The sequence below is a fragment of the Rhagoletis pomonella genome, unplaced genomic scaffold (assembly GCF_013731165.1).
Source record: "Rhagoletis pomonella isolate Grant_MI unplaced genomic scaffold, Rhpom_1.0 Rhpom_scaffold_00012, whole genome shotgun sequence".
Lineage (NCBI taxonomy): Eukaryota > Metazoa > Arthropoda > Insecta > Diptera > Tephritidae > Rhagoletis > Rhagoletis pomonella.
The window spans coordinates 3,564,528-3,634,962 of NW_023458566.1; the positions used below are offsets into that span (position 1 = coordinate 3,564,528).

The 70,435-nt window shown below is 34.7% G+C and overlaps 3 protein-coding genes and 1 long non-coding RNA gene across 10 annotated transcripts; 3 read left to right on the top strand and 1 right to left on the bottom strand.

Moving 5' to 3' along the window:
- Positions 1 to 22,931: 22,931 nt before the first annotated feature.
- Positions 22,932 to 31,477, top strand: LOC118747688. The gene is made up of 2 exons (XM_036481758.1): positions 22,932 to 23,503; positions 30,767 to 31,477. The coding sequence occupies exons 1-2, from the start codon at positions 23,418 to 23,420 to the stop codon at positions 31,092 to 31,094; spliced, it is 414 nt and encodes a 137-aa protein (XP_036337651.1). The 5' UTR covers positions 22,932 to 23,417; the 3' UTR covers positions 31,095 to 31,477.
- An 82-nt stretch (positions 31,478 to 31,559) lies between these two features.
- Positions 31,560 to 48,620, bottom strand: LOC118747690 (tryptophan 5-hydroxylase 1). 5 transcript variants are annotated; one of them, XM_036481762.1, is made up of 11 exons: positions 48,537 to 48,620; positions 48,281 to 48,401; positions 48,089 to 48,209; positions 38,587 to 38,731; positions 38,330 to 38,495; positions 38,167 to 38,217; positions 38,111 to 38,116; positions 37,683 to 37,964; positions 37,479 to 37,605; positions 34,029 to 34,261; positions 31,560 to 31,937 (listed from the first exon to the last, which is right to left on the bottom strand). In XM_036481762.1, the coding sequence occupies exons 2-11, from the start codon at positions 48,388 to 48,390 to the stop codon at positions 31,640 to 31,642; spliced, it is 1,539 nt and encodes a 512-aa protein (XP_036337655.1). In that variant the 5' UTR covers positions 48,391 to 48,401; positions 48,537 to 48,620; the 3' UTR covers positions 31,560 to 31,639. The 5 variants fall into 5 exon arrangements, with proteins under 5 accessions (XP_036337655.1, XP_036337656.1, XP_036337657.1 ...); XM_036481763.1 differs by lacking the exon at positions 38,111 to 38,116; XM_036481764.1 differs by lacking the exons at positions 48,089 to 48,209; positions 48,281 to 48,401; positions 48,537 to 48,620 and adding exons at positions 45,095 to 45,304; positions 45,386 to 45,656.
- On the top strand, positions 37,981 to 38,527 carry LOC118747693. Its single transcript, XR_004993974.1, has 3 exons — positions 37,981 to 38,068; positions 38,194 to 38,275; positions 38,339 to 38,527. It is a non-coding gene; the product is annotated as an uncharacterized LOC118747693 (long non-coding RNA).
- Positions 48,621 to 54,577: 5,957 nt separating the features above from the next.
- Positions 54,578 to 60,001, top strand: LOC118747689 (JNK-interacting protein 1). Of its 3 annotated transcripts, none has more exons than XM_036481760.1 (5): positions 54,578 to 55,121; positions 55,550 to 55,983; positions 57,651 to 58,435; positions 58,518 to 58,696; positions 58,810 to 60,001. In XM_036481760.1, the coding sequence occupies exons 1-5, from the start codon at positions 55,012 to 55,014 to the stop codon at positions 58,880 to 58,882; spliced, it is 1,581 nt and encodes a 526-aa protein (XP_036337653.1). In that variant the 5' UTR covers positions 54,578 to 55,011; the 3' UTR covers positions 58,883 to 60,001. The 3 variants fall into 3 exon arrangements, with proteins under 3 accessions (XP_036337653.1, XP_036337652.1, XP_036337654.1); XM_036481759.1 differs by having other exon boundaries at positions 54,581 to 55,121; positions 58,515 to 58,696; XM_036481761.1 differs by having other exon boundaries at positions 54,581 to 55,121; positions 57,672 to 58,435; positions 58,515 to 58,696.
- The last annotated feature ends 10,434 nt before the right edge of the window (positions 60,002 to 70,435 follow it).

A 70,435-nucleotide genomic window follows, 5' to 3' on the forward strand; every position in this document is an offset into this window, starting at 1 on the left:
CATGAACGTGTGTTACCCTTTACCGTTAGCACGAACTCCGTCATGTGTGTCTGCGAAGGAAATTTATGCTGCACTCATTGAAAGCAGGTCCTCATCATAAACCCCCTCAAAGTCCCCCAATACAAGTACTTACTTTTACTTCCAATCGAATATTGGTAACGGCATTGAAAATAATAAAAATTGAATTGAATGCAGATACGAAGGAGCTTTTTATAACTACAAGGTAGAGAGGCATGTGAGCGACTTGTGGCAGTGGTGTGAAATTCATGGTTGTCATTAGAGAGGGCGAGGGGTATTCTGGTGACGGCGAGCACGGCCGCTTAGTGCATTGGTTACGTTGCGCGCTCACCACTCGAAGAGTTGGGCGCGCATTTGATATATGAACTTTTGTTGTCTGCGCTTATTATATTGATTCAATTTTTTCCTGCTTTTTACTTGAAATATTTTCCGCGCTTCTTATTTTTTGTTTTGTTTGATTGTTTCAAGCTCATCGGCATCGTCATTGGCAGCGGCAGCAGCAGCAGCAGCTAACCAAAGCCATGAGAGAAATCTGCGCACTCACTACCTACCTTCCAACTGGTCACCAACTTAGCGTCTACGTTCGCCTCGTTGAGGGTTATGGCTGCTGCTCCCATATGTACTTATTTGTTTGTCCACAGAGAATTGATGCATAGTGTCTGATGTCTGAAGTAGTTTTAACCATCGCGCTTGCCATGCACATATTTATGTATGTACCCACCAGATATTTGCAAATTAAAGTTGATGCTCAGGTCGGAATCGATTGATTGGGATTTTTGACATCTTAAATTGTGGATATTTAGTGAACGTGTCGATTTGTGCATTTTCATTTATTTAAATACTTCAATAATTTCTTTGGATAGAATTTTTAAATACTTAATAAATTGCATTTGTTGGTTATTGGTGCTTCCGACTGGTATGATGTATTTGGGAATAAATTTCCGTCATCTCTTGCTAAATTTGATTTGAATGCAAACCAGTCACCTAAGGGTGAAAAGGTGCCAAGTTTATTTTTTTGAAATTCTTCAGGAGAGAGGAAAACTAAATTTTGAGAAAAAATTGGACTTGGCACCTTTTCACCTTTCGGTAGCGATATACTTCTTTGGAATATTTTGTACTTTTCCGATCTTATGGACGATCGTCACATGGTCCGTGCGATAAATTTGTTCAAACCCTTCAAGTCGCCGTGGACCGATGGCATCATACCTGCGTTGGTTGGCTTCTATTTATGCGAAATGCGTGAGAACTGGGTACATACCCAATGCTTGCAGTGTAGTCAGCGTTGCGTTCATCCCGAAGGCCGGAAATTCTCTCATCTTTCACCTAGGGATTTAGGGACTTCTTTTAATTTTTAGACACCCATTTTGATCTGACTCAAGGTTACCTGAACCAGCTAACTAGGTGGGCGATCAACGCCGGTCTCGCAATAATTCCCAACAAGACGGAACTGGTATTGTTTACCCGGAAGTACAAGGTACCCATTGCGGCCCTTCCCTCGAGTGGGGCTGTTCGTCTGCGGCTCTCAGATAGGGTCAAGTATTTAAGCTTGATCCTGTATAGAAAGCTGTCGTTCATGCCTTACCTTGAGTAAAGGGTATGAAAAGCGTCGGTTGCCTTGTACTTCTGTGGGGGAGCTTTCAGTCAAAGGTGAGGTCTCTCGCCCCCAAAGTAATTCAATAGCTCTATGAAACCAGATTTAAGCCTATCTTGTTTCACGGAGCCGTTGCCAGGTGAAACACACTAGAGAGGGCTACACTTGTTAAACAACTGGAGCGTTTACAGCGGATCGCTCTAATCGTAAATAGTGGAGCATATGGAACTACACCTACACTGGCGTTTAACGTCTGTAAAACACGACGTCTGACAAAATTGTAGCAGTAGGAGGGCTTCGACTTCGCCCTGAAAATATGGAATACAGTGCCTCCGAAATGGCTCCCAGAAGCTGGGTAGGGCGGGATTACTCAAAGAAGGGAGCGGTAAACTTCTTCACGGACGGATCAAAACTTGGAAACAGGGTTGCGGAAGGTTTCTTCTGTCGTAAACTCTTCACCCAAACTTTGTTCAGGCTTCCAGACTTCTGCAATGCCTTGCAGGTGGAAATAACTGCTATCAACGAAGCGGTATACTCACTGCTAAAGGCTGTGATGGTGCGCTCCAAATCGGTAAAGAAATGTATGACCTCTCTATCAATCGCGTCGGATTACTTCTTAGTAATGCTAGTTTTGTAGCAGGGTCATAGTGGCAACGCGAAAAACTGCGTGGCTGATGACCTGGCGTTGGAAAGACACCCTTAAAACGGTAACCCCAGATAAGGAGCAACTAGGACGCCTCTGTCTCCTGCGGTACACTGTTTGATGGTTGGGCCTAGAGTTAGCTGGGCAAGCGCTAGACTACCACGCATACTTCGTACTCGCGATAATGAAATTGCCTACTCTACAAAATACTCGGTAAAATGGACAAAAGAAAGCCATACTCCTTTTTTTGGCATCGATTACAATCGATTACAAAATCTATAAAAAAAATCGATTACAAAATTGATAAAATATCGGTAACAAAATCGACAAAAAATATCGTTTATTATATCGATAAGTCCGAAAATATCGATATCCAAATCAAATATCAAAAATCAAAATTAAAATCAAATATCGATAAAAATTTCGAGAAAAATATCGATAACAAAACCGATAAAATATCGATAAGTCCCGAGAATTCCGAAAATCTCTAAAACCCCGAAATAGTCCCCAGATTGAGTCTCTGTCTATATCCTTTTCTCTATAATTACCTTCATTTCAATCTTTCTTCCTCTATCTTCATCCTCAAATTTTTCTTTATATTTATTTTGTTTTTACTTTTATATTTATCATATTCTTCATCTGCATATTCCCCTTCACCTTTGCCTATTATAAATATTGCGCCATCTGTTATTCAAAAGCCGAAATACCTACACACATATACTTTTTGTCTCCTTCCCTCACTTCCAACGCAGGCACGTGTTTGCAAAATGATGACGAAGTGATTTTTTATGGAAAATTATTTATGCCCATATATTTGAATCAAATAAACATACTTAGGAGATATCAACCAATATTCCCCATACACCAAAAGCGGTTTTCGAGCATTTTGGAAATAAAAAAATTGTCTAATTTTTTCAAACAATTTTTGCATTAAAATTCTCAATATTTGTTGCACTTATATAAAATTTGTACACGATAATTTTTCTATTGCTCCAAAGAACCTTTCTCCCGAAAGTGAAAGTTTAACCTGCAAATAGTAAGTTGCTAGAGCACTTTAAAGGCTCAAAATTGACCCCAAAATAAGCCAATATTTACCGTTGTTTCTACGACAGAAACCGAATTGGTTACTTAGAAAAATGAATCTGTCGATAGGTTTGGAATTATATCTTTGAAGGGCCACACTTTTCTTTCAAATCGCTTCATTAGTTTTCGTGCAATAAGCGTTTTCGTAAAGCTATAAAAATTACAACTACAACATTTGAGCATATCCTCCATATCGAAACGTAAGACGTATTCTACGTCAAAAATCAGAAAAATTATAGCACACTTTGGCATAAAAAATGGGGCAAATAAAAAAGTAATACATTAACCACAAAAATTCATTGCGTACAATATCACACAATTGTGGCAAATTTGCGTAGACATTATGAGCAAAGCAATTGTCCTTGCAACATCTTCCGCACAAACGCAGTAAGCTGCTTTTGGCCCTAAGTGACTTTTCGCAAATTGTGGAGTAAATGTTTCCTTCATTGCTTTTGAAATAAACTGATCAACACACAAATATACAAACGAACAATACTTAAGATAAAGTCACTAACTACGGAAACACACAAACAGATGCAAATAAATGCCCACCTACATACATACTTACTTAGTGTCTTCATAAATTAGTACAATGGAGGAGTTGCCGAGTAGCACAAATGGTCGCTAACCCACAAGCGAAGTAAACGGAAGTGTCATGAAGACAAGCAGACACTTGTAATACAACAATAAGTACAACAAGAGCAATATGCAGGGTATTCCCCCAAGAATGTCTGTAAGTGGGAATATTAACACACTAACGCCCACATTTAAGTGTAACTCAACAGCAACTCAGACACAGCACACTTTCCTGCTACTTTTCATTCTTCTTCTTCTTCTTCTTGAGAACTCCACCTTCGTGACATTGGCACCCTTTCTCACCAGTCAGCCACCATCATAGGGTCCCTAACCAAGCTAGCAAGCTGGCAAGACAAGACACACAATCAGAAAATCCACTTAAACAAAAAGTGTGGCAAATATTTCCTGCAACTCCGCCCCGAATATCCTGCTACATCTATCACTGAGTGCAATGCAGTCAGTGCCAAGGAGAAGATGGAGATGGTGAATGGTAAGAAGAATCAAGAAGTTAATAATGATATAGCAAAGATGGTTAAGGCGAAAGCAGACGTTGTGGTAGTAGTACGAGTAGATTTCGAATGAAACAAAACGGAAATACACAGCAATTGCAGAAAGTAGTTGAATAGTTGACTCGAAGAGTAGTACATAGCATGGGGAGAAGTATTGGAGCTGGCGTAGACTGCAGCTGAATACAAGAATGCAAGGTCGTCGTCGTCGTCTGTTGTCTGTTTGACCAGAAGTTGAAGTACTTTATGAGAGGAAACAGGTGAAGAAGGCACACAAAGTGCCAGACGATAATGCCGTAGAAAATGCTGGAGAAGTTGCCGGAGACATTGACGTAGGAAGCGGGAAACAAGCAATGTCCTTGACACAATTGTGGTTAACCAACAAACAACAAGCATGCGAGTATATGTATGTATGTTTGTACATAAATGGCTGTGAGAACAAATTACCGAAGAATGCTGCACACTTGTAGGGAGGCGAGAAGATTGCACAATGAAGTACAAGATATGTGCGGACTAGTAAATTTGTGGTTTGCTAAAAGTACACACATATGTTGGCACGTATTTATGTATCACAAAACCTTGGAAGTTATCGAAGCAATTGCAGAAAAGACGCCACATTGCGTGAGATGCAATTTCGAGGTAGAAATAAAACGGTAAAAGGAAACATTAAGAGGAAATATGCGAAATATGCCGCATTGAATCAAGTGAAAATAGTATTAACCCTACTATGGGATGTGCCCAACCAAAATTAATTAACGGCGTAGTCCAACCGGGGTTCCTGGGTACCCATTTACGGATCTATATATATAATACGCGAAGGGATTTTTGTCCAAGTCATCAGATCTGCACCGTTCGTCCGATTTACAAAAATGAGGTGTCAAATTAAAGGGCTTGGGCTGTAGATGTGCAGTAAGGATTTGCTTTTTCGAAAAGAGTTGCCACCTGTTAAATGATTGAACTCATGTTATAATATTCAATGCCCTCAGATCCGCACCATTCGTCCGATTTACAAAAGTGAGGTGTAAATTTAAAGGGCTTAGGGTGTCGATGTTCAAAAAGGTTTTACTTTTTCGAAAAGAGTTGCCACCTGTTAAGAAATTAAGCTCAAATTATTTAAAAAGTTAAATCAATTGTTACAATATGGGTATCAACCGAAATGGTTTTGAAAAGGCTTTATGCCTTAGCTACGTGTAGTAGGTCGCCACATGTTTAAAAAATATAATTCAAAGAGAATAAGGTATCACCATATGGGTGCCAGAAAAAAGAGGTTTAAAAGGTAATAGTTTTAAATAATTTTGGCAAGGGTTGCCACCTGTTTGAAAATTTGAATTAAATTAATTTATACCCAAGTTATATGAAAATAAAAAATGATTGTAAAATTAATGAGTTTTATGCCAATTTACAATACTTTTAATGTTTCTGAGGGTTGCTATCAGTTTAAAAGGTTAAATTGCAATTATTGAATAAGTTAAATTAATTACAAAATGATGGTTATCAATCGAATCGGGTTTAAAACCCTTTATTTCTGAACTATATTTACTAGGGTTGCCACGTGTTTAAAAAATTTAATTCTACTTAATTCATCAGTTACTTGAAATATTTATAAGAATGTCATACGAAAGATATTTAAGGAGATTTTAGTTCAAAAATTTGTTTGAAGAGGTTGCCACCTGTTCTGAAAGACGAATTTAGTTTAATTATACACTTTGAAATCTGGTTATCAAACAAACGAGTGTTTAAAAATATTTAGCTTGAACGTTTAGAATTTTTTAGGGTGCCCGAAGAGGGTTGCCACCTGTTGAAAAAATTAAATTCAAATTATTTAATCAGTAAATTGATCAGTTAATTGAAATATGTATCACAATGCCAGACGAAAAAGATCTAAAAAGATTTTAGTTGGAAAACACTTTTAAAGAGGGTTGCCACCTGTTTAGAAAGTCGATTTTATTTTACTTATATTTTAGTTTGATAATACTTTTATTTGGGTTGCTACCTATTTTTTTGAAGGTCATTAGATTTTCATACACCGTTATTTCGAATTTCCAAAATGAGAACTCAAATTAAAGAACTGTGATTGTACATAGATTTGCCATAACGTTTTATTATTTTAAGCTAAAACATTTTAACGGTATAGAGTGGTTAAAAACTTTATGGAAAGGAACTACGACACCATGCGAGACCTCTCTTCACTCAGAAATGTATTTATATGAATCTTATGGAAAATTTTTGGGGTTTTGAATAGTGTTTCAACCTGTTTAAAAAGTTAAACTAAATTTTGGCGTATTGGCGGGTTCACTAGTTTATATCTAAAAGTCGGCTGTAACTTAACACCATCCTGAGTTGTAGACGTATATTGATTTATTTATTGTTAACGAAGTTCTTTTTATACAAATACAACGATAGTATTGTATATGTACTAGGAAAATTAATTCCGGGATCCCGGCCTTTTTGGGGTCTCAAAAATCCCCAGATTCTTGGCAAATAACCCCGGGATTTTCGGGATTTGTAATTTGCACTGATGGCTATAATATAAACTCCTTTTCTTGACCAGTAATGGCTATATTTCTTTTTTTTTATTTAATAATTAATATTTTTTATAAATATCTAGCTTATTATACATATAGCACCGCGCGATTGTAAATTTTATACACAAATATTAATAAATTCGCGAAACCATGGGCCAAATATAGTAAAATTGCGTTTTTTGTTTTTCATTCTGACGTCAGTAATTCAAAAATGATTTAAAAAATTCAGAGAAATATGCTTAGAGAAGAAGTATGAGTAACAAATTAAAAATGAAATCCTGTAGAATTTAAACAGATTCAAGCTTTTGGTGCAGAAGGACTGGTAAGTATCGAAAATGTCCTTTTAAAATTTGTCCTTGAAATTACGCAATATCTTGACGCTGACTCAAACGAAATCCATTGCAAATGTTATATGGAATGTTGCATGCATTTTTGGAAGATGCATTAAAAACTATATTACGAAAAAGATGCCCGATTTTACCCTAAAAGCTTCAATGCAATTTGCCGTTTCTAAAGTGACTTTTATTTGCTTACAATTTTACATATTATATCTACAGCCTCACAAAAATGCCCTCTAGTTTTTGTGCCTTTTTGAGAATTTCGAAAGATCTCAACTCACACAAGCACATAAACATAAACAGACATGCACACATACAACTCCACATGAATTTTAACTTGGAAAGCACACCAGCTGAAGGAGTACTTTACGGATAAGTCCTTAGATTTTAATTTACTCAAACAATCATTTCATTTGAAAGTGTTTGTATGCAAATACTAGACTAAGTACACACATACAAAAATAGGCATGTGAAAACCAAAATCTAAGCTAAATTGTAAGGATGCCTGAACGCATGAAATCCTAAATGTATTTAACTAATAAGTCAAGTGTAAAGTATATTATGTGTAGCAACAAAAATAGCATAGTGAGGCAGAAATGCAAGCAACCACAGTAAGACTTATAATAACAGACGAATAGGTGCAAGTATCTAGCTACACACTCACATAAATATGTACATCAGTTTACATGTATGTATGTACGTATGAAGTGCAGTGCCCTGGCTGCACATTCGAGTGCAAGGTATGACTGACTTGTGACTTGAGCCATTGCTCTAACTGACCTCCTGCTACTCCTGCGTAGGATACATATACTTGTAAGTACATATGTATTTACGAATATCTACTAGAGAAGAAACTGCCTGTTCATCTTGATAGCTATTTAGTTGCCACACTTGCAGTCGATGCAGCGTAGCGTACAAGAATATCCTCAATGTAGTCTGCCCACATGTGCCTGTGAACACACATTCGTGCAATTCTAGATACATACATATGTATGTACATTAGGGTAGTCCTTAAAATCAAATGAACGATTTTTCCAGTCTCACTCCTTCAATCGGTAACACCACTGTCATAGATATCACATATCCTCTATGGAGACTCAAAAGTTAAAATGAATTTTTTTTTTTCATATAATACCCAAAATCGATACTACTAAAGTCGAGGATATCACATATAAATTTTAGTCCCCATTGAAGTAGGCTAAGACGTCGTCATAGTGGTATCTGAACTTTGACCCCTGTGCGACACGCCTTAACCAACTTCCATCGGGACCAAAATTTATATGTGATATCTTCGGCAATGATGGCATCGGCATTGGGTATTAGACGAAAAAAAAAGTTAATTTTAATTCTTAATCTTCGACTGTAGTAGCATCGACGTAGGGGTTGAGGCTTAGGAAATCTGTTATAAAAATTTTCTCCCTACATTTAAGGGCCACCCTAATGTGCATACATACTGCTGCAATACGGAAAAACATTGCAAGATGCGGTTGTCCTGTGCTGTCAAGCTGACCATTCTCGCTTGCTTGAAGCTTACTTTGGAGTTGGTGTATAATTGTTTGTATGTACATATATATGTATACTATATAGATGAATGTTCAGAACCAACTATAACGAGTAGAGCTAATAAGTACATACATAAGTCAGGCCCGAAATGAACTAATTTGTGTAGGGTTACTTCACGACCACATTTAATTCGTTTGTACTACACTTAGGAAAGGAGCCTGGCTCAGTGATAGGTAAGCTTTCCATTGCCAACAAACAGCGCTATAAGTTTACAATTAGCCCATACTTATACGTAACTATGTATAACTTTCTGAGTCTCTTAGTCCAAAGTCGACTGTGAATTATAGAAGATTGCTATGTAGAGTTTCAAGGTTAAGGCTAAAAAAATACAAAGTCGCGAAGACTAAGACGAACGCGAATGAGTAGAAGACGAGGAAGACAAATTTAAAAACGAATACGGAAAGCAAGATTAATACGAAGACGACGACCAAAAAATTGGTGAAGACTAATACGAAAGGGAATACGAAGATGAAGGGGACTACGAAGACGAATACAAAGATGAAGATGGCGGCCACAACAAAATGTGAAGGCTAATAAAAAAACGAAAACGAAGACGAAGACCAAAATGCAGATCAAGGCGAATAAGAACGCGATTACGAAGACCAAAACGAAGACAAAGACGAGCACGCGAATACGAACAAGAATGCGAAGAACACCAATACGAAGTGGAATAACGAATAAGTACGAACTCGAAAATGAAGTCGTAAACAAGATGAAATACGAATACTAAGACGAAGTCGCATACGAATTCGAATACGAATAGAGATTCAGATACGAAGGCGATAACGAAGACGAATGCGAATTTGGATACCAATACCAAGACTTAAGCTTATACATCCGATTATTAAGAGTAAAACAAATTTAATTTCACTTTCTTAGTATGGCCCAGAGGTACTCCTTTTTCGTTGTTTTTTTTCTGAAACTCCATACAATATGCCAGTAGCACAGACAATGAGCCATTTATTTTGAAAGTAGGCATGAGTCGTATACATACGTACAGACTGGGAAAAAAATGTACCGCTTATTAGAGCTTCACGTCCGCCCATTGGAGAATTTTTTGATGTTTGAGTGTCCGCGTCCGTTTATCGAAAAGTCCGTGTATGGGAGAGCACTTTGTATGAATAAAAAAAAACCAAAAATTGTTCCTTCCCAAGAATGTGTCAATGTATGGGAGATGTCCGCTTATTAGAGCGTCCTTCTATGAGAGCTTTCACTGTATTGATAACACTACCTATAAATGTATCCTTAACAAACTAAGTAATAATATCGATAACAAAGTCGATAAATAATTATATGTATGTACATCGATAACAGCATCCACAAATACATAAATATAGATAGAAACATAGACAAATACATAAACACATATCGAGAACAATATCGATAAACACAAATATATCAATAACCTTTGGAAAACGATAACGAACAGAAGTACAAGTTGCATCTGTTTTAGAAAAATTAAAATTAAAATTTTTTAATTCAGTTTTTTTTCATCAAAGTTAATTATCATGAATGGTAATAATTGTAAATATGTATGATGTTGAGCTTTTTTCTTAAAATTTTCAAAAAAAAATATTTTTGTCACAAAAAATAAATATTTCAAAATACAAATTAAGAAAAAGTGACCAACAAGTATCAAAGTTTTACTTGACCCCGGACGTGGGTCAACTGAAGTGGGGTTTAGTATCAATTAGAAAAAGGGCAGATCTGGTATTCTTCACCAAACAAGATTCAGAACAGTTCTAAGCCTACGCTGAATGGGGTGACCCTCCAATTACCTTTGAATAATACTCGAAAGTAAGCTTTCGTGGCGCCTCAACGTGAAGGAGTGCGCTATGAAGGCCTCAGAGGCATTTTATGATGCTGGGCTGCAGCTGGGGTTTATCGTCATCTCTTTCTCTCTGGATCTTCACGACGATAGGGCAGCAATGGAGAGGAAAACATTTCTTGAAAGAATATAAAGTATATACACATAGGCTATCAGTGATCATTTTGCATCTCTTGTCGGCGACCAGGACTCAATATTATAACGTCCACTTTACTCGGACATATTTACTACATGATAAACGATCAGGTATCTGCCCTTTGGGATAAATTTCGATGCCACTATAGAGGTCAAAGGCTGGCTTGAAGGCACACAGACGGGTTGAATATGGAGAAAGGCGTAATGGCGGCTATCGTCTGCGTGGAGCTCAGTCTCACCAAATCCTGTAAGCTGCCGAAGTACTTCAGCATTTTCCAGGCGGAAGTATTGTCCATAGGGAGAGCGGCGGAACTACTGAACAGCAACCTACTAAATAAATAGGCGAATTTCTACACTGACAGTCAGGCTGCTATAAAAGCACTCCTTTCGCACATCACTTTCTCAGGAAGTGTTCCGGACAGCAGGACAGCTCTATATTTGCTACACCTCTCCATGATACAGAAGGTGTAAACCAAAACACAGGGTCGCAGGATGTTAGCCCTCAAGAGGGAGGAGGCTATTGGAGGGTGTTCTAATGCGAAATGTCTGCTGGGATCGCACGCCTTTAAACTGGGTCTGGCCAGTGATAAGATCTGTAGGAAATACATGATGAACGAGCAGACAGTAGAGCCAAACCTTTGCGAGTGTGTCCTGACCTTAGAAGACTGCAGGCTCGCCATCTAATCTGGAAACCGCTGCCAGGATGGGGTACAATAAAGTGTTCCAAATTTCCAACAGGACTGCGAAGGGCTTATTTTGAAGCGCTTTTAGAACCGCCTACTGGGATGTAAACTTATGTATATATTGTATATTATAAGCGTTAGAGCATTCATGACTTCGCCAGCAATGCAACAAGTAACCACAGGCTATACTAAGCTTAAGTGGCCAAGAAGCCAATATTGAAATTGTCCTTAGACAAGAATCGCCTTCATCAACACTATCAGACTCTATGAATGTACTTATGTATGAATGTACATTGGTAGTAGTATACAAACTGACTCAGTCGGTTGTCCCTTTGGAAGTGTTAGAATGTATGTAAGTAAGTAGAAGAGCCTTGGGTGCCTGGTGTTATGTGATGTAGCCTGTCAGCAGGATTGTAAGGAGCAACAGAAGGTTACAAATGATTTAGAATGCATTTAATTTAAACGATTTCACTTGTGGCAACAAAAGCATCAAATAATGCATACAACAGCAAGCTTATGATGGACTTTAGTATGGACAGACAAACATATATATATATTTACATATGTGCATATGATACTATTAGTTAGAAATAGCAACAATCAAGCAAGACCCGGAACTAGTTGATGCAATAAGAAGATTTTGAAGTGTGAATTTACTCAAAACACAAATATTTCACTTATGCAATAAAAGTGTGTATTAATATTGCATTTGCTGCAAAATTGATTGCAAAATTCTATTGTGTGAAATTGTTGATGCAAAGATTCCATAGCTGGCATTGATAGGTAATCTCTTAAACTGTTTTACCTACCCTAAGTTAATTTCCGTCTTTACAAACACCTATCTAAAGTATTAAGACGAGGATTGCGTCCTCGAAACTAGAATTCCAATTAATATCATCACGGATGGGTCGTAGTTCGACGGCACATTCGGGGGAGATGCTCTCTGTCAGGAACTTTCCGTAGACGTTATGTTTAGTCCTCCGATTTTGTGCAGCGTTTTTCAGACGGACCTGGCCGCTACAGCCAAGCTTCACTTGTGGTACGATCTTAACTGGTGGGGATGCCCAAACGCTCTCTCGATCGCCTCGGATGGATTCTAAGTCATGCTAATTGGTATCGTGGGATCCAGTGACATTGCAACTTGGATTATGAATTGGCTATGCAAGGTATCCTCCACGTAATTTCTCCGGAAAGAGAGGGCTTAGGAGTTCCTATCGTGGCCGGTAAGCTCCCCTGGGAGATGAGCTTCTGGCCAGTGATCGACATCGGGTGGTCAAAGGAACTCCCACTACTGATTAAGCGCCAGCAGGTGTCTTCACCTGGGCATTGTTCATTAGGAGCCCATGCGGTACGACTCAAAATCGTGAGCGAGTGTAAGGCCATGATGGCTGGGTTTTCTGGTTATCAGAGTATATTTACCTCCCTTTCTACACCGAAACTCCCGTCAAGCTTCGATCCATTCCTGTAGAAGGTCAGCGGTTCTTCTCCCTAACTGATCCCTACCGTCCACTCATTCATAGAGGGATTGTGAGTGCAGAAATAACCCATTAATGGCAATATGGATGGATATGCAGTGATCCGCCGATATCAGCCTTAAAGTCGAAACCTCTAAGAATACTAGAATGTCAATTAAATATCCAATGCATCTAATGTGACCTATAATCTGAGCGGTAACAACCCCTGCTTTTATATATTTGTTTGCCACAGTTTAATTTCTTTCATAAAATACAGTTATTATATGGTTTGCTCGTGTTTGTTTTTTTTTTTAAGGAAAAAGGCACTTATATATATTTTTTTATAAAAGCCCTATAACTTGGCCTGAATCGCCTGTACGTGAATTTATTATTACAAGCGCTCTATAATAAAAATAGCCTATCGATTTAACTAAGCAAGATTTTAATGGATTGAGAATTTGTAATCAATCGAAAAAAATAATATAATAACTACTAGTATACTAGGTTATTAACTAAAAACTACCTAAGTTCGTTATAGATAAGATTGTGAGAGTACTTATTTATTGTAACTCATTGTAACCGTAAAAAATGTGTTGGATAACTTTATATAGTTTAATAAATAAATGACTTGCGGTCGATTCTTAAACTACTTATTAGTGATTAATAAAACTAATAAAATATTGGCGCTAACACAATATGTTAGTGCTTGGCCGGGCTTCCCCACCGAATTTTAGTATGCGCTTTGTTGTTGTCACACAAAGGCGATCCACCGACTGCGAACGGCGATTGTATTTTTATGAGAAGTTATTTTTAATAGCTGAATGCATTCGGATGTTTGCCATTGCCAATCGCTATTAGAAAAACATTTTCTTTTGATGTTGGTCGGAAACTGGGCTCGAGCCCAGCACCTGCTGAATCGTAGTGCGCTCTTCTAACCACTACACCACAGCGTCCACTTGGTAGTGAATAATGCAATAAATACTAGAATATGATATTTAAGAAAAAAATTTTTTATTTGATAAATAAAAATGCGATATTATTTTAGTCATAAAATCTAGTGTAGTAATTGACGGACGAGTGCTTACACTTATATGTATGTATATATTTGTACACTAGGGTGGTCCACAAAAGCAAAGTCGTAATTTTAATACTCTCACCTGCTAGGATAGTTTTATAATATTTCCTAGAAATGTTTTCTCTTCAAGAGACTTCTTATAATAATACTCAATTGTTTATTTAACCATTTTCTTAATATGAACTATTATTTTTAGGTCCTACAAAAACCCAAAATAATGCAATCGTTAGTATTAAAAAATGTTAAAATAAAGAATTGGCTGATATTTTTGGAAGTCTTCTGAAAAAAAACAGAGTTTTCCGATCGAAAAATATTGATTTTCAAGAATTCTCTACCAATTACACGAAAAATTGTTTTTTCGCTCACATCAAATACATAGAAACTTAAAGCGATCTTTATGCCAAAAATCAACGGTAACCACAGCAAACTTGAACTTTACTATGCTAAAATTTAATGGTCTGCAAGTGTTTTTCATTATTTATTGCATTAAAATATTTAAACATTTTCATTGAAAACGCCTTCTTTTGCGAGCGCTAACTGAAAAATGTAGATAGAGGCCTAAGTTTTGCCAAAATTATTTGTTTTGTCGTAAAGACTTAATTTCCGACGGGAGGGCCAAAGATCCCGCTCTTGCCCACCCTGGAATTGAAGTCGCCAAGTATGATTTTATGTAGTTATTCACACCTTTCAGTTCAGTTCATTCTGGTTATAAAAATTATTATAATTTATAGAAAATATTTTATAATTGGAAAGTGGGTAAAAAATATAGCCATAAGAATAACCAGAATTTCGTGTGGCCAACATACAGAATACATATGTATGTATGTTTGGAAAGCTCATCGTACTCAAAAGTCGACATTCCGTCTCTGCGGGCAGACAGTATATAAGCCGTTTTCAAATCGATAAAACCAAAGATCGATTAGTCGAGCCCTCCCGATTCGATTTTTTGTCGATTTTTTAGTTCCGATTCGATCCGTGAATCAATTCAAAAAATTCGAGAATCCACATTCGATTTTTCCTCAATTGATGCTTATTAGAATTATTAGATACAATTAAAAAAAAATAGATTTGGAGGCTCCCACATTTCTAACTTTAGAGAGCAAAGGCCAAAGAATTCAATGGCCTGCCTCTCTTTCTTCTCCGACTAAAGGGCTCCTCAGGCAAATCTCTTGGAAATAACTCTATATAAAATTAAGGCTAATACTACAACAAAAACTCCAAAAATCGGAATTCCAAACTTTATGGAAATTTTCATAAAAATTTTGCACTCCTCAATTACTCCTTTTAGAAAAAAATTTAGTACGTATGCAGTTTTGCAGCAAATATTTTCTAAAAAGGGTAAACAGTGAAACCCGCTTAAGTACCTAACCCGCTTAAGTAACCAACATTTTTGGGCACCGTGAATTTTTTAATGTAATCTGAAGAAAAACCCTATCTTAATGGCAGCGCTACACACCTTCGGTAATTAATTAAAAAAAAAAATCAACGGTAATTTTTAGCCACTTGAAACACTATTACACTAAAATTTAATGGGCTATAAAACTGTATATGTACTCAAAAAACAATTCTCAGAAAAAAGTTTGAAATTTTGATGAATTAAGCTAAGATTAATATGGAATTTTTAGGGAATGAGCTGTATTTTAATTAATTGAAAAATCTTAAAAATTAATAAATAAACATAATTGGCAAACAATATCATTTTGAATTTAGTCCAGAAAGATATGTCTAACTTTGACTTTTTAAAGAATTTAATTCTTGTAAAAATTTTTTGGCCAATCCCTGCAAAAATCGTTGGACCATGTAGTCTATTTGTGGTATATTGGAGTACTTACAAAAGTGCTCCTCTGTCATGCTGTAGCGGACCAACTGGTGTCTCTGCGCTAGCTTATTGTTTGTTATACGATCACTGCTCGTGTTTTAACGAAATGTGATTGAAGTTGAGCATTTGAAAGCACATTTGCATGTCTGGCTGTAGCTGAACGTGTAGAGATGCTAGCTGTTAGTTCTTAGCTCCCAGCATGTTCGGGTTCGAATGTCGTCAGAGGCAACATGTAATTTTTAATTTTTTGTTTCTGGTTTTTATTAATTTCAAAAAAAGCATCTGCGAAGTGAAGAACAAAAGCGTGTACAAACGAAAAAATATAACAACAATGCCATTGTTAATATGTTGGAGTAGTTTTGTGCTACTCTGATGTAATACAGAGATGGAGTATATGGTCCTGCCCTAGGACATCGCAATGTTAATTGGACCATATTTTTTATATGAATTGTGGTTAATTTTGGAGTACTCCTTGGTCCTTCGGGAGTACTCTTTACATGCATGCATGGAGTAGTCGCGATTTTTGCAGGGAAGCACTAGGCAAGACTCCTGCTGAGTTTGGTAACGATTGGTGAAGCGGCTACTGATATACAGCATTTCATCATAAGTGGACGGAGTCACGCCCATTTTCCAAAAATTTCATAATATGATGTCTGTGCTGATACATATATGTACAAGTATGTGCTTTCACAGTTACATTTATAAATATGTACATATGTGCGTAATGTAAAAGTATGTTCTTGCTTAACAAATTCACTCGTACCTGCATTTTTTGATTAATTGCTCGGTTTCAGATATTTAACAACTTACTCATATTATTCCACTAGCCGAATGACAAGGTGTTAGAATTATATGAAATTCTCCTATGAAAACCGAGCATCAAATTATTAATATTATGTGCTGGCTTTTGCGTTGGGTAGTATGGATATGTATGAATATGACTGCATAAATATGTATATGTAAACGTACATATGTACTTATGTATGTTTGCGCAAACATTTACATACACGTGTACATACATATGTATATAGGCATGCACGTTACCGAACCCACGCGACACGACCACAAGATGGCTTCCCATTTCTTCATGGCGAACACACGAATTTCACTTTTTCACATAATTTCTTGGCTGCAATGAAATAAAATCGCACTATTTATATTTTTTATTACTACTTGCACTTTTAATGCTACAATGCACATTTGAACACAAATTAAATAAATTATTTTAACACTTTTGCACAATATTTTCCTGCTTATCGGATTGAACTCGCGCACCATACGAACTTAAGTATGTATATCCGCGGCAAAAGTCTACTGAATATTGAAAATTAACCTACACTCTCAGTTCATCACAGCTAATTTGCAATTTCCAAGTATTTATTTTTCCAGGTCCTCACTTTGAAAAGAGTTTGAATGAAGATGAATGAACACTCGAAAACTCTCAATTTGCAAATTTGGAAATTGATTTTGCGCGAACCGATTGCGCAGCAAACAAAAAAAACATTTCAAGAGCGGATCAAGAGTGCACGGGAAACGGAAATGAATACTCACTCATAGAGAGGTGGAGACCATATTCAATTTATATCCATTTCCTTAGTAGTTTTTTATCTCATGATACAAAACTTTAAGCGGAAACACGCTCTCACATTTTCAAGCACAAAATCACTTCCGTTTCTCATAAATATGTTCCTTCTGCTCTTATTTTGTATATTTTGCAGCTTAAAATGTTAAGGTTAAAAGTACATCCATACAAACTAATTTATTAAAAGAGTATTTAATTCATTTTCGGTGATTTTACTAGTTTTAAATTGATGGAGAGATGTTTTTCCAGGTGAACAATCAGCGGTCACGATGTGAGAGTGTGGGCATTTTCAGTATGTATTCAGTGGACATTTGCAGTGGAAGTTAGTTTGGTTAATCTGGGATGGTGAAAGTCACTTTAAATAAATTTAGTCTGAAAGAAATATACTCATTTTATTCCAAAATATATTACAAGTGTATATTTATTTACTTAAAAATTATATTTACATATAGCTATTTAAAAGCTATTAACGAATGAAAAGAAAAAGTGGAAATAGTCAATTATTGCGTGATCGGGTCGCGTCGGTTCGGTAAATTTATGTATACGAGTGTGCCCATGAATTTTTTCGTATGTCGCATTATTTTAAAGTGTAAGTATAGGAAATATATTAAAAAAAAATCGCGCAAACTAATTTAAATAGTGGTCATGTGTGTGAACGTAAAATGCAAGAAATAGGTACCTAGTTTGGAGTCAAATCATAGAAACTGTTTAAACAATAACAAAATCAAATTTATTGCGTCACTGACTGGTAAGTGCATTTCTCATTTTGAACCAAATGTAATTTCCTATTAATTGATATGTATATCGCTGGCTTTGAGTGGCTTTTTCGAAGGCTAATATTTTAATATATAAAGCGAGATTAATCCAAAATGCATCGTTTCCTAAAGGACTAAGGCACTGGTTTTATTTCCTCCCTTTTAAATCCAATGAAAGGCAAATTTACTAAGTCAAAAAAAAATTATACAGAAACTCGATATGGTCAAAATTTGTGTTGGGAAATATCAAATACTTTTTGCGATCGAGTTCTTTGGTATCGATACTTTTAAGGATCGGGTATTTTTGAGAGTACTGAGTACTTTCTTTAAATATACACATGTTGGTAGCATTTTAATGCTAAGTGTAGAATTCTTGAAACCCGGCAGCACTTTCATCAAATTAATATATTATGTTAAACCAAATTACATCGATTAAATGGCTATCTGTACTGAAAATAAGTGTTGTACTTGAAAATTACTGAGACTTTAAATTGAGTACAATCATTTCTGAATACCAGTAAATGTAAATAGAAAGCACTACTTTTAAGTATTTATTCGACACTTAATTCTGAGTACTTTGAATCGATCCTGAGTACATGTATTGCAATTATGATGGGAACAGAATATTTTTGAGTACTGAGTGTTTTCGAGTTCTTTGGTGAGTACTGAGTGCTTTGGGGTACTCAGTATCGATACTTTTATAAATCGGGTAGTGTCGATCCTTTTGAGAATCGAGTTCTGAGTAATTTAGGTATCGATACTGCCCAACACTAGTCAAAATAATAAGGAATCCTGTAATTAACATCAAATCATTCTGATTCGTAAGGAGTTTCGCTTTGCTTTAGATATGTACTCTAAATGTTATATTCAAAGTTTTGCAAAAGACTGCGCAGAAAATGGTATGGCATAGAAGAATTCTTGTTGAATTTTAAGCAAATTTGCCGCAGAAATCATTGGCCTAAAATCAATTTCCAACTTGCTAAATCGCGAAAATAGGTTTTTTTTCCTTTGGAGCGTTATAATTTGCTGTATTGTCGTAAAGACTTGCTTAAATTTTTTATAAAAAGAGCCTGCTGTAAGGGAGTTTTTGTATGAGGAATCCATTACCGGCACTCGCCAGAGGATGCAACAGAGAGACAGAAATGGACGAGAAACGCATTCATAAATTACGTACCGACGTAAAATACCTTTAATATATAATTGACCCACCCTAATGTATATTATAAGTAACACCATATAAATCCACATTTCAAACTTTTTACAAAAATTAACACAAAAAACAACAAAGTTTCAAAAGAGAAACTTTCTCTGCAAGTATGTATGTATGTATGTAAAGAAAATGCACGCTGAGCGATTATTTGCTATTTTACGCCCTGTAGATATTTAACTTAACTGACACGAAGCATTATGCTGTCATCCTCCTGTTGGCTATTAGCTGCAATGGCTAAAGCATTCATGCTTTTTGTTAGCAACAGCATGAACCTGCACCACATAGCAGTGGCTAAAACCAGCACGGTAAACGAAAATTTTGTACTACCACAGTAAGGGCCATATGATTAATTCATACGTATGAATCAGAGAATGGCATGCTATGCTGTTTTTGTGACTCTAGTTAAGCATACTCACATTAAAAGCGGTGGATGAATGAACACCAGTGTTTCCGTTGAGAATTTTCAGAAAGTAGGAAAAGGGGTCATTGACGAAAAAAAGGGTCACCATATTATTTTTACTTTTCGTTACTAGTAAAGAAAACTAGTTACTAGTAAAAGAACAAATATCTTGAATTTAAAAAGGTAATAGCGGGACAAGCTTTGCATAAAACACAATTGCAAACACGCACATTGCATTTCCTTTAAAAGTTTTAAGTGAGGATATATTTTTTAATAGCACGGGTTCTGTTAACTTTTCATAAAAAAAAAGGAATTCTCAAATGGAGCAAAAGTCGCACATCATTGTGGCGCTTAAAAAGGGCCAAATTGCCCCTTTAGTCACACAGCGGCAACACTGATGAACACCGCCGCAAAGCGTGCAGTGTTTGCAAATACCGCCACCACAAGTGAACGATCATTCTAAAGGCCAAAATACAATAGCGCAGTGGCAGTGACAGTTTTTAAAATCAGCTGTTACTACTAATATTGGCAGTCACTGTCGTAGCAAATAGGTACAATACGGCGTTGTCAGTGGCAGCTTTTTTTGACATTCTCTTTTGTTTGTTTACATTTTTGTTGTTGTCTTTTAGGCTTCAGTGACATGAACAGAAGTAGGCTGCATTTTATTTATGTCAAATTCAGCATGCGAAGTTTGCTGCGATGAAGGCAGTGACAGGGAATTTAGAATTTGGGTTAAACTGAGCAGTACTGCCAGCTGCCACTGCTGTATTGTGTGTCGCTACATTGGACACCACACTTTCTAAAAAACAGGTGATTTCGAAAAACTGCCACTGCCACTGCCACAGCGTTATTGTATTTTGGGCTTAAAAGCACATACTGATATTGACTTCGGAAAAGGAGTATTCAGAATGATAGTGCACAAAACCAGCAACGGCCGCATTTGATCGACTGCCGAAAGTATGATACTGCAAAATATGACACCTCATTTGAACGGTTGGCGAAGGCAAGTCGTCGGTTTTGGTTACTTCTATTTTATTATTCTTCTATTTTATTATTCTTCTATTTTATTTTATTTATTTCTAGCAAATGCCGCGATAATCCGATAGTTTTATTTTTAATTTTTATTATCGATCAACCATTGTGTGCGTGTATGTATGTACGTATGTATATTTAAAACTGCGAGTAATCTTACTGTGACTCAGGAAAATTTGCGTATTACATATTCATGATTATTTAGCAGTTTCTTAAATATTACGTTTACTTGAGATATAAATAAATTGGTTCACTAAAGCTTTAATGAAAGTCAATGACCGGCGAACCTAACTTCATTTTATTATCTTTAGAAGTGCATACAGTGGGGAGCAGAAATGAGTGCAAGATGTATTTTGTAAAATATTTGCAAGGTTTTTAAACTTAAAAATTTTGGTTATTTTTTCATAAAAATATGGTTCGTGCTTTTATCGAAACCATATAAGTCACGATTTATACAGAGCTTAGAAAAATTTAACAAGATATTATTAAAATTTTGAGGTTTTGTTGAATATTTGCAAGGTTTTTAAAGTCAATTTTTTTTCCTAAATATTTGGTTGATGCTTTTACCAAAACTGTATAAATCAAACTTTATACAGGGCTTAGAAAAACTTAACAAAATTTTATTAAATTTTTGAGCTTTTTAAACTGGTTTTTAGAATTTATTTATTTTTTGTTTTGAGTATGCAGTTTTGTGGCCCATTAAATTTTTCATATTAGCATAGATTACTTACGGAAGAAAATGGGCAAGACCGTTTGCAAAGAAAATTAAAAAAAAAAACAACGCCAGTTTTTATAAATCGCACTGGTTATATGAAAAAAAAAACCCGCTAATGTCTTTAAATCTTTAAAAACCTTGCAAATATTTGACAAAAATCACCATGTACTCATTTCTGCTCCCCACTGTATGTACGTACAAATTTATTTGTAAGTATCTGCACTTGTGTTCATATTTCGACGATAGGTTTCTTAGAATATCCCAAAAGAACTTCTTAAAGGTAAGCAAATCAATCAGAACACAATTAATACTACAGCTTTGAAATTAACAAATCCCAAAAGATTTGAAAACGATGAAAATATTTTATAAAGTATTCACTTGCATACAGATGGACATATTATAGGTATTCATCAAATCGAGCAAGTGGCCTGGCATTCTGGCAAACCGGCGTTGCTTGAGCTAATCTGCTGTTTTGTTCGAGTGCCAGGCCACTTGCTCAATTTGGTGAATACCGCTATTGTAACGTAAGGAACAGCAAAGGATGTAAAAAACGTGCAGCGCATGCTCTTTTTTTTTAATTACATATCTACATATGTATATACTTACGCCTGCATAATGCTTGAAATACAATACCGGCGAACGGCAAACTTCGCCGAATTGGGCGATGCTGTCATTCACCGTTCGCCCAGCTATTTCGCCTACTTAAACAGAATTAGAGCGGTAGCGAAAACAGCTGATTCCATTTGGTCGCCTTTATAATTTGGGTGACCATATTTAGAAAAAACTAAACCATATTTAGAAATGAGGAAATGATAACAAATATAAATGTAAAACAAAGAAAGATTATTATAAATAATTTGTTTCAAGCCAGATTTAACGAATCCAAAACTATATTTTTTTAAACAACAAAAAAAAATCGTGTTTAGGTTGTTTTCTTTTTAAACTTTGAAAGCACAAAACAAATACGGCCTCCTTTGGCACGCACAGCTGTCATCGCCCAGCAGAGCGATAGAAATAAATCTATCGCCATGAAACGCCGCCAAGCGAACTTCGCATTTCGCTTTGGCTGTGTTCAATTTCATATGCTTGCGGGTGTTCTAATTTTGACAGCGTGAATTTCGCTGTGGTGAGTTCGCCGTCGCCGGCATTGTATTTCAGCTATAAAGATGCACGTATTTATATACCAAGCGCACGTAGTCACATGCATGTGTACCTACCCTTTAGAATTTTCAAAGCCGAATGCACACTTTTCCATATTTACCATCTGAGATTGACATTCGCTCTATCCACCACCACTTATCTGTTGTCACAATCTCATCGTTATCAGGCACAGGCAACCGCACAACCGCACAGCCGATCGGTGGCGCAGTGAGACACCAAAACTAACGCTCCATAAACTGAGTGCGGAGTAAAACATGCTCAGTTGGGATGAGAGATCCAGTGGAGGCGTACACGAAATATTTATTTGTTAAGTAATTTTAATTTTAAGTCAGGCACGCAGAGGTAGGGAGGGCAGTGCAACACAAGCAACGCCATAAAAAATAAAGCAACAATTTTTAAAAAGTGAACTCTTGGCATACAGCTCTTATCGTGCATTGGAAATAATTCAAATTTCGTCCAAATAAAATTTAAAAAAAAAAATAAATAAATAAATAAATACATAAGTTATAAATCTCAGGTTAGAAAAAAATCTTAAAAAAAGAACTCTTATCGTCTAAGCGCTAAAAATATACACAAATCTATGTACATAGAAAAGTGTTTTTAAAGCGATTTTGATTAAAATCGGATTCGTGAAAGCGTAAACGTGCAATTGAAACAAAAAAAAATAAAATTAAATATCTATTTGTACAGTACATATTTGTACAAATCAATCAGAACCGAATCGTATGACTCTACAGGATTTGGAAATATTAGTGAGCCAACTAGCGGTGTGTGACGACGCAACCGGCAAAATGATGTCCAGAACTTTTAGGTGAGTTTGCTATATTTTAATATTCGTAGTAAGTCCAAATCTTTATTATATTACAATAGGTGTTGTGGAAATGGTCTTGGATTTGCAGTTGGATTTGCATTTGCAAATTTTATGCTTTCTGCCATGGCAACAGTGTGCATTTTATTGTTGTGAATTTACAAATGCAACGCATAAGCAAATCCAAGAGCATATGCACAAGATTCTTAACAGCCCTAATACATATACTATTTTATGCGTGGAAAAATTCTTGCGCCACATTGACTAGGCACCTGCAGAGCACAGGTAAATTGGCTATCGCTTGAAGCTACATACATACATAAGTATGTATGTACATTAGGGTGGTCCAAAAACAGTAAAGTCAGTAAACAGTAATTGTAATGCTCTCACCCCGTAGGATTGTTCTATATCGAAAAAGTATAACCCTATTTTTTATTTTGAAATCAAAAAATATTTAGAGGTCGCTCAAAGCGCTCAAAGTTTTCCATGTATTTTTATATGAGAAAAATAAAATTTTTCGTAGAAATGGTATAGAATTCTTGAAAATCTATATTTTTCGATCGGAAAACTTTGGTTTCTTAAGGAGACTTTCAATAATAATACCCAATTGTTCATTTAACCATTTTTTAATACCAACGATTTTTCATTGGTCGCCCCATTGAATTTTTCGGGGTTTTTGTGGTTTTTTGGCGGACCTATAAATTATAGTTGCGATGAAACAATGGTTAAATAAACCATTGGGTACTATTATTGGGAATCTTCTGCAGATAAGCAGAGTTTTCTGGAAGAAAAATATTGATTTTTAACTATTCTAAACCATTTCTATGAAAAGTTGTTTTCCCTCCATATAAAATATATGGAAAACTTTGGGCGCTTTGAGCGACCTCTAAATATTTTTTTGTTTTCAAAATAAAAAAATAAGGGTATACTTTTTTTCGGCTGAAAAGATTTTTAAATATTTTTATGCAGATTTTTTAAGCTTAAACTGTGTTGTCATCTGAGCGGATTTTTTTTCAAAATATTCTTTAAAAAACTATTTTTATCACAAAAAAAACTCAATTCTTGGAGGTATTTTCAAATCGGTCCAGCTAACGTAAATCTTAATATATATCCGAAATATTTTGGTAGAATCCTTCAAATATAATACATTTTGTAATCCCGGCAGAAAAACCGAAATTTTTTTGGTTATGCAGTCTAATGTAGTACATACCTACATACATGTAGCTTGTATTGAACTTTAGTTGTATGAAACAAATTTTTCAAGGATAAGTAAAATATGCATTTTTTCAGGGACAAAAAGTAATCATTGTTTTTTTAAATTTTAACCAAAAAAAAACAAACAAGTTGTAAACGTCGTAACACACGTTTAATTACACTCACGTATTTGTGCTCATACGTCCTGCTGTAATTTACATTGATTTTTATTTTTCAAGTTTAATCAATGAAGATTAAAAGTTATTAATTAATATTTGACTTTTATTTTGTTCGCTCAAAGATAATAACTATTATTGAGCTATATTTTTTCAGTTAAGAATAATGATCATTCCAAAACTTCCGACGCATCATTTTTAAAGGTACCGACACCCTAATAAAATTTCAGTAGATTGGACTCTATGACCTTTTCTATTTTACAATAATCATTATTTTTAGGTGGAAAAATAAAAATCATAAAATAATCATTATTTGTGATCGAAAAAATAAAATCAAATAACAATTATTTGCATTGAGCGAAAAAATAAAACTCAATAATAATTATTATTTTTAAGCAAAACATAATAAAATTCAACCAATAAAGTTATCACCGCTGCGCCCTCTGGCGGATGTTTTAGGAAAAGGATAAGTAAAAATAGATTCCTCATACCAAAAACCTCTTATAGCGTGCTTTTATACAAAATTTAGGCACTTCAGCAAAATGATAAGTAAAAGAGACCTATTTTCGCAATTTGGCAAACTCCAAATTAATTTTAGACCAAAGGTTTCTTCGGCAAATTTGTTTAGAATTACACTTAGCATCTTGCTATGCTATACGCCCATAGTCGAAAAAAAATTTACACGCCCTTACATACATACATACATGTCTACGTAGTTATTTTACCGTTTTTAGCAAGTCAGAGGCAATAAACGAATTACGACCATAAACGAATTCCGATTTGGTTTTATTAACCCTTTCAGTACAGGCGTCCAATATATTGGACAACTTTTGTTTGTGCTTAAAGCTCGTTTTTTTTTGTTAAAATAACAGTTGTTTTGAAAAATGATATCATTCTTCTTCACCGCGTTTCTTTAATTGTATTTTCTGGATGCAGGTTACTGTGTTTGTTTCAAAAGTGAAAAGTGTCGCGAAAGTCAATAGTTAAAAGTGTAATATGTATCTTGAAAAATATTTACTGTTTTAAGTATTATTCATAGTTTTGAAATATATTTCGCGAAAGAAAAAAGGGTTAAGTAAGGTATATACATACATACATATATACATATGTTTGTACATACATACATACTTACTTACTTACATATACATTCATAGCTAAATTCCAAAGTCCATTGGCGAGCCACTTAGATAAGCCTTTTATAAAGAATTCTTTATTCATTTAGTGTGCACAACATTAAATTCTTTTGTAGCTTACTCATTCTAAAGTTACCAAAGATACTTTCGATGATAAAGTGTAATAGTTATATTTACCGAAATGGCTGTTATCAGTATATCAAGCAGCGAATCAATCAGTAAAAAGGTGAAATACAGACTTTTCTCCATCAATTGTGAAAAGAGAAACATATTTAAAAAAAAATTTAGCAAATGTCTCAACTCACCATAATCTTTCAAAATATAAGGAAATCTTTCCTAAGACAACTATCAATTCTGGCAACTACCTTGAAAGCTCTTTTCTGTCTTTCGAGAGACTAATTGAAAACATTGCTAACGATGAGGTCATAGCGTTATTCTCTTTACCTTTTATCAATTTATATATTTATCAATTTTATAAAAAAAAATTTACACAAAAATTTTTTTCTTTTTAAAATAATAAAAACAAACAATTAAAAGAAAATTATATTTAAAAAAATATTAAGTTTAAAACAAAGAAAAAATAAATAAATAAAAGTTTTTAAAAAGTACATTTAATTTTAAAAAATATTTTTTACAAATAAATTCTAAAATTTAAAGAAAATTAAAGAAAGAAAGAATAAAAAAATTTTGAAGAAAAAATAAAATAAGTTACCCAAAATTAAATTAAACTAAAAACAAAAAATACTTTAATTTTTAAAACAATAAACTCCAAAATAACAAAATTACCAATTAAAAGAAAATTACATTTAGAAAAATAATAAATTTAAAACAAAGAAAATTTAAATAAATAAAATTTTCTAAAAACTCGATTGAATTAAAAAAAAATTTACCAATAAAATCTAAAATGTAAAAGAAAATTAAATCAATAAGGAATAAAAAGCACTTAAGAAAAAAAAAATAGTTTCTAAAAATTCAATAAAACATATTTTTCTCATTAAAACAATACAATTTAAAAACTGAAAAAAAATTAAATTCAAAAATTGAAACAAATTCCTAAAAATTTTATGAAATTTAAAAAACTATTCTTCTTCTTATTTGGCGCTGTAACCGCCTAAGCGATTTTGGCCGAGTCCAAAACAGCACGCCAGTCATTTCTCTTGTGTGCTAACTGACGCCAATTGAAAATGCCAAGTGAAGCCAAGTCCTTCTCCACCTGGTCTTTCCAACGCAGAGGAGGCCTTCCTCTTCCTCTGTTCCCAGCATCGCGGCCCGCGTTGAATATTTTCAGAGCAGGAGCGTTTCTGTCCATCCGAACGACATGGCCAAGCCAGCGGAGCCGCTGAATTTTAATTCGCTGCACTATGTCTATATCGTTGTAAAGCTCATACAGCTCATCGTTAAATCGTCTCCGATATTCGCCATCACCAACGCGTAAAGGTCCGTAAATCTTTCGCAGAATCTTTCTCTCGAAAACTCCAAGAGCCGCCTCATCAGATGCTTTCATTGTCCATGCCTCCGCGCCATACACCAGCACAGGCATGATGAGTGACTTATAGAGTGTGATCTTTGTACGACGAGAGAGGACTTTACTTCTCAATTGCCTACTCAGCCCAAAGTAGCACTTGTTGGCAAGAGTGATTCTCCATTGGATTTCAAGGCTGGCATCATTATTGGTGTTAATGCTGGTTCCCAAATAAACGAAGTCGTCTACTTTTTCAAACTTGTAACTGTCAACAGTGGCGTGGGTGCCAAGACGCGTATGCTCTCACTGTTTGTGTGCTGACAGGAGATACTTCGTTTTGTCCTCGTTCACCACCAGACCCATTCGCTTTGCTTCTCTATCCAATCCCGAGAAGGCAGAACAGACGTAGCCCTTGTTTTTACCGATAATATCGATGTCGTCGGCATACGCCAGCAATTGTACGCTCTTATAAAGTATTGTGCCTGAGCGGTTCAGTTCTGCGGCTCTTATTATCTTCTCCAACATAAGATTAAAGAAATCACACGAAAGGGGGTCCCCTTGTCTGAAACCTCGTTTGGTATCAAACGGCTCGGAGAGGTCCTTCCCTATTCTGACGGAGCTGGTGGTATTGCTCAACGTCATTTTACACAGCCGTATTAGTTTCGCGGGGATACCAAATTCAGACATCGCGGCATAAAGGCAACTTCTCTTCGTGCTGTCGAAAGCGGCTTTGAAATCGACAAATAGATGGTGTGTGTCGATCCTATTCTCGCGGGTCTTTTCCAAGATTTGGCGTATTGTGAATACCTGATCTATGGTGGATTTTTCAGGCCTAAAGCCACACTGATAAGGTCCAATCAGCTCGTTGACGGTCTTTCGCACAATACGCTCGATAAGACCTTGTAACCTATGCTTAGAAGGCTAATTCCGCGGTAGTTGGCGCGTATGGCGGGGTCGCCTTTCTTGTGGATTGGGCAGAGCACACTTAAATTCCAGTCGTCGGGCATGCGTTCATCTGACCATATTCTGCATACGAGCTGATGCATGCACCTCATCAGCCCCTCGCCGCCGTACTTGAATAGCTCGGCTGGCAGGCCGTCAGCTCCAGCAGCTTTCTTGTTTTTCAGCCGCGTAATCGCTATTCGTACCTCGTCATAGTCAGGCGGTGGGACAGCCTATTATTCATTTAAAATAACCAAATCTAAAAACTAAAAACAAATGTAATGTAATAAGAAAAAAACCACACAATTTTGTAAAAACTAAATTAAATTAAGAAATCAAATTCTAAAAGAAAAAAATTTATCGAAATAGGAGAAAATACATAAAATTTAATTTGAAAACAATTATTAAAAATTAACGTGAGTTTCTAAAAATTAAATGAAATTAAAAAATATGTCTTTCCAGAACCTTAAAAACTAAAGCTTAAAGGGAAATTTAATCAAAAAAGAAAAAAGAATGGTTATAAATCTAAAAACCAATTGAAATTTATAAAATATTAATTTTTCGTTTTAAAACAACAAATGGAAAGAAAATTAAATTAAATAAAAAAAATGCGCTGCACGATGATTCGAGCCTCGGATCTCTGCAATGGCACGCAGGTGCTTCGCCCACTCGGCAATCGCGACTGCTGGAGCAGCGCGAGCAAAATATTATACAAATTTTCAGCTGCGCTCAATAAGATAGTAGCAAAATTCAAATGATTAATTTTCATTTAAAATATATATCGATCTATAACAGAAACTACATAAATAAAATATTCAAAGTATGCACAAAGTTCACAAAAATTAATCAAAATTTAAAAAAATTCCATCAAAATTTTAAACTTTTTATTCAGGATTTTTTGAAAATTTTAAGGTATGCAATTTTGTAGCCCATTCAATTTTAGTACAATAAAGTGCAAGTTTCAATTCACTAAAAATTGCTGTTAATTTTTTAGAAAAGTGTGTTGCGTATTTTGGACGTAGGGCTAGCTTAAGATCTTAAATAAGTTATTTACTTTTTTCCGCGAAAAATTCGATCTATAACCAAAAATACCTAACTAATTCGATGACAAAACCTCTAAGCAAGTGTGAAATCTGCTTTTTCACACTGTACTTTCGTAGAAAGTGCACTTAATCTTTATTTATGTACATACCTGTCTGTCTCTTGTTTGTTCTCTTTCTTCATATTTTTTTAACAGGAAACACCTAAACAAACACAAGTTGCTTCTTCTTCTTCAACTATTTCTTGCTGCATATAAACGGCGAGAGGTCAAAGTTCCAGCAGTGATAGTATTTTTTTTTTAATTTTCTTCTTAAACTCAATGTACGGTGAATGAGTTTCAAGGGGAACCAAATGTCTTGCAACATGCTTGTATATGCACATATGTACATTAGGGTGGTCCAGAAAAAAGTAAAAGTTGGAATTTTTATGCTCTCACTCCCCAGGATTTGTCTATACCGAAAGAAATATGCCGCTGTTTTTTTTATTTTGAGATCAAAAATGTATTTTATAAGTAAAAAAAAAATTTCGTTGTAACAGTATAGAGTTTTTTAAAATCCATATTCTGCGATCGAAAAACTCTCTTTCTTTGCAGGAGACTTCCAATAATACTACCTAATTGCTTATTTTACCATCTTTTACCACTACCACTACTATTTTTATGGGTCCTCAATTTTTTTTTTGAGTTTTTGGAGGACCTGTAAAAAATGGTTAAATAACAAATTTGGTTTTTTTACAGGAAGTCTCCTGAAGAAAAACAGAGTTTTCCGATCGATACTGATTTTCAAAAATTCTACAGCATTTCTGCTAGAAATGGTTTTTCCCCATAACGATAAAATAAATGGAAAATTTTTAGCGCTTTGAGCGATCTCGAAATATTTTTTGATTAAAAAATAATAAAAAAGTGGGCGTATATCTTTTTCGGAATAGAACAATTCTAGAGGGTGAGAGCATTCAATTTTCTACTTTACTTTTTTTTTTACCACCCTAATGTACATACTTTTCTATAAATACATGTGTACATATCCACGCACATAAATACTCAAAAGCAAGAATATTATGAATTTCTTCACGCGAATATGCGCCTAAAAATCTTATCAACTGTTTAAATTCTTATTCTTTGTATTATTGTTTTATGAGCTCCACACAATCTCCAGGCGCTTAGCTACAGGAAATATTACGAAAACATAACATAATTGCATACATTTTTCGCAATTATTTATTTCATTTACGTATGACTTTTTTATGTACTTAAATATATGTATATGCAAGTAATGTATTTTTTTCTCTCAATCGCTTTTTTTTTTGTTTTTTTTTGCAGATACGTCAAACTGATCTACATAGTGGCGGGTATTTTGATGAGCAACGAAAAAGTTTGCGAATCCGTCGACAAAATGCAAATCACACCGCGTGTCGAAGTCAAACAGATACTTCAGCCAAAGAAAGTCTACAAGGGAGTTGAGAAAGCATCGAGGAATTGGTTTCGCAGCTCCTATTGCTTCATAGTGAGTCGAATTAAGCAGCGTGCAGCGCCATTGTTGAGCATCTTCAACATTTGGACCATACCCAATTATTTGGTGGACTGCACAACGAATTTCATTAGCAAACAATTCATCGGCAGCGATTGTGATATGATTTATAATAGATAAATTTTATGCAAATCAATTGAATAATATTTAATTATACATATATGTAAAAGGGAGACTAGGCGCTTAACGCCTGGGTATTATACCTTCTTAATTACATAGAGGGTATACTTATATTTGAATATAGTAATTTAATTTATAAATATAATTTTAAGTTAGAATCGGTAAGATGCAATTTGCTACTTTCTCTCATAGTTTTAAGATTTTTCAATTCAACATTGTGACCAATTCAATTTGAGACATTTATTAATACATATAAATATGTCGAGTACTTAGTTGCAAGTACATACATATGTATTTAGTTTATTTTTATTTTATTGCGAAATGTTTACATAAAGACGGAAATTTTTATTAAATAAATTTTTGCTTTACATACATACATACATCCATTTATTGAGTGATTTATTTTATGTATTTGCAAATAACATTTCTTTACTTCTCTTCTTTATTTTTTGTTTGCTTACACTCGCATAACTTTTCCATTTTTTTTTTCTTTAACAATTTACACCTATTTCAACAATTTTAAGAGTTCCACCGCTGTACATCCTCTATTCGCCCAACGAATGCTGCGAATTATCGGAATTATCTGGACTTACATTGGAGCTGCACGGTGATCTATCGCCTCGCACATGTAGCGTTGTCTGCAACATACTTGTTATGGTATCCACGTCTAGCTGCTCATCGGTGGTCGAAATTTTGCGCATAGCTTGGCAAACCAAACTCAAGTCGCCCTTTAGTTCGCTCACAAAAGCGGTGATCTTCTGCGCATTCGAGAGCACCTCCACCTCCTGCGTATAAGGATTGTAGCGCACGCCGAACGGGCGTTGTATGCTGTCGGCGAAATTTCTGAAATATGTATAAGCATTTAAAAGATAATACAGCAGTTCTATGAAAGACTTAAAGCTATAAGAGTGGCGCGTAATTTTAGTACCACGAAAATTTCGCAAAGTCACGGATTTTTTTAAAAAAAGTATATAATTGTGAAGTCGTGGTGTGCGACTTTCATTCGCGCGACATGCCAAAGCGTGTTCAATAGCGCTGCGATTTGCACTCCCTAGTACAAGAGGTCTCCCCGTGGCGACACCTGTCCAAGCCCTGGCGGCTAATTCTAGTGGCGGTCCCTCCTTAATCCCCACACCTGTGTTTTACTTCAGTTCGAAATACCTACAAGCTTTCCACTTACTACTTTTTGCAGGGCTGGATCAATGTGTCTTACGACCGGTGCTGGGAATCCTAAAAAAAATCCCGCCGCGAACGGAGTGTTCCGAATACCGGCGACCTTTGTAGCTAACAAGCCTTACCTGGGTACTGCGGATCTCTGCCCTCTCGGACGATCCACTTTCTGCGCGTCTCGTGGGACCAGATTATGAAAAACAAATTAAAAACCTCAACGGGAGTACGGGAGTGCGGCACTCCAAAACAGAGGCCACGGCACCACCGGGTCTAACTCAAAGCAGCCCTTTACGTAGGCACACAACCGGTACATCCCTACACCCATCAGCCGAGAAGTTCAAAGGCCAATGTCACGCATAGAAGTAGCATTGGGCGGAAGGCTTGCACGACAAGCATAGAAACTCGCCGCTCAGCGAACAGCGTCTGGTCAGCCTATTGTGGGTGGATCCAAGAACTCGGTGGGTCGCAATAGGGCCAAGAACTTCGTCCGAACAGACAGAACGAAGGCCACCTACCAAGACCGACGTACCGCTTCACGAATTCTCCATTTTCAGGCCGCCTCACCGATCAGGGAGAATCAGGTATGAAAGGAGGACCCTGCGAAAGTGTGCTCTTGGCACATAGCGAAGGCAAGAAAATTTGTCCCGGAATTCGGCCGAAACTAAATTGGTATGACAGGAGCCACAAAACTTCAAAGATCTATGGGGGAACCCTCGGCACTGGGGCTATCAGCCTGGGTACCTGTAACGCCGTCCAAACCAGCAGAAATTTTCAAAATGCTGTATGAATTCAATCCCAGCATTTCAACACAGGACGGGCAAGAATACAGGTAGTCCTCCTCTTGAGCAACGAAAACCTGAAGGCGCTAGCAAATGCTGAGTGCCAGGTTAACCATGGCTTCGGGAAGATTACACTTCAAGTTTATAAAACTTTTAAACTTGGCAGTCTGTGTGGAGGCGGACGAGGCACCAAGGGACCATGGGATGGAGATTGAACGAGAATTATCTTTTCGACTCCCTCCCCAGTTGGCATCAGGCGGAGTTACTGGCTATCCAGGCGGCCACTCAGCACCTAAGGGGAAGACCCGAAAAAGGAAAATAGAGGTATTTATCTTCTCTGACAGTCAAGCAGCCCTGAAAGCTCTAGACTCACCTGAAGGTAAGACAAAGTCTCTCACTGAATGCCACAGATCTCTAAACGAGATGGGGCAGCATTATAGAATTAAACTCATATGGGTACCTGTATGTCGGTATATTGAGGGCAACTGCAAATCTGAAGAATTGGAACGAGGAACGGTCCTTCCGGAGAAGGACGCGGTAGGTATACCAATGGTCATATTCAAACTACACTTTATGAACAGTTCCATACAAGCAAGAAAAGTAGGTTGGGGAAACCTCTCCTTCTGTGAAACTGCTAAGCTTACGATGATGAGAAGAAGATGAGAAGAAGGGAAGGGATATGCCAATCTCTAAAAAACCCTCTCCACAACACTTTTCGAAGATAGCGGAAATCAACATAAGAGCAATATTAAAGTTCATTACGGTAACGAAATGGTTTGATCCCGAGTACAACATCAAATTGTTATAAATATTTGTTTATATCATAATTATTTTTCGTAGCAATCCTTTAATAAACAGTAAAAAATGTGTGTTCCTATCATTTGTTTTGAAAATACATATTATTATTTTTTCCATGACTGCAAAATTTTTGTATTACTCCTAACGTGGCCTTATCCATCTAAATACTACTTATAAATAGTTATACCTCATTTGCTCCTTGGCCTCCTCGAATGAATCGGTGTAGTAGTAAGCATTTTGATAGGATGTTATAATACATTCTTCTTGACAAGTTATATCCGGATCGAATTTTTTTATTTTATCCGCAGCGGTTATAGCATGTTGTAGTTCGGCTACAGAGCTTAAAAGACCAGCGCCGTATACCTTGAATGTATTATCCTGTTGCTTGCACAGCCCAAATTCAACCGTGAAAAAATATAACTGGACGAAAAAGTTCACAAAATATGTAGAATATTAGCAAAGAAATAATTTAGAAATTTATTAAATTAACATAGAACTCATAAAAAAGTGGTAAGCAAAGATCTTGACTTTGAGAATTTAAAAATAATAAAATACATATTGTCTTTTTGTTAAACCGTATACAAAGAAGTCTTTTAGGCAGCGGAAATAACCTTTCAAATAAGTTCGTTTTCGGCTCGAATAGCTTCCCGGTTTTAAGGTTTTCGAAGGTATTCTCAGTTTATTTAAGTGCTAACGCAAATCTAGAGTTCACACCAGGGGTCCACTCTGTATTGCGATTCGAAAGGCGAGACGGACTAATACAAATTCATAGTGCCAAGTATTCGAATCCGAACGAATTTCTTTTCAAATTACAACACGGAGTAGACCCCCAGTGTTGCCTTTTATGGGGCAAGGCTAGCTGTATGTTAACGATATAAGCAGCTGAAGAGGGAAGAATGAGTCCGAAATACAGCTTACAGAAGATGTCAAGACCAAAGCGATATTCCTGTGAGCACAGCCACGGCGACCTTGTGACCGATATTCAGAATATACTTAAAGTATAGAGAGAACACTCTTCCACCCTATTTAATGGAAACAGCACTGAAAGTAGTGGAAAAGATGAGCCCGAGCACCTAGTCGATGACGACAGAAGCGATGACCTGCCGCCTGACTATGACGAGGTGCGAATAGAAGTTTCACGGCTGAAAAGTAACAAAGCTGACTGCCAACCGAGCTATCCAAGTACGGCGGCGCGAGAAGTCGGATGAACGCATGTCCGACGACTGTAATTTAGTCGCACGAAAGCTGCTGATAGAATTCTCGCACTGCATTTATATCTGGCAGCATCTTAAGCTCTTCGTACACACGTGCTTCTGCTTTTCCCAAAAATTTGTCTTTCTTCCCTCCAGATACCAGTCGCCAGCTATTTCTGCGTGACTGGTAATAAGCATAGCGGTGTGAAGTGATCGAGAGATGGAATTTCACTACAGAATTAAGAGCCGATTGTCTGTTGTGACTGCAGCAACTCGATCTTTCGGCGCGATGACTGACGCACGTTCTTTATTGCACAGAGATGCATTCGCACCTCCACCGCAAGAAGATAATGGTCCGATTTGATGCTGTGGCTCCTCGCATGGAACGGGCATCAAACACGCTTGAAGCGTATCTTCTTTCCCAAGTGGCTTTTGGGGGTTTCGATGATGATATCTGGTACCAGCAAGATGCATTCTGCTCTAAATTAACCCAATGGAGTCCACTGTCTCCCAATTTATCAAAAAAGGAAGGCCAATTTGACCAAAACCCAATTGAGTGGAACAGAGATTGAGTTCTCACAAGAGGCAAAATATTTTGGGTGAAACTAGACAAGAGACTCAATTGGAACTAACATCTCACAGCAGTTACCAATTAAGCCAGTAGAGCATTTATTGCTTGTCAAAGATTCCATGGTAAAACTTAAGGAATATCCTCGCCGCTAAGGTACTGGCCATTCAATACGGTGATAAAACCGAATGTCACTTATGCAGCACTAGTCTAGTGACGAAAAGCCAAGCAAGCAAGCACCAGCGTCACAGGCATACCGCCTCTAGCTACACTTATAGAAAAAGAGGTCTGCTGGAGCGCCCTGAGACTGCCGAACTTAAGTAGCTTGCACAGTGGGGTTACCATTTGGGTGTCCTAAAACTCGTAGCCAAACTTACAGCCTCAATGCTACCGAAATTGACTTGTATAAAGCCTAAAAGATAATATTATCTGTTAAAAGCTAATCGCAATGTTCAGCGCGGCATTTCAAGTTTGGTACACTGATGGATCCAAACTTGAGGATAGCCGGCTGAGATTTCCAGGCGGAAATTTTCACAATTGAAGTCTGTGTCCACGAATATCTTCGCAGAAAGACTAATGCGGCATGGTGAAATTATTTTTTTTTTTTTACGTTCGGCTAACATATAGAAATGGTTAAAGGCAATTTTTCAAATAAGATAGTGTCATATCTTGCTTCTCTTAATTTCACCATGCTATTGGGGCAATAAAAATCATGTCGGATAACCAGACAGAGTTAAGAGCAGTTGATTCTTTAAAAACGGTGTCGAAGCTAGTAGACAGTAGCAAAATGGTACTGGAAAACGAGGTCCCAATAACAGAGTTGCTTGTGGTGGGTTCAGGGCCAAGGGCGTTACCATGGCAATGAAAGGGCTGACACCCTAACAAAATGCAGTGCCTAACGGAGCCTGATCGTTTCACAGTATTTCGTTTTTCACCCAGAGGATACACGGCAGAGCTCCTAATTGCCCGTCTCCACAGGCAAAAGTTTTTGCCTACCAACTGTCATTTTTATTGCCTAATAAAAATTTTATCAGCGGCAATATTTGTGCGTGGCCATTTTTTATCTTGATAAAAGCATTTATAAGATGGCAATTTTTTCCGGATTTCATCAATTAAAAAGTTTAAAAAATATGCTACTTCACACCCAAGCAAATAATAACACATATTTTAATAGAAAACAGTTCAATTTTTGCTTTTATATTGAAATTTCGATAATGTTGTCTCCACGAAGCTATCGCGCAAATAAAAATGTAGCTGTCAAAGTACCAAATTGCTGGCAATATTTATCAAGATAAAAGCTCTGATAATTATTGCTTGCCAAGAGCAATATGCGGTCTCCATGGGCAAAATTTTGCCTGATAACATTATCAAGATAAAAACTTTTGCCTGTGGAGACAGCAAGTAAGGAGATAGCTGGACGCGCGAATTGTAACTCAATAGCGAACGATAAACTCAATCCAAGATATTCATTACTTACTCTCTCTCGTGGAATCTCTCAGCGACTGCTAAATCTTAGCAGAGATAGTTTAAGAACTCTCACCGGGTAACTGACAGGATACTGCAGGCTGAGGTGCCATCTATAAAAAATTAGACTTACTGATTTAAGAAAAAATCCACCGTTTCCAAAAATAGGTCTAATTTGAATCCTGTCATATTTAAACGCGACTACCTTCACGGAAAACGTGGATATTTAGTTAGAAATAATATAAGAAAGGAAATAGAGATTTTTAAGGCCAAATATCGTTTTCTAATTTTTGCTTATTTAAATTACAACACCGAAAACAACCTTGAAGCGCTAAAAATTACTTCCTAAGTTATTTTCAAGCCAAATTAAGTGAAAAAATTTTGTTTAAATTTATGATAAAAAAAAACAAACCGTTGCTAATTTTTCAATATCTGCATCCTCCGCACCCAATGAGGCCAAACCGATTTCCTGTGAGAATTGAGCAAAACTGGCATTAGCTAGCAGAGGCATATGACCCAAAAGCTCGTGACAGCAGTCACTAAAAAAATAAATAAATAAACAGGAAAAATGCCGCATAGCTAAGTTTATTAGATATTCCAAGCTTGCACCACTCACGGTTCCGGCGTGTAAAACGGATCTGAAGAATGTCTTATATATTGTGTACAATGGAATACACGAAAAGCCAAACCAGACAAAAAGTCACGTGGTGATAAATACCCAGCTACTGGACGTAGTTGAAAGCCCGTCTTGCGTTTCAAATAGTTGCTAACATCCTCCAATTGCGGCAGATTGTCCTCACGGTAGCCACAGTACTTAACCAGTTCGGGCCAATTTTCCATATACTCCGGCACTGCATGTTTGGCATAGAGGCGATGCAGTTCACGAAAGACGGTGCCCCTGAAAAGTAGCGCAATTTATCGGCCATAAAAGGCGTATGTACATACATACAATGGTAGTTTGCATTGCAACAACCAGCAGGCAAGATGTGTGTAAGAAAATCAGTAAGTTTATCTACTAACTATGTAGAACGTTAATTGATTTACCTATAACTTTTATGCATTGCGGTATGGAAGCTTCGCTAGTACACACAAATACTTACCAAGTTTTTATCTCATCCGGCGTGTAGGTCACACGTGGTATTGGTTGCCCACTATTGATTTTGTAAGGAAGTGAGAGTTAAAGTTCGAGAGATGGGAAAATATATGGAAGTATATACATAAGTACAAAAAGAAGTTATCCATTAAAAGTGTTCATAAACTTACTTCTTATAGTTGTTCGCTATGGCGGTAAATTGCTCGCGTCGCTTGCGATAAATGGGATCTTTGAAACCTGGATGATCAGCATCCAGCTCGGAACCGTACATTAGCACATTTTGTGCCTTATCCAGGTCGGAAATTTTGCGCGGAAACCAAACCATATCGCCAAAATCTGGCAACGGTTAAACATTTATTAATTTTTAAGTGTGAAATAATTGTTTACTTTTTCTGTATGTAAATAAGTATGAATTTCGAAAACCTACCAAAGCTAGAGCGTGTTGATAAGGATGGCGCACGAAACATTGGATGTACGGTTGTATAATTTACAGATTGTACCTCACGATTAAGCATTTGCAGTACTTTATCCAGCCGTCGGGCATCACATTCCACATCGACGAGTACATCAGCCTTAATAGTAAAATAAATAAGCGTAAAATATTGGAGATCATGAATGAGGATTACAACTAGTTAGGCATTTACAGATTGTGAATATGTAACTCAGTGAGAGGAGAGACAAGGTTGTATATATGTACACAAAAAATATTTATAAAATCAAAAAATATTGGGTAGGCAGTGTGTTACCACCTCTGCAGGGTTGTAACTAATTCAGAGTCTGCAACTAAAACCCGGACGAGTTGGCTAGAGAATGCGTCAAGCTAGACTGAGCAGTACTTTAATATGTACTGTTATACATACATATGACAATTGAGAAGTGTATATCTGAAACTTTCATAAATTTCATAAAGGAAATTTTTCACATGCGGCGCTGCAGATATATATTATAACTTTTATAAGTAAATATTAGAAGAAGAAGAGATAATAATAATAATAATAGATTGGCGCTTACACATATGTTAGTGTTTGGCCGAGCTTCTCCTCCGATTTGTGGCGTGCGCCTTGCTGTTTTCACACAAAGCGGAGGGACCTACAGTTTTACGCCGACTCCGAACGGCGATGGTGTTTTTATGAGAAGCTGTCTTTCATGGCAGAAATACACTCGGAGGTTTGCCATTGCCTGCCGAGGGACGACCGCTGTTAAGAAAAAACCTTTTTTCTATATTTTTTGCGATGTTGCTTTGACCAGGGCTTGAACCCAGGCGTTGCGGAGTGGAAGCGCGCACTGCTTACCACTACACCACAGCGGCCGAAGAAGAGATAGACCCATTAAAAAAGTATACGAAAATGATTAAAACGTCGAGCTGAGTCCATTTCATGTCCAAATGTATGTTTGAACGCAATCTAGTTACTCAGTTTTCAATATACTCGACTCAAATTCTATAATTTGCATTTTAGAATGCATTTATCACTTGACGGAGACGGCCAAATCAGGCCACCACAACATATAGCTCCCAAACAACTGATTGTTCATATAAGAGGCATTGCGTTATAACTCCTGAAATTTCCCACAATTTTCACTTTTTATCAACAGAGAGTTTACAGAGAAAATAACAGAGATCAGGTCACTATAACCTGTAGCTTGCATACAACCGAATTTTCAGATATTAGGTTTTATTTAAAAATTTCTTCATTTAGACAGCTGAAGCCATGCAATTTCATTGGTTATTTACTATTTAATCATACAAGGTCTACTGAGAAAATCATTAATTTCGGTGCTCTATAAGGTATATCGCTCATATCACTGGTTGCTCCTTAAAGTAGGCAGCTAAAGCTATGCCGTTGTGTGGTCTGTTAACTTACAGTGATGAACAAAAGTATTGGCACAGAGCACTTTTGGCAATGTATGCAAAGTTTTTTACTCTAATTTCTTTTCGCCAATATTTTATAAAAGTATAAGTAGTTCATACTACAACAAAAAACATAAAATTAATATCTCTAAACTTTGTGTACAGCGCAGGAAAATTAAATAAATTTTCATGCTAATTTGCAACTTTCTAAACAGATTTTTGTAGAAAAATTTTGAGTCTGCAGTTGCATAGCCCATTCAATTTTAGTATAGTAAAATAAAGTTTGAAGTTTGTTCAGTGTTTCCATACTCATTTTCATAAACAAAATTTTACCACGATGATGGAAAATAATGGTTAATTAGAGCTACCGAAATTGTTCCTAAATTTGCAAAAATTCGCAAACTATAGCTAATATTAAAAAAAGATTAGAATATTTGAAACCGGCGACCTAAATGCACGCCAGCAATATTAATGCTGTTCTTTACATTTTTTGACTATAGGCCAGTGCAATTATCAAGACAACAATTAAAATTTTATTGAAAAAAGATCACTTTGAGTTTAACGATCACCTAAAGGGCTGCGAGAAATATATTTGACTTTATCTTTTGCGTTAACGGATTAATTATCTAATAATATGCTCCAAACGTTTTTGCTGAATTGGTCTTATTCGACTAGTGTGCTGTGGGTCACATGACGGTCGATGCGCGGGCTCTTACAATTAAAATCAAAGACTAATATTTTGCAGGCTTGTTGTTGACTTCATGATACACTATTATTTTCACTATTTCACTATTACCAAGGGATTTGAGAAAAATGTAGCTCCTAAAAAATTGATTAAACATAAAAAATTGCGCGTGAATTCCACCCGCGGATGAAGGTGAAACTTCTTCTTACCGAATACATATCTCACCATATTCAACATACAGTGGCGGGAAAATAAATAGGAACGCGATTATATAAACAATTTTTATACGCATTTTTGTAGCCCATTAAATTTTAGCACAGTTGGAATTGCATTTTCTTCCATACAAAGTATATCTGTCAACTTTTTTTCTATGGAGGGAGCAAGAAAAAAATTGCGAAAAATCAGCGGCAATTTTTAGCTACTTCAAGCTTTGACTTTATTATATTAAAATGTGCTACAAAACAGCATACCTAGAATTTAATTCTGAATAAAAGGTATGCAATTTTTATGAACATTTGTTGAAATTCGTCGATTTTTTATAAATCTTGTACCAACTTTGAAATTTTTACTTACCTGATTTTTGTTAGAAAGAAAAATGTCCAAAACTTGTTAAAATGTCGCCTCCCTATTTGTTTGCCCGCCACCGTATGAGTATTTTTCTGCAGTTATCTTATTTAAAATTTTACTTTCAAGATTAATCTGAACCTAATTCTCTCTATCTTTGTATTCATCTTCATCTTCATCTTCATCTCCATTTTCATTTTCTTTTTCATCTTCATCCTCATCTTCAACTTCATTTTGATCTTCATCTTAATCTTCATCTTCATCATCATCTACATTTTCATCTTCACCTTAATCTTAATTGTGGTCTTAATCTTAATCCAGATTTCTTAATTGTAATCTTAATCTTAAACTTAACCTTATTATTAATCTTAATCTCACTCTTAAACCTTAATTGTGCCCAACAGCCGGCATTTCATTCCTTCTTCTGCCGCTTTTCAGTTTCATCGGAATTTGGATTTACGCCCAACCGAGCGCAAAGAAGTTTATTTTCAAAAGGCAGCAATAGGACTTTAATTTAAGTTAAATTTTCTATTGTCCATTAAAGGTATGAAGTCTTCGGTATATATATGTACATACATATATATTTATGTATGGCAGCAGATTTTATTAGAAGTTTCATTTCAAGCTTGAAATGTCCTCGAGATCTGTCATTGCCTGTCGCCTGTCGCTGAGCCACTGATAAAGAAAAAACTTTTCCCCAATGACAACCACACAAACCCGGTCTGCTACATATAGCTATTATGACAATACAATAACAACGCTAATAAATATTAATCGAGCTTGAGAACAACATTAAAAATTGTCTATAATAAATAATTGAAAGTGATTGCACAAACAAAAAAAAAACATTAAACCGCATTTCTTTTCCGCCCATTTGATTGATTGTACATATTAATTATCGTCTGCCCATACAAGCGGCGATAACTCCAATTAGTTTATTGATAATGATAGGGCTTAATCTCTTCACAATACGAATATGCACTTACATGTGTACGTTAAGCAGGGTCGGACGTCAAATGAGATTTTTAAACTAAAGCTAGAAATTTGTCTACATGATTTAAGAAAAATAGCGAACCACTTTTGACCAAAATCCAAATATCGCAACCTCTGTTTAAAGAGAAAAAAATTTGCTCCTTTACAATTTCTTAGGCGTTGAACGTTTTACTTTTTTGGAGACATTTCCAAAACACCCTGATTTCTTTCAGACCTTTTTTGATGCTTTGGACCAAGGGAAAGGCAAACTACAGATATTTTAATTCTCTATTCGATAAAGTAACGATTTCCAATTTTCTAGCTACAGAGGTTGTTGTACTCCGTTTTTGGTAAAAAAAAACGAGTAGTTCAAAAATTTCTAAAACCATGTAGTCCAATTTCTATCGTACCTTAAAAATCGCATTTGACGACCCTGCCTAATGTGCATAAATACATACATACATATATGTATATGTATTTACGATTGATAGAGCAGTGGTAAAGAAATTTCATCCTATGAAAATAAATTAAAGATTTTGATAAAAAAAAACACTACGGATTGAAATGAGCAACGCTTCGTTCAAGGTCCACTTTTTGTTCAAACATGAGGACCTTGTACTATACGATTCAATGAAACTTGAGTAAGAGTTGAATAAGAAACCAGTAAGGACTGTGTTGGTTTCGGCTGTGCTGAAGGCTTTATACCTTTCATGAAGCGCAGAGAATTTAACTTCAACCCATTACTGTGCTATTAAATGGAGAGGAGGCTATAACACAAAACCTCATATCTAAACAATCGGTTCTATGGGGGCTATATGTATGTATGTATGTATGTTATAGTGGTCCGATTTTGCCGGTATAAAAAGACATCCGCTTAACGAACATCAGTCGGATATCTCGACAACTGATCATTTTGGTATACGTTTTCATCAGTCTATTTCTTATTCTTCTTGGTAGTTACGAACATCGGACCAAAGTTATAATACCATTTCATGTTCATGCAGGATATAAAAAGAGTTTGCGCAGTGTTAGGGTTTAGCTTTGCCGAAAAAGTATTAAATAACATCCCTTATTAAAATAAAATACAGTGGTATCGCAATAATTCTTACCCCATAAAGTCGAATATCTCAATAATTCAACAATCCCTTGGTGGCTTGATGAAATTTAATTTATCCGCAAAATTGCAATACATTATATACCGCCTCCGAGCGGCAAATGGGTTTCTGTGAGAAACTTTTTCATAGCAGAGAATTACAGTCGAAGGTTTGCCATTGTCTGCCGAGGGGTGACGCACAGTGTGGAAAACAATTTTTTGTTTGTGCCAAAATATAATATGTACATATCTGGGTATTTATTTTTTTTTTTTGACATGGAGAATTCACAAAAAATAAACTTGGTTGGTTAAAGAAAAACTACCTTACCCTTAAAAATAAAACTCGTACAAGTTTTTTTTTGTTCTTTTTTGACCTGTAAAATGTTTTTAGGTAAACAAATAGTAAAATACAAGCATTTTACATTTGAAGGTCGGTTTAAGATCCATTGTTCATTCAATCAGACGTTTAAAATTACCTTTAAAGCTAAATTTTAAGATTTTTTTTGTTTTCTTTAGACCTACACAAAGCAAAAATTAAAAGGCATTTTTCGATTTTTGCGGCCTTGGATTCCTTGACGCAAGAACAGGAAAAATATATATTTAAAACTTTTAAAATGTTGATTACACTCTTTTTAACTCAAAAAAAAGAAAAAATCTAAAAACCTTCTATTTCGAAGGTCATTTTAAAGGTCAAGCTAGTTTTTTTATGAAACGAGACTACTTTTCTGGAATTCTTCATCTCGAAAGCTTACATTAATTTCCCAGTGTTTTCTCTATTCCCAGATATTTTATTTTGTCACAAAATAAAGTTCTTTCTCGACACTGTGCGACCGCTATTACCAGGGATCGGATCTTGGTCCTACGAAGTGAAAGTTCGCATCTCGATTAATCGGCCACGTCGACCCCGGCAGACAAAAATTGTGAGCTGCGACGTTCTACAAATTTTAATGTCGTCAAATCATTTGAAAAAATTCTTTCAGCAGCGCTAATACATATATGTGCATTAGGGTGCATCACTCTCCACAAAAAAAGCAATGCTGGTTTTTTCATCGGAGTCAAAAAACAAATATTCCCAAAAATTATAAAGCAAAACAAATACAATTTTCTCCAATTTGCTTTTGCTTTGCATGTCAAATTATGAGAACAATTTATTCGCATGGAATTAGCGATACGTGAGCTGGATCTTTTTGAAAACACCCACAAAAATCTAGTTTTTTATAAATAAAATTAACTTAAAAAAAATATTGATCGAAAAAATCCCCTCAGCTGATAGAAGTGTTAAAGCTTAAATATCTACATAAAAATGTTCAAAAAATGTATCAACGGCATCAAGATTATGATATTATTGGATATTTTCAAATCGTTCCATTTCACGAGAATTTTAATATTTTTCCGAAATTCTTTAGATGGAAAACCCACATTTTTTTTTTTTTTGTTTTTTTTGTTTTTTTTTGGTGAGGCACCCTAATGTACAATAATTAAAACATATTAAACATTGGATTACGCTCAATTAAATTTTTCCATAAAAAAAATTGCGAAAAAACGGGTGTCTTTTACCTGTCAAGCGAGCCCAATTATTTTATGATAAAAATATTTTATAAAACTGGCTTTGTTAATAAAGTTTGTAAAATACTCAATCAACAAATTTAAAGTTGGGGTTTATGAGGATTCGTTGTCATTTCTTTTAAAATTTTTTTTACAAAGAATAAAACTAACCCTTCACGTTGCATCTACATACATATGTATATCTAATTTAACAGCAGATAACTCACCTGGTTGCTAGCTTTCTCCAAAGGAGATAATTCCAAATGTAGGACATTAATGCCCAGCTCCTGAAAAACTTGCAATGCTCTGGCCAAATTGCCAACTTGATTTTTCAGCGTAAAAATTATAGAAACACGATCGCCCGACATGGCTTGAGAATTTGCATCACTTAATTCCAAACTGCCTTTCGCACTGCCGCTTTCAGAATTCGACTTATCCTAAATCGAAATTTGAAATAAAACTATATTCACAAACTGGATTTTTTTTTTTTTTAGAGACAATTTTGTCGAAACGCTTACAAGACTGCGATGCTCTTTGCGTAGTGTATGCAGCGGGCTACCATGCTTCACAGCCCACTCCTGCTCACCGCTGCGATAGAGCCATAGTCCCAATAAACTTTTGCCAGAAGCGCTCTTTTTTTTTTTTTTTTTTTTTTTTTGAATTTATGAGTTATAAATTTCAGAAATGCACAAAATTTTTACTTTCCACAAAAACTCTAGGTATAGAGAAAACAAAAAATTAAAACCGTTTTACGAACGCGTACTTTCCGGACAACTCGTCGGGCCGATTTCTGAAAGGAAACTGCAAGATCCTAATGCCGTGTAGGGTGCTTTTATAGCCTACAACTAGGCAGCAAACAATGATAAAACCGCTCTTGCCACATTTTCAACTCCCACATGGATAGCAAAATGTTGTATTAACATTTGCTCCTTTTTCTACTACCAGCATTTTTCATCAACATATTCCCAGCGAGCATTTATTGCTGTGATTAAGGAACACTTGTTGGATTAAGTTAAAAGAAAGTTGACTCTAAAGTTAGTGGCAGCTCACTTATGTCAATTTCAATGGACTATTTGTCACAAAAGATGACAAACGTACGTAGATGGCACGTACTCCCTAGGTCATGACAAAAACAATGACAGTTGTCATCCTTTAAGCGCGTAAAATCAATACTTTGCGGTATAGTTTTAGGCGCACTAATTAAAATTTGCTGAGTTTTGTCATTGCTACTCGCACGAAAATAAAATTGTAAGTCCTTACAATGAATTTATTTAGCTCATTGGGTTCAGTTTGCCTTACACCATAACGTCGATGAGTTTAGCAGTATGTCTGTGCGTGTGTATGTGTGAAGACAAATTTACAAGGATATAAAAGCTGCAACTGATATTTGCACATTGCTTTCTTCACACAATCTCCACCTCTGTTTTTCTATTCTTGAACTGTAGCAACAAGTGAGTGTCTATTATAAAGAGGCAACCAACTGTTCTGATACAAGTGGCAAGTGGCAAGTTGGCGTGCTTAAGTTTATGCTCGCCTGCAAGCGGCTTTGAATTGGCCAAATCATTAAATAGTCAGGAGGGCATACCCGATTTGCCACACACAAGTCGCAGTGCTGAGGGCAAACTCAGAAGCATTTCGAGTTGACACTATCAATTGCTGGATGACGTAGAATTTGTTCGATTCAAGCATGAGTTGGCTAAAAAAAACAAATGGTCTCGACTCATTTCACTACAATGAAATGGAAACTTTATCGTTTCGAAATTGTTTTTGTAGTTTTGTTTTTTTCCTGTTGTGAACTTTTATATTTTATTTTATTTTTATTTTTATAAAGTAGTTCAAGTGTGCTAACTCATTTTCATGCGGGCTTATACGCACATACGTATATGAGTATAAATACTGTATGTATGTATGTTCAATCCCACAAGTTTTGATTTGTGCAACAAGTGAATTTACAAGTAGTTTTAAAATTTAAATTGTTAGATTTGACCTCCATTCATTCCAGCGTATTTCGGAATTGGGTTGCCACCTAAATTTTAGAGTAAGAAATTTTACTTAATAGATATCGAATTCCAATTTTTTTTTCCAAAATATTTTTTTAAAGCTATCCAAATGTTGAAAATATTAAAAAGTATATGCACTCCGGGCAAAGCTCGGTCAACCTGGCACTAATTTTGAAAAGCAATATAAGTACGGTTATTGGTCATTAAACTAAATTTGTGAATTCGGACGTTTTTATTAGAAAAACAAGAAGTTTAAGGAAGTCAAAGTACATGCCTACAATCTTCCAATAAAAAGCTTAAATCAAATTTGTTTGTAATTTTAAAAAATCTGCCTAATTTATAAATACTTTCAAAACAATAATAACAAAGAGTTTTGGATCTAGTGAAAGGCAGTAAAAACACAACAAAAATACTTTAACGGCGCAAGGAAGCATGGCGGGTTTTTGCTAGTTTTTAATACATATGAAAACATATGTACAGTCAGTGTCAAATGTAAGTGTACATCTCGTTCTAATATAATATTTACAATTATTTTCATTGAAAAATTTTTTCTTTAATTATTTATGAAATTATAGTTCATTGTAAAACATAAACCATATAAATCAAAATTTCACTCTTTATATAAAAATCACAAAAATTCAAACAATTTTCATCAAAATCGCAAACATTTTTATTCAGAATTTCCAGAAAATTTTACAGTAGGCAGTCTTATAGTTCGTTCAATTTTAGTGTAACAAAGTGCAATTTTCTAGTTTCTAGAAATTACCGTTGATTTTTTTAAATTTTTTTTTTGTTTGTGGAGGGTGTTGCGCATTTTTCTTCATATCAAAAAAAATTTTGATCACGCGTTATATGGAAGAAAACGCGCAGCACCCTCTACAAAAAAAAAAATCCAAAAAATCAACGGTAATTTCTATCGACTTGAAACTTGCACTTCGTTGACCTTAAATTGAATGGGCTACAAAAGTGCGTACTCGGAAATTTTCTAGAAATTCTAAATACAAATTTTGAAATGTTTAAGAAAATTTTTTTAATTTTTATGAACTTCATATAAAGTATGAAACTTTAATTTAAATGGTTTATTTCATAGAATGAACTATATTTTCGTAAATAATTAACGAAAAAAAAATGTCACGAAAATAATTGTGAATATTATATTAGAACAAGGTGTACACTTATATTTGACACTAACTGTATGTAAGTAGAACAGTTCAAACTTACTGCTTTTTTCTTTGTGCAAACGTTTCTTGACAAATAACCAAAGGTATCCTCTAGTAGCTTCATCAAATCATGAGAAATAGTTGGTACACACTTTCCTTCTTCTTTTCCATTTCCTTTTGCACTAAATACACGTAATAAATCGTTGATAATAGTCAAAGTGCTTTTATTTGTTAAACGACAGAAGATGTTTACTTTCCCCGATCTCCGTTAAATGCGCCACTTTCAAGTTCACAATCAAAGCGGAATGAAAGCGAATGTTTAGGTAGCGAATATCCTTCGACTAGCGACGCCATCATGGCCATGCTTAAAGTATCTACGAATATATTGCATACATATGAATGTATGTACGTATGTATTCATGTATGTATGTATGAAGGTGGGAAATCAATTGTGTAAAAGTGCTACTAAATAGATATAAAAATAAAACTACGCGTAAGCAGCTACTTACTATTAAAATATGCGCATACGAAACCGTTAGCACTGCAACTAGCGTGGGTGAATGAAAACGGTTTGCATTATATGCTATGCTACTACATACATACTTATTGACAGACTGACTTAACAAATGGCCGACTAAATGATAGACTGACAGCCTCCTCGTGTCTGCTTTTATCGGCAAGCAACGCATAGAAATATATATGTATGTATGTAGATTTGTTTGTATGTATGTATGGATAGAACTGCATTCATCACATCCTTTCGGTCTCCCACTTGTTTCTCCTATTCTATTGACTTTTAGAGTTAATTTCCTCAAAGGAGCTACAGCCGTAGAAAATTTCAACTTTTTTAAGTTTTCTATTTTCTTAAGAATCTTCTCGTTGTTTTTGCGTGAGACTTTGGTTTTTATTTTTTTTTTGTCGCTTTCAATAGTCATTCAGTGATTGGAAGTAATTGTGTGTCAGGGAATAAAACGTTTATTTGCACAACAAACCATTTATGCGCGCACTCAAGAGGATTTATGTTATTTGATTTTGTTAGATATAGTAGTTATAGTTATGGTACTGGTAATAGAAATGCCAATAGTAGTGGTAATCTTAAGGGTAATGGTAATAGAAATGACGATGAGAATAGTAGTCGTAAAAGTAATGACAACGATTTTTTAACCTTTAGGTTTCAAAACAATTAAAATTTTTTTATAGATATTTCCTGACTATAATGCTCGAAATAACCATACATTCAGTCCATACATTAGGCACATTTACTACCTATAAGGAGAAGATGAAGAATGATGAAAAGCCAATAAAAATAACGTTTTTGTCACAATTCGTTGAAAAAGTTTGCGGAGGGAACTCCGCAGAAAAAATTTTTATTGAAAAGAAAACACAAAATTGCAAAGTTTTTAAAGTAAAATTTTTTGTTATTTTTTTATAAAAACCACACAAGTCAAACTTTCAAACTTTATATAGAACGTAGAAAAATTCAACAAATTTTATTCTAAATTTTGAACTTTTTAATCTGAATTTTTAGAAAAATTTTGTATAGGCAGATAGATCGGTTCTATATTTCTAATGAAGCAAGTAAAAGTTTTAGCCGACTAAAAAACCGCGTTGATTTTTAATGAATTTTTTTTTCCGACGGTTTATGCACATAACAAGTGCAATTTATAAAATATAGCGTCAATTTTTTTTAACTTTTAAACGGTCTTGCGCATTTTAGTCGACGAGAAATTATCTTATACATGGTAAAAAGTGCAAAAGTTACTAGAATTGAAAAGCGATCTATCTGCGTACTCAAAATTTTTCTAAAAATTCAGATTAAAAGTTCAAAATTTGGACGAAAATTTGTTGAATTTTTCTAAGTTCTGTATAAAGTTTGATTTAAGCATGAACTATATTTTTATAAAAAAGTAACAAAACAATGTGACTTGAAAAACGTTGCAAATATTTAAGAAAAAACCCCTATGCACTCACTTTTGATCGCCAGTGTATATGGAAAATTTCGTATCAACCGAATTATGACGGCGAATAAAAATTAGTTTGTATTTTTTTTATCCCATCGACTTTGAATTTTCCACGTATAGGCTTTTTTAATGGAATTTTCGTAGTGGTACTGAAAAAGCATATCGATGGCTGAGTGGAATAACGCCCTAACTCAGCTGCCGATTCAAAAACGCCCTATCTCAGCATATTTTCAATGTATTTTCGTTTGAGATAGGGCGTTTTTGAACCAAATTCTGAGATATGGTGTTTTTCAACAAAACCATGAAATAGGGCGTTCTTGAAAAGTTTTCTGAGTTAGGGCGTTTTTGAACTGGCTGCCGAGATAGGTCGATCTTCCACTCAAATGTATATGGAAAATTCCAAGTCAACGGAATAAAAAAAGAAAAAACTTAAGAAATCAACTTTTGATCGTAATCATAATTCGGTTGATATGGAACTTTCCATATACATTTTTTTCATTCTAACTTTTTTTGCTATGATTTCTGCGGGAACGAAATTTTGACAAAAATTTCATTTTTGTTGGGTTGTCATTCCTCATCCTCTCCTTATAGGTACATATATTTCATTTTAGGAAAAACTCAGCTGCCTAATGTAAATACATATCGTTACCTTAATATAGAAACGCCCTAACTAATTTTTTTTGTGAATAACGGAGTGTTAAAAAAACTTAAAAGATAATCAGGATCTTGAGCTCCGAATTTCTTTTAAACGCTGTATTTTATTGAAAACTATAGCTTATTTTATGTTGTTGGAATAGTTTTTAAGTTTCAATAGGATGTTGGTGAGTAATTTACGGACTTTCATACAAAACTGTATCTTGGACAAAAATGAGTTAGGGCCTTTCTATATCAAGGTATCGATATGCACTTTTTTTTTGCTAATCTTGAAAATATAACTAGATATACATATGAAATGATTATATTATTTTAGATAACGAGAACTGATGCACTCCTGCCCCCTTTCGTTGTTATGTTGGAAGTCTTAATGAAATGCATTCATAAAATTTATGCTTGATTTCGTTCGAGTGAATGAGTAATGAGGCTGCATACAACATGAACACATATACATACATATGTCTGTAGAACATTAGAACATACCCCCGCAGAAAAAAATTATCAATCATCAGATAATCAAAAATAACCAACTTATAGTTAGCTTTTTGCGGGTTTCTATAAAATATGTAACTTGTAGTTAGCTACAAAAAGCTAACTCGAAACGACGTAATCGGGGGATTGTTTTCTTTAAACGTGATTCTGTCTAAATATCGTCGTACGAATTTTACTTAAACACACTTTCTTCCTGCACTTCACAAATACTTTTTCGAATTCAGGACAAATAAAAGGAATACCGAAATTTTATATTATCATTTTGAGGGTTTGTCTGATGCAGTTCGAATATGGGACCACCTGCAGCAGAATAGGTTAACTAATATGTAATGTAATAAGATAAAGTAAATAAATAAACAAGTAAAAAATTAAAAATAAAATTTTGTTTTTCTTATTAATATTTTATGTCCAAAAGTAGTTAGTTACAAGTTAGTTAACATCTATGGCAGAGATAACCATATACAGATAATAGTGACCTTTAGTTCCTTCCTTATCAACTTCAAGTTAACTTATAGTTAGATACATTTCCTGCAGGGACAGTATATTTGAAAACATTAATAGATTAACGCACCAACAGCCAAGCACCCGCATAACTTATAAACAAACACACGCACGTGTTTATACATACGCATCTGATATTTATAGTATGTATTTTTGTAAAATGTAAGCATGATATCCCAAAAGCGCAAATAGATGAAATACAGAGTAGGAAGACTGTCGTAGCTATGGCCAATTATGAATGAAATATTGTAGACTCTTTGAGTGTATGAAATTAAATCAGTCGTAGATTAAATCAAATTAAAAGTTTCTATGAGCGGAAGCAACAAGTTAAGGTCCTTTGTGAATATCGGTTACACTAATTTAAATATGCGTGTACATATGTGCTTTTGTATGTATATATGTATGTATTTAAATTCATATCTACATATGTATGTATGTATGTATCTATGTATGGACAAATGGGATAGGTATAAATTAGTCCCTAAGCAGTACTAAAAAACTTCAATTATGTTTTTTACGAATAACCCATCTTCTAAGTCGAACCATCTCGATTCTCTAATGAATCTACCGATTTCGCTAATGGTAGCTCCTGATTGGTCGCTAAGATTTGTTACCAGGTGTTTGCCTATTGTTTCATGTCTAATATTTGAAAGGCCTGGACATAAACAAAGATAAATGCTGGACACTTTCTTTGCTATATTCTAGTTGACAGCTGCGGCAAATCCTATCAGGAGGTCGTCCTATTTTTTCTGCATGTTTGCCTATGGGCCAGTACCCCGTATTGGTTGCTAAAATTCTAAACATCTCTGATCTTGATCTGCTAAGCAGGTCCCGTGTCTTCGTCCTGTTGTAGACATGCCATATTTTCCCCGATATCTTACACGTCTGTATATCTGATCTCTTTGGACTATTCCAAGGGGGCTATCCAGTGCCACCGCTTCGGATTCATTTAAGCTGGCCTTCTCATTGCCTTCTATGTTCGTAAGTCCGGAAACCCAGACAAGAAAAACGGTGGTTGACTGAGACACTGAACACACTATCACTTTGCATTCCCGCACTAGCTTAGACTTGGTAACCGGTGAAAGAAAATCCGTATTTATGGTCCGATTTTGATATTGAAAACGCATGCTGCAGGTGTGAAAAACAGTCTCGCTAGGTAGCGCTGGAGTCGAGGCATGGTGCCACAATTGTCTCATACCTAAATACCGGCCAAGCAGCACGAACGATACAATGAGTTTAGTAAGAGATGGCTAAACTCTTCCTAATGGCCTCAATTAAGCACCACAAAGGTGGCACCACGAGGCTTGTGAGACCAACCTGTTGTTACACGGCACCCAACGTGTTAAATGGAGAATGAAGCATCCTAATGGACTACACACATACACACTTATATACATATCTGTGTTCATATGGAAAAGTAGCTTATGTCGAAAGGCTGGCTTTAGTATAAATCGGCATTCGCAGCATACGATTGCGAATGACTAACTAGCGCTAAGCCGTTGAACAACTTTTGGCAAATAAACGGGGAAGAAATAGTTCCGATACTAGCAAGTCAATATTCTTATTAAGTCTCATCAAAAAATTCCTTGCCGTTTAAAAAATAAAGGGATTGCCGCATTATACTAAAGCCAACCTTTCGACATAAGCTACTTTTCCATACGAACACAGATATGTACATTAGAGTGTCTGAGCTAAAAAAAGGTTGTGGTTTTTTCCAACGGCATTATAAAATTTATTATATTTTAAGACTTGCGCCAAAATGTTGTGGAAGAATATTAAGATTTACGTGAGCTGGTCCAATTTGAAAATACTACCATAAATCTCTTGATTCCGTTGATAAAGTTTTTTAACATTTTTAAGCAGACCTTCGAGCTTGAAGTCTTCTATCTACTGAGGTGATTTTTGAAAAAAAAACATTTTTAAAACTAATTTTATTTATTTAAAATAATTCGATTTTTGTAGTTATGGTCTCAAACGAAAATAGATTTTTATAATTCCGATGGAAACATGGTATCTACCGATTTTCTTTTCTTTCTTTCTTTTTGTATGGAGAGTGATGCACGCTAATCTACGTACCTACTACGTATCTTTGTGTTTATTGAAATTAGTGTTGTTAAATACAAATTAATTTAATTTAAAATCAACTGACGTTTTCATAATTACATTTTATTGTATGTATGTAATTCATGATTCCACAATGCGCATGCTCTTTGCTCGTCGACATAATTTGCCACTTGCCACTCTCTTCTTGCTTCACTTTACTGGCTCATCTGTCATTGTTGTAAACAAAGCAAATGTAAAACCTAAATGTCCTGACTCAGTTACTTGCTTTTGTTAACGTTTTACACCCTTAAGAATGACAGTTAAATTTCCCAAATCAACCCCAAACAGCGAGAGCTTAGCCAGCTTTAAACATGCCACATATGCGGCGGGGGCTGTTACACACTGCTGTTACTGCTGTAAACCAAAACAGCAACGTAAAAAACTTGACACACAACTGTAGGTACGATTGCATTACAGCACCCGCTTTGCTCCACCTTTTCCTATAAACCTTATATTTTTTCGGACATTAGTTTGACAGCTAAATTTCCCAGTACTCTGAGTACTGTACTCGTAGTAAATACCATGATAAAAATATAGTAAGGTAGAACCGCTGAGAGTCACTTTTAAAATTCTTGACGTTTCCAAACAATTTAATTTTTAAATTTACTCACAAACTCACACACACATTTTCATTTTCAATCTCAAGCAACAACAATTTCGAACAATTTCAATTTTTTATTTTCACTTTTATATGATTTTAAAATGTTGGCAAACTTCAAAAAAAAATCATGGCCGACAAATTGAGAGAACGGTTATACCTTGCTATGTTTTTATCATGGTAAATACGACCACCCGCCGCTCGGACTGCAACAGCCCCTTTCGCTTGCCTCATCAAAGTCACTTTCAAGGCGCTCACCGTCTCTGCCATGGACATTTTCTGCGACGACCCAACCGAAGTGGCAGCCAAATCAGCCGAGCGACAAGCCAACAAAAGCGAAAAGGAAATTATCGATCGAAGAGTGAAAAAGTCATTCGACGCCTGATTTGCTTTGGCAAAGAGGGCACACAAATCGCTTTTTCGCAAAAATTTTAGTTTCAGTTTGCAAATAAATTGGATTGCAGTAATTGAAAGTTAATTAAGGATATTTGAATATACAACGATACGCGTTGCCTAATACGGTTGTGCTGTGTGGTGTACTTATTCCGTGGGTGTTGCAAATTGTTGGTGAAAAATATTTTTTTTTGAAGTACTTCAGCTGGCATACATCAGTGGCTTAGCACGCACACACAGACACACACTAAAATCTCCAGTCACAACCACTTTCGGAGCACAATGGCTGACAGCGAATTTGAAGAATTCCACAGGCCCATCTTTGAGCCACATCAAATTCAGACGTACCTAAGCTCTGGCCAAAAGAAAAATAATGCACACACATTCTACTCGTAAGTATGCCAACTACTTATGTAAATATGTAGATGTAAAATCAAAAAAGAAAAAGATTGCATGCAATCTACCTAAAGTGTCAGCGGATGCGAGAATCAGGACATGCCGAGCCACTTGATGAAAACTCCCCACAAGTACTGCTTAAATAGTAGATACGACTCATCAGAGTGCATGGCTGCGTGCGTTTGTGTGCAAGTGTTTTGACATACAATTTTGTGCTGTCCACTGCCGTGGTGTGCGTAATTGTATGTGTGCTTGTGTCTGTGCGTGGCATATGAGTGTCTTCCGCATGCGAAAAATCAATTACACTAAATAATTTCTCAAAGAAATCTCAAAAAAAAAAAACAATTTGGCTATCCGCTCACCGGCAAAATTTTTCTCCTATTAACAACCAAAATTTTGTTCTTTACGCTTTTCAAATCTTCAGCCTCATTCCCAATGATGATCTCGAGGATTCGCCATCTTCGAAAAGTGATTCTTCCGATCAGGAAGATGCTGGCGGTGGAGAACTCTGCTGCGAATCGTCGACGAAGCTTCAACGTCAGGTGGAGGATGATGAAATTGGCGATGGTCTGAAAGTTGTATCACTCTCTTCTGATGGATCGCTGGACACAAATGACTCCTTCAATTCACATCGCCATCATCCATTAAACCATCAGGATGCAATCGGTGGTCTAGTTGGCGTTGGTATTGGTACTGGCACTGGCGGTGGCACTATTATTGGAAATAGTACAACTGGCAGTGATGGCACTGTGGGTCATCAATTATTGCTCTCGCCCAATACAGCTGCTGCTATTGGTGCAACTCAGCTGCAACAACGACGTAGACGAAAATTACCGGAAATACCCAAAAATAAGAAATGTAAGAAGCTAGCGATTTGTGTTATTCGTAAATGAAGATGAAGACCGTTTAATAATGGTGGTTTCTCATGGTGCTTCAAAGCTCACATTTAATATGAAAAAGGTTTTTAATTGAGACTTACGAATTATTTTTGAACTCGCTTCGAATTTTTTGCGCTCCCATTTTTTTAAGTTTGTTCTAACAAAAGTCGATTATAGATATTTTTCTTCATTTTACAGTTCAATTATTTGTTGAGCATTAAATATGAGCTTTGAACCACTGTGCCGATGTACATAACTATGAAACTGCTTATTTTTGTTTATCCAATTTGTAGATTGAATTTAATTGTGAACATGATATAAAACATCAAATCATTAGCATATGTACATATATACATTAGGGCGGGTCGATTTGTGGGGGCCCAAAAAAATTAACAGAGGCACATCGCGATTATGATTATTTGGATCATTTCAAGCATTTTTGCCCAAGAAACCATAGGTCTAAAATGATTTTCGAGCCAACGATTTTTTTATCTAGTTTTTTTTCAAAAAGTGGCTCACCTGTTGAAACAGCTGTATTGAAAATTAGCCAAAATATGTGTCTAGAGGTTTTTGGGGTCGAGGAATCCATTTCTGGCATTAATTTTTTTCTTTTGAGGGCCGCCAGAGGGCGCTTCCGTGGTTTGTTTCGGATTTTAACGCCTTTTTTCCGGAAATCGACAACATTGTTGCGAAAATCCACGAAATTTGACTTTCTCATATGCAACTTCAATTTTTAAATAGCCTAAAATGTGCAGCGTTGAAAATTTTTATTTTTTTTAAATTTATTTTTTATTCTGCATGCTAAACACAGTATGAAAATGATAAAGCACAGTATGAAAATGAAAAAGTATGCTGTCACACATGTCATTTGTCATACAATATGTCGATGAACAGTATTACCAACATAATATTAAAAAAATTCGTTATACGTGTTTAAAAATTGAAACATTAGTAATTATTTATGTTTTTTTTTCATTTACATTTCATATGTTTTTATCTTTTAAGTTGAATTTTTGAATAAAACAAAATTATATTAAAATAAGGAAAAAATCTGTTTTGTTAAAAATAAAATAAAAAAAGTTTTATTTTCGATCAAAATAATAAAACTCAAAGAATAATCATTATTTTTGATGAAAAAAAAAATAAAACTCAAAAAATAATGATTATTTCTGATCAGAAATATAAAACTCAAAATGTGATTATTATGATTGATCGCAGGTATTAAAATCTCAAAATAATGATTAAAAGTTAATTTTTTTGATAAAACTCATAATGATTACGGTCCCTGATATTTATGAAAACATGACTAGTTAAAGCACCTTGTGAATCACCCAAGCGAAATTTGTGACTTTGCCGTAGCGAAGCTTAGGAAAATAAAGTTTTGCACATAATTTAGTGCTCAAATCTACTTAGGTATACAAATTGTTAATTAGCTCAAAACGGAGAACAATGTGTAAATAAATACTCGTATTTAGCTGTTAATACATTGTTTTTTATGTTACTCTCTTTTACTTAGTCACCTTCCGTTTTTGACATTTTTCATTTCGTTGCAACAAAATTTTGCATCAAATATCATTTGCACCAATTGGTAAATTTTCCTTATTTGTAGTGAGTTTTTAATGTGCTCCTCGAACGCATTCGTTGCAGCTTCCATTCTGCATCTTTTAGGTGGTAGTTATGGTCAAACGTCATCGTTGGCCGACGAAATGAACAACGGACGCAATCAAATGAACGACAACAACAACACGCTCGCAGGCAATACAATTATTGGCAACACAAATGCCCTTCTCAATAACGGTACAGTACGAAATAATCAACGCTCATTTTTGACACTCAAATGTGGTTACCTACTCGATGAGGATTCTAGTCCCGATTCGGAACGTTTGCAAAGTTTGGGTGATGTGGATAGCGGTCATAGCACTGCGCATTCACCGAATGATTTCAAAAGCATGTCCCCACAAATCACTTCCCCCGTTTCACAATCACCATTTCCTCAACCTTTTGGTGGTGTGCCCTTCGCCCAATTGGAAATGCTCGAAGCTACACACCGTGGCTTACACAAATTCATACCACGTCATCATGATGAGATCGAAATTGAAATTGGCGATGCTATTTACGTACAAAAAGAGGCTGACGATCTGTGGTGTGAGGGTGTAAATTTACGCACTGGTAGACAGGGTATTTTCCCATCGGCCTATGCGGTCGATTTGGACTACAATGAATTTGATCCCACGGTGCAGCAGGTGAAGAAAGAGCGTTATTTACTCGGTTATTTGGGTTCGGTGGAGACACTGGCTCACAAGGGAACTGGTGTGGTGTGCCAAGCTGTACGGAAAATTGTGGGCGAATATGGCAATTCACCAACTGGACAAGTGTGCATACTGGAAGTATCCGATCAGGGACTGCGCATGGTGGATCGTTCCGGGCCAAATGTAAGTGCAATGAGTTGTGTGCTGCTGGTGTAAATTGTGTAATATTAATTTGTATTTTTTTCTTCCTTTTCTTTTTAAGAAGAAGGACAAGAAACCCTGCATCGATTACTTCTATTCGCTGAAGAATGTCTCATTCTGCGCATTTCATCCACGCGATCATCGTTTTATTGGCTTCATAACGAAGCATCCAACGGTGCAACGTTTTGCATGCCATGTCTTCAAAGGTTCAGAATCTACACGACCAGTTGCTGAAGCTGTTGGGTAAGTACTTGGAAAGTTTTTCGACTTCGAACACAAAAACGTTGTAATTGTAATCAAAAAATTTAACACTTAAATTGTGCTCGCCTTTTATTTTTCTTAACACTTTTTTGCAGTCGTGCATTTCAACGCTTCTACCAGAAATTTATAGAAACTGCATATCCGATTGAAGATATATATATCGAGTAAGCCGATTGCAATCGCTGATGACGGCTGGCAAAAAGGATGTGCTACACTACTACATATGTATATAAGTAGTTATTGTTAGTGCTGGTTTGTGGTTTACGCTTATTTTTTCCCCAAATTCATTAACACAAATGAAAAATGTTGTCTTCAACAAATACCAAATAAGTAAAAAGTACTCATGCTCGCGTTTATTGGATGAAAACGGAAAATTGAAATACTTACTTACTAAAGTAATTATGTAATAAAAGTAAAATTATTGCAATTTGAATTAACAAGAAAACTCTTTAGTAGGAAAAAAAAAATTAGTAATATGTAATCAATTAGTTACCACATTATTGACATGTTTGACTTGTTTGACTTGTTTAATTCAGTTCTTTGTATTGGTGGTATGCAATTTATTTGTAAAGTTCCAGCGGTGTGAGAAAAGAATCAAATTTGTCCTAAATCCAAAGCTTTTAACTAAGCCTTTCTCTTTTGATTCCCGTACTGATTTATGGCCATGGCGAAATATTCACAGTCGAATGTGGGGAGTACGGTTTTATTTTCGTAGTACAGTACTCCCTGTTAATAGAGATCGCTTAAACAATTTTCTCAGTTATATTAACTTTTGTGAAGGGAGCATCGGTTAATTGAGCCCCCAATAATTAAAAGAAATGCTATTGATCGTCTTCAATTAAACGGGGCGCACTGGGCTGCTTGATGAATTGCAGCTGTGGAAAATGCGCGTTGAAGAAAAAACCGTTACTTAACACCTTTCAGCTGACTTTTATATAAATTTATGTACACGGAGAAAAAAATAGGACCTATAGGAACAAGAAGCTTGTCTCTAAGAAAAGTTAATTTTTTTTATTTACCGTATTTTTTTTAATTGTCTTCTTGCGCTCATTGAAAAGTAGGTACTTCTTCTTAGTTGTATGTGATGCCTCCTTGAATTCATTTTAAATAAATATTATCAAATATAATAGTGACGGTAAGGTGACCACCGTAGCCAAACCGGCAGAACTGTAAACTGCCATTCAGTAGGTCCCGGGTTCTAGAACAGGTCAGCGTGCCAACTTTTATTTCTTCATTTTCTGTTTTTAACATTTAATTAGATAACCTAATATATAAAAATCGCCGCTACGGTATAGTGGTTAGCTGGGCTCGAGCCCAGTTTCCGAACAACATCAAAAAATAATAAACAATAAAGTTTTTTTTCTAATAGCGGTCGCCCCTCGGTAGGCAATGGCAAAGCTCCGAGTGTATTCTGCCATGAAAAACAGCTTGTCCGTTCGGAGTCGGCGTAAAACTGTAGGTCCCTCCCCTTTATGTGAGAACATCAAGGCGCATGCCACAAATCGGAGTGAAAGCTCGGCCAAACACCAACATATTTTGTAAGCGCCGAGAGACTTTCTTCTTGATTTCATTGAAGATATAATCCCAAGAACGCTTCAAAACAAAAACCGAAATGAGAACAAAGCTGTCGAGGACGTTCTCAATGGGAATCATATAAGAAGCAAACCCTGCGGAACATTCCCAAAGGGAACAAAATGCGAACAGTACTTACGGAAAAATTTTAAAGAGAACAAAATGGGAACAAAAGCTTCCGGAACGTTTTGGCCAGGAGCATTCTGACGAAGAACAACTTGGGAACTAAAGTCTAAGGAACTTTCTGACAGAGAACGGGAACAAAGCGAGAAGTGAGAACAAAATTGTTCAAATAGCGTAAATCAGTTTAAAATGTTTGAATATTAATACTAATCAAACAAGAACTGAAAGATAGCTATGTAAATAATATAAACGAAAGACTTAAGACACGAACATTTCTGTAACAGAAAATGAAAAATTGTTTCATATATGGACAGTTCACCCTAATGAGAAGCGATACTGGGGTTGAAATTATCCAGCTTTCATTTGGCTTAGAATTAAAAATCTCAACACGCAGACGCCCTTCTCATTCTTAACGTTGAGTTCTCAAAACATTTGTTCTCGTTTTGTTCTCGAACAGAACGTTCCCAGACTTTTGTTCTTATTTAATCCTCCTTGAAAATGTTCATGATACTTTCTTTCTCATCCATTTCTCATTGTGAAGGTTCACGTAAGTTTCGTTCTCATTATGTTCTTCCCGAGAGTTTTGTTTGCATTTCGTTCTTTGCGGAAACGTTCCCGAACCTTTTGTTCCCATTTTTTTCCCGTTCAAACTGCTCTCAATACTTTTGTTCCCCTTTGGCTCTTTTTTGGGAACGCGTTCTCGGTACACTTTTTCTTTTACAACACTGATTTCATCATCAAAGTAGCGTAAATATTCCTAATTGAAATTTACATTTTCCAATATAGTTTAAGTACTTAAATTCGTAAGTTGTACTTGTACATTTACATTAAAATTAGTTTATGAGTAGTATAAAATTAAATTATACTAAATATATATGTATGTATTAGTGAATGTACGCAAGTATTTTTATGTAATAATTGTAATTAATTATAAGTTTCCAGTTGCTACTAAAATTAGTTAAATATGAGTTAAACTTTTGCAATACTTTAAAAGACGTGAAAATCAAAATATTTTTTACTACATACTTATAAATTCACTTACATATACATATATAAATATTGTTTACAGACAAATCTTAATACCAAGTGCTGATTTATTTTTTACCAAAGAAGAGTAAATTTCGAAAAAGTAAACACATACATACAACACATTCTTTCGAATCAATACATCAACTTTAAAATATTGCATACAAATGTAAATAGTTTAGAAAATATATATGAAGGGAAGGAACTCTTTGAAGAAATGTGCCAGGCTAAGTCCTTTGGACGCGAAAGTTTAGTATAAGGTGATGAAGGAAAAAAAAAAACACAAAATATGTATGTATATGTTGAACTTTAAAAAATAAAAATTAAAAAACAATAAATGAGTGGAATGATGCATGCGTGGCAGGTGGGTTAAAAATCTATTTTTTTAAGCAGACACAACACTTAAAATTACATAAAAACAACAAAGTTGAGCTGTAACACCATTTGTTTATTGAAAAACCATTTGCACTGATATCAAAAATAATTTCCTTTTTAAAAATATGCAGTTAGTCAGGAACAAACAATAGCAATAGACAAATTCAAGAGAACCAAAGTAAAAGCAGCAAATAAGTATATATGTAAACCAGGGACCGTAACAGTTACGATCTTAATAATAAAATTCATAATTTAACAGTTAAAACTGGATTTCAATTTTTCCGATCAGATTTAACCGTTATTTTCATTTTTTCAATGATATCATAACCAATATTTTCAGGCTTAATATTTTAGACCATAAAAGATTTAAATGCAGTGTCCATCATAACGTTTAAAAATGATCGGAAAAAAATAAAAATCCAAAATATTTATTATTTTTGATCAAAAATAAATAAAAATCACAAAATAACAATTAAATTTGAGCGAAGAAATAAAAATCACATCTTAAAGATTATTCTTGATGGAAAATAATTCAAATCAAATTATAACGATTTTGCAATGATCTAAAAAAAATCCTGTTATTTAACGGTCCCTGTAAAAATTCAATATTTGTACTATGCAAATAAGAATACTTATAACTCCTTATTCATTAAATCATAACATTAGCTGTACATAAATTGAGGCAGGTCAAATTTGAATAGGAAAGGCCAATCGTTTTAGGTGTAGGTAAGAAAAAGAGCACTTCTATGATTCATTATGAACTCGAAATAAAAATAAAAAAATATGCATACAAATTAATTAATTTTTGAGTTAAAGTTTGAGATCAGTTTTGTCCTTAACCAGCCTTTATATATGGATACACATACATATGTGCATATGGCTACTAAATATAAAAGTTTTGCAATACGGCTGCGTCAATCGATGCCAAATCGATCAATCGACCATTTTTGATTTGGATGAATTTTGGTCAAAACTTTTCCTTTATCATATAAAAAAAGGTCCTGCCAAAATATTTTTAATTTTTATTTTCAAAGTTATGCAAAATTCTAAATTTGATGAATTCTGGGATTTTTTCTAATTTTTTTTTTTTTTGTGTCTTTTTACGTTTAAAATTTCGAATTTTTAATATACTGTTTTATATAACCCCATTGTATCCCTCTTTATTGCAATTTTAGGGAACTACTTCGTCAGCATATCGATCTTCCTACGACTAAGAAATTGTTCTGCCCCGATGTTGGCACCACTCATCCTTAGAATAGCCATTTTCCCCTGAGCCTGCATATGAATGTGAAGAGTGGTAAAATCTAGAAGAACTTAAAAGGTTACGGTTGGACAAGTTCTCCTGGCTCCAGTGTAATTAGTAGGGAAATATTAAAAGTATGTTTTATATATGCCCCAAAAATGTATACTTATGTATAACGAAAATTTTTTCGATTATCGCATAAAAAGTGTTAGTACATACATACATGTATTGAGAATCGAAGCTCTACGTCACAAGACTTTGTTGGACAGAATTTAAAAGTTAACAATTCTCCAGGTGAAAATATTGCAACATTTTATTGAAGTGTTGCTTCACACCAAATATTTGTGTTGCTGATATTAGGCAGTTACAATAGACGCAGAATAAAACTCCCTGCTCAGTTCGCAACACACCTGGAAACTGTTAAACACATTTCGCTAAAAACGAGAAATTTTTATTGCATTTTTCAACCAACGAAACCGGTTTATCGCGAAACTTCGCTATTGGAAAACAACGGTCGAAATATTTTTACGAGTATATTAAAATTGTTTACAAGAAAATAACGGGAGTTTCCGTTGTTTGTCAGCTTTTTCCTCTTCGTCAGCAACCAAATTGTCTGATGAAATTGTGCGAAAATTTATTAACTTATTACCAAAATAATCATTTTTATGCATTTTAATGCATTTTCGCCAAAATATGCATTTTGTGTTACAATATGCATTTGCATATTTTTTCTTCCCTAGTAATAACATACATCCTCCTGCGCATGATAAAAACATAGCAAGGTAGAACCGTTCTCTCAATTTGTCGGCCATGAATTTTTTTTGAAGTTTGCCAACATTTTAAAATCATATAAAAGTGAAAATAAAAAATTGAAATTGTTCGAAATTGTTGTTGCTTGAGATTGAAATTAAAATGTGTGTGTGAGTTTGTGAGTAAATTTAAAAATTAAATTGTTTGGAAACGTCAAGAATTTTAAAAGTGACTCTCAGCGGTTCTACCTAACTATATTTTTATCATGCTCCTGCGTATTTTTTGAAGTCTAATTGTAAAACTAGAAAATTTTGAATTTTATTTTATTTTTTTCTTAATTTTCTTTTCTTTTAATTTTTAGATATTGGTTTAAAAAGAAGAATATTTTCTTAATTTCATTTCATTTTAAGAACTTATGCTATTTTATTTTTTAAATACATTTTCTATCTTTTATTAATTTAATTTTATTTAATTTTTAAATTTTATTGTTTAAAAAAGAAAAATATTTTTTATAAATTATTTTTTTTAGAAACATTTTATTTAGTTTTTTATTTTTTGTATAATTTTTTAATCGTTTTTTTTTTTTAATAATTTTATTTAATTATTAAGTACTATTTTCTCTTTTTTTATTTAATTGTTTCTTTCTTTAATTTAATTTCTAGTTTTTATTGTTTTCAAACGAAACTTTTTAATGGCATTTAATTTTTAACAATATTTTTATTTGTTTTTACTTTAATTTCATTTTATTAGTTTTTTTTAATTAAATGTTCGTTTATTTATTAATTTTTATAGATTATTGATTTTTAAAAAACTAATTGCTAAATTAGTCTTTCGAAAGAGAGTAAGGAGGCTTTCAATACAGTTGCCAGAATTGACTTTTGTCTTTCGAAAGACTGCGGTTAGTTGAAAGACAGTTGCCAGTATTGCAATGTGGTATTCCTTTCTGAAATAATTACAAAAGCGATTCCTATTTTTAGTTATGAAGGGTTGGATTGAGGACAGAGGCGAGATGGTATGGATGCATCTGCCATGCTGTGCGAAGCTACATAGTTATTCCAACTGATCCATTTTGATACCACTAAAAAAGAAGACTCTCTCTGCTCCTCTCTTAATTTTACGTGAAATGGTAGCATTGGGCTTTCTTTATAAAATTTAAATCTTTTTTAAATTTATTCTACAGATTCGAATAATCGATTTTCAATTTAATGGTTCCATTGGTTTAATAGTTCAATTTAATGGTTGCGAACAGAGAATTCGCTAGATGACTCAGCCTTTATATATTTTTTTCAACTTCTTGAAAAACAGCATCGTAATCGATCCCAAATTTGTAATTCAAGAAATCACATAACTGTTCCTGTTAACCAAAGCTAGCGCTAGCAAGCTATTTCAACTTTTCTTTTTGATCAATCTTTATAAACCTACATATAGTTCCTCTCAACTATTTGTTTAAATATTCCTTAAATAGAAATCAAGTTTTTTCAAGTAGTATTCAGTTTTTCTCGAGTACTTTCCTACTACCACCTTTGTTGTTACTCTTATTTCTTTGCTGGACAACCACAAAATGCACAAACACTTAAAAATAAAATTCAAGGAAACTACACTCGTAAGAATTTTTAATAAAGGAAATTGAATGCAATAAAAAAACTTTTGAGGAATTTGAATATGATATAAACTTAGTTGATTTTTGTAGCGAAAAGGCATGTAATACGCAGTAGTAACTGATTAAAACCAACAATTATAAAACGTTACACGCCCTCATACCTACATATTTCTTACTAATTAAAAAAAAACAGCAAACGTATATGAAGTAAATAAAATGAAAATTTATTCTGTGAAAAACAATAAAGTACCAAACAGTAACACAAAATACATACATACATACATACAAACATCCCACTGGGAAAATAGGTAAGCACCTTGCGAGGTAAGCCATGTTTTCTTTCAGTTTTTAGTACCAAAATTGTCATCATGGCCAATGTCATCTACTAGTAAAGGGCAAAATGAACACCTCCGAAGACACATTACGTTGTCAGTTGCAAAATAACGTGCAGCCGAAGTTATTTCCAAGCACCGAACTACTCCGAGCGACTGCTCTGCATTACACGTAACTTACTTTGTAAAGCGGCTCAGAAGTATGTCTGATACCAAATGTACATTCTAAATTCCTACTTACATAAGGCGGCCATGCCTTTGTAAAAGTAAGGGACGATCGGCAGGGAAATGGTAATGACTGCCAGATGAAGAGTAAGTTGCTAATAAGGTATTATTACGTGCTCCTAATTCCCACTGGGATATAAATTTACTTGCATGCATACTTACAAGTATAGTACTACACTCACAGTTTCAATAAAAAATAAAAAGTCAGTTACATGCATAAGTATTATAATTACATAAAATATTAAATATTATCTAAAGAAAAAAACTTATATACAATAAACAAATGATATTGTAAAATCAAAAAAGAAAAAAAAATTTAAATGAAAATTATATATAAATAAATGTATATACAAACATGTACAAGTATGAATTGTGTGGTGAGATTTTTTATTAATTCGAATGAGCAAAACCTATCAGGTAAGGATTTTTTCAAACGCACATAAGCGCGTTGCAGGGTTGCATGATTTAAAACCGTTTTTGATTTAAAATAAAAGGGATATCCTTCTACGCACACGCGGGAATTTCACTATTTTTTGCAGCTTAAACCGGCCACTTGGAACCGCTTATGAATTTGTGAATACCTCTAATTGTAACACTATATAGATCCGCTAACTGCTTTATTATATGTTTCGCAAAAGTTTGTTTGTCTTAAGGGCATTCGCGCCGGAAATGAAATGCTGTGTCCTCGCTGCCCTCTTGTCAGCAGCTGCGGCATATTTCGTTTATGGAAGGCCTATTTTATAAACATGTTTTCCAAGCGGCTAGTGACCGATGATAGTCGATACAATCCTAAATCTTTCTACCCTTGACCTACTTAGCAGCTCTGCAGTTATTTTTTTGCTAAAGTCAAGCCAAAGCGCTCGTGGTATCTCACAAGCCTGGATCTCTGACCACCTCCTTCTTGCTAGTTTCAAAGAATGCAAATGTATTTCGGTTTGTATTTGACTGAGGGGTTATCCCAGTACCACCGCTATCGATTCATATGAAGAAACTCCCGCCTTAGACAATTCTTCTGCTTCCACTCGTTGCCTTCTATATTCCTATTGCAGCGAAACGTACACTGAGAAAGAAACGCGTTGTAAGAATAAATTTTTTTTTATTTAATTACCGTTTAAAAATGTTCGCATTTAAATCAAGTGAAAAGTGTTAACAAAATGGATTTTTCCATTATACATACACTACGTATAATGGAATTATTCAATTCAAATACGCCCATATTAAAATGAAGCATTTTTCTCTACACGGATGGCGTCTTGCACGTCTCGGATGCTTTTTCATATGTAATTAAGAAAGTATACAAAGCATGCACAGCGGTGACAACACATACATACATATATATATGGTATGACATCATGCACTAATCGCGCGCTGTGATGTTGATTCAAACTCAACATTTGAAAACATATTTACATGTATGGCTGTAGCTGAGTGTGCAAAGACGCTTGATACAATTGGTTGCGGCCAAATGGGTCAGGGTTCAATTACCATCAAACGGAACATAAAATTAATTTTTTTTTCTTCCTAATTACGAAAAAGCATCTGTGCAGTTCACAACCACATATTTTATAACGTATATACTCAAATTTAAAACGAGTTGGGTTGGTGCTGTTTCATGTGCGTATTTTTTTTTTTAATTTAGCACGTTTTTTTTTTAATTCTTAAATTTTTTTCCCTCAGTGTAGACAAAAGAGATGGCCATTGACTGAGTCCCCGAGAGTACCTAGTTTCATCTTGCATTCTTTGAATAGTTTAAACTTTGTTTCAGTAGATGGTAAAGCTAGAAGTGCTGCAGACCTCACATATGCCCAGGGCTTCAGCCTGAGTAGTTCCTATGTAGGCGAAAGAGATTAGAGAAGAAAAAAACTGAAGACATTTTCCTAGATATTTTTTACGCTTATCATATAAATATTTAATTTTACATGTCAAAAGTATTCATTCCATGCTAAACGCCACCCGATATAATGATAAAGGTGTAATGGTTAGCAGTGCGCGCTACCATTCTGCAGGGCCTGGGTACGAACACAGTTTCAGAATCATTTCAGAATAGCTCTCAAATTGAAAACGCTATTTATAGTTATAATATTTATCCATTTTATTTTCTAGTTATTATAATACAAATTTTATATATTTACACGTATTTCATTCCTTCGTCCATTGTTTTTTACGAGTATATTAATTTCTAAATTCTAATTCATTTCCCTTAGACTTATAAAATAATTTAATACTAACATCATATTGATCTAATCGCATACTCGTATAATTGAGTTAGTTTACTATACATACGTTCATATTTCCAATAGCCCAATAATTCAATATAATATTTGTTAGATCTAGCCACCCTTCGATATTAACATGAATACGTAAGTATTGCTAACTGGATTTATTTTATTTTATCTATGCTTAGATATATCTATACTTAAATATTAATATTGTAAGGATAATAAATGTTTTTTGAGGTTCATAGCTTATTATTTAATTAATTTTTTTGTAGCTCAGTTTTTATATTTGTATTATACTTATCATGTATCATAAATGTTTATGTATTAATTTATTTTATATTTTCAGAAATCTGTTCCAAAACTAATTGTCACCATTGTTATTATGTATAAGTTATTATATTTTAATTTTATTATATATATTTTTTTTTTTTTTTAGGTGTTTTTGTGCTATTTTTATTTTTTGTGTTTTTTATATTTTTTTGTTTTTTTTTTTTAATTTTTTGTTTTTTTTTTGATTAGGTGCCTTCTGCTTATGTAAAAGTAAAATTTTAATAAAAAAAAAATAACATGCAACAAGAGACATTGTCCTTTCCTGTTACACCACCGTTTTAAAATCAATAGATCGTGTGAAGGGAATAGGTAAAATATTTACCTAGTTGTTTTGCGTTAAAATTTTGGGCACCACTTTTCCTAACATATGCATATAAGTTTAAGTTAATGTGTAAATACTTTACATAAATATTTATAATGCCATTTCACGTGTTCTATTATCTATTAAATAAAAAAAAATGTTACTCTGCAGACATGTTTTGTAATTATTGGTTTTTTTCTAAAGTAAGTTTTTCTTATTTTTTAATTTTTCAATGCAGAATACTTTTATTTACAGAAACCTTACGACCAACCTTTAAAAATTATTTTAAAATTACTTTTATTTTTATTTTTAGGCATAATTTAGAGGTTATTCGATCAATTATTTATGATTTTTAGTTATAGATATGTAGTTATTGTACATCATTTCATGTCTAAGTATTCACATGTATTTAAGTATTTAGTTAAAACTTATAACTCTAAAATTAGAGCGGCTTTTAATTTTGTTATCTAAAGGCTTTTTACTCATCGGCATATTTTTTGGTGGCTCTGTTTTCTTCCCATTAGTCTTCCTGTGCTAATCCCAATTTTACATACATACGTAAGAAGAAGAAGAAGATATTTACAAATCAAAATATATACAGAAATTATTATGTACGCATTTGAAATTAAATTATACAAAAAATAAAGAAAAACTTACCAAATAAAGAAACCAAATCTAATAAGAAATGTTGTATTTATCTCCATGGTTTCTCTTCGCGAAGAAACTTTTCTTTTATTAAGGCCTGTATGCAGCTCTCAAGAAAACGGTCAAGAAGAAAATAGCCATTATTTCGTGTGTGTGTCCAAGGTATTTTGACAACTGATACTTCACTCATACTGTGGAATGGGCATATGTTTCTGTTGAAAACATGGGTTGCCTTGTGCTCTTTTTTCACAAAAAACTTTAGAAAACCGTAGAGGAAAGCGTAGCAAATTTCTTAAGAACTGCGTACTGCCTTAAGGAAATTTGAAACAAGAAAATTTCTTTGCCATTCCTTGTACGTCATTTTATATGGAGTTTTTGCTTTTCTTGAGAGCTACATACTGGCCTTTAAGAAGGAAACAAATCAAAAATTCATACATCTACATACATATTTACATTAGACCGTACCATCTTACAAGCAAACAAAAAAAATCGCCGTACACCCAAAAATATTTTCTTATGAAATATATATTTTTTAGTAAAAAAAAATCGAACAATAAATATTCCCTCTTAATCAAATAGCATACATATGTACATATTCTTACTAGGAGTACCAGTTACTGTCGAAATTCAACCGTTTGTTTAGCTTTTTTATAGACCCCAAAATTTTTTAGACTTTGCTTTGGAACTACTAAATGGCTATGGTTTTTCATACTTTTTTTATTTTATGTAAAAAAAAAATATTTGAAGGTCATTTTAAAGTTCAAGATAATTATCTTGTGCAACGAGAGTTTTTTCCTGAATTCTGCATGTCAAAAGCTTTAAAATAAAAATTAAACTAAAAGTGAAAGGGCTACAAAACTGCATACTCAAAATCCGTCCAAGAAATCTAATTAAATAGCTCGAAAGTTTGTTGAATTTTTTTAATGTTGCACAAAAAAAGTTTGAAACTTAGATTTATACGGTTCTTGTTAAATAATAAA

Coding starts and splice junctions, on each gene's coding strand:
- LOC118747688 (XM_036481758.1), top strand. CDS start 23,418: ATGACTCTACAGGATTTGGAAATATTAGTGAGCCAACTAGCGGTGTGT. Junction 23,504..30,766: donor ATGATGTCCAGAACTTTTAG/GTGAGTTTGCTA, acceptor TTTTTTTTGCAG/ATACGTCAAACTGATCTACA.
- LOC118747690 (XM_036481762.1), bottom strand. CDS start 48,390: ATGGCCATGATGGCGTCGCTAGTCGAAGGATATTCGCTACCTAAACAT. Junction 37,606..37,682: donor CCGTTTTACACGCCGGAACC/GTGAGTGGTGCA, acceptor TTATTTTTTTAG/TGACTGCTGTCACGAGCTTT. Junction 31,938..34,028: donor GAGGCCAAGGAGCAAATGAG/GTATAACTATTT, acceptor TACATATTTCAG/AAATTTCGCCGACAGCATAC.
- LOC118747689 (XM_036481759.1), top strand. CDS start 55,012: ATGGCTGACAGCGAATTTGAAGAATTCCACAGGCCCATCTTTGAGCCA. Junction 55,122..55,549: donor AATGCACACACATTCTACTC/GTAAGTATGCCA, acceptor TCAAATCTTCAG/CCTCATTCCCAATGATGATC. Junction 58,436..58,514: donor TGGATCGTTCCGGGCCAAAT/GTAAGTGCAATG, acceptor TTTCTTTTTAAG/AAGAAGGACAAGAAACCCTG.